Source organism: Mizuhopecten yessoensis, unplaced genomic scaffold (assembly GCF_002113885.1).
Source record: "Mizuhopecten yessoensis strain PY_sf001 unplaced genomic scaffold, ASM211388v2 scaffold10921, whole genome shotgun sequence".
In the NCBI taxonomy this organism is placed as follows: Eukaryota; Metazoa; Mollusca; class Bivalvia; order Pectinida; family Pectinidae; genus Mizuhopecten; species Mizuhopecten yessoensis.
In genome coordinates this window covers 1,654,575-1,707,517 of record NW_018408788.1, presented here as the reverse complement: position 1 = coordinate 1,707,517, position 52,943 = coordinate 1,654,575, and the positions used below count along the sequence as shown (strand labels likewise).

General features: G+C 37.0%; 1 protein-coding gene and 2 pseudogenes across 1 annotated transcript; all 3 read left to right on the top strand.

Moving 5' to 3' along the window:
* The window catches only part of LOC110463694, a 2,104-nt pseudogene extending 1,814 nt beyond the window's left edge, over nt 1-290 (top strand).
* A 3,194-nt stretch (nt 291-3,484) lies between these two features.
* LOC110463692 lies at nt 3,485-15,672 on the top strand (annotated as a pseudogene).
* A 79-nt stretch (nt 15,673-15,751) lies between these two features.
* LOC110463691 lies at nt 15,752-16,844 on the top strand. The gene has a single exon (XM_021518489.1). The coding sequence runs from the start codon at nt 15,752-15,754 to the stop codon at nt 16,766-16,768; it is 1,017 nt and encodes a 338-aa protein (XP_021374164.1). The 3' UTR covers nt 16,769-16,844.
* Nucleotides 16,845-52,943: the final 36,099 nt, after the last annotated feature.

Below are 52,943 nucleotides of genomic sequence, written 5' to 3'. Positions count from 1 at the left end.
CCCCCCATTATACATAATATTTCATCCCGTTTGCCAAAGGATGCTCCGGGCCAAATTTGGATAAAGCATTCCAATGGTAGAGAAAAAGAAAGATTTTTAAGACTTTAACCTCAACTGTTTAAAAAATGTGCACAAATATCTTTTGATTGTCTTGTGTTGGTCCAACAAAAGAGAATAATGTTTCTTGTTTCCATACCTTTCTCTAATGCTGTATGACTCAATGGTCTTTTGGTCTGTTGCACAGCTGTGTTCACACCTCCGACAACCTCTTCCACAGCACTTCTTGTTAATGTTCCAATAATCCATATGAAGACATATTTAGGTTTTTAAATATGCATTTTGCAAACACCCTGAAAAGAAATACCCTGACTCAACATTTTCTATCGTTTTCTTCCCTTACTTGTTTAGTATGAATTTTCCCCCAAATTGACTCAATATTAAGTGCAATGTATATGCTTGCCAACATATCACTATTTCCTTACCTACGTACCTACGTAGGTAAAAATGCTGAAGGGGAAACTAGCAAAACTTTAGTTTTGGTGTTATATCTGATTTGAAAAGTGCATTATGGGCAGGCGGCGGAGTGGATAGCACAATCGCCTTTCACCATAGACCGCGGGGTGAATCCCTGATCGCACATGAAAAGGTTTGCGTTCAACTGCCGACAATGTTGGTTTTCTCTGGGTATACCCGTTTTCTCTCACATTAAGATACCCTGGGGGTAAACGTTTGGTTTAGTTTGGTTTGGTTTAGTATTTTTAACGTCCTTTTAACAGCAATGGTCATTTAAGGACGGCCTTCCCTTTGTACAAACAAGATGCTTGCGTGTAGTGTATGCGTGCGTGTTTTGGGAGGCTGCGCTATGTTCGTGTTTGTCTCCTTGTGATAGCTCGGAACTGGTGCCGACTTTATAGTGCTACCTCACTGAAAAATACTGCCGAAGTATATTGTCTAACGTCCTATCAACAGCTATGATCATCCAAGGACGCCCCCTCCCTTGGAGTGAAAGAAAGCTGTTTAGAAAAAGGAGAAAAGATAAGATCCCAAATTTAGTCGCCTCTTACGATCATGCAATGGGGGCGGCAGGTGCAGTTCTTACGCCCTCCCTGTAGGGACGACATCTTGGGATGGCGAGTGCAAGAAGTAGCCTAGGTCACTATGACTTTACTGTGACCTATGTTTTGAAAAGTAGGTACATCCTGAAAATAGTATACTGTTTATTAAAATATGGAAATCATTACCGGTGGGGGACTATGGATTGCCTTGCAATTCTCTTTACATTGTTTTATTAACTGCAATGCGAAGTATCAATTCAGATTGCCTCAGAATTGACTAATAATATTAACTTGTTTTAAAATTTGTTATTGTTATCATATCAGGCATTCTTTTTTAACCTTCGCCTCGCTCACCACAACTCTAGCTCCTTGCTATCAAAAGTAAAATTTAAGCATTGAACTGCTTTCAGTTGACATTCATATTGCCCATGAATGCCAACCCCCAACCTCATGACCCTGAATGTTGCTAGTACGTTAAATCCAAAACAAGCTTGGTACTGACATTTTGGAAAAGCTTTAAACTGCCTTCCTGCAATTGTGTCCAACAAGTTTTCCTTTGCAATAAATGACACAAACATTTGCAAGTCTCATTCTCATTAATAAAGTGTAAAAATGATACCGACTAAAGACTAGTGAATACATAAATAACTTGGAAAACAAAGACAATTTTATAGATTTTTATGTACAATCTACCTACCTGTATATAGGCTCGGATTTAACACATACATTCTTAATTTGATGTGCACTGAAAATCATTGTCATTCCAAACATGAGGCAAATGACCTTAAGATATTAATCAAAATGTGCTGTACATGAAGGTTGAAGTGTCTTGGATCAATTTTCCAAGTACATATGATTGGTTTTGTATCATATTTGATTATATTTCAGATATCAGATATGCCATAGAGAGTAATATTTGTTTGTTTGTTTGATTTTGTTTAACGTCCTATTAACAGCTAAGGTCATTTAAGGACGGCCTCCCCTGTGTGCAAGATGATGCATGCGTGTAGTGTATGTGTGTGTATTTTGGGAGGCTGCGATATGTTCATGTTTGTCTTCTTGTGATAGCGCGGAACTGATGCCGACTTTATAGTGCTACCTCACTGAAACATACTGCCGAAGACACCCAGCAGGACGCCCCACCCGGTCACATTATACTGACAACGGGCGAACCAGTCGTCCCACTCCTAATTTGCTGAGCGTTAAAATTAATTTTCATTTCCCGTAAATATGGAGAAGTGAATCGATACCTGTTCCTGATTTTTTTTATCACATTCAAATGGTAATTAAGAGATGATTTTGCTATTCGTTTTTCATCGTATATAAAACGATGACGAAATACAAACCAAAATATAAACAATCACAAAGGAAGTGACTAATAGCTGACAGAAAAGTACCTCCGGATGCTTTAGTGAACTGTTTGAAAGAGAGTAATTGATTAAAAAATCCATAAAAATTAAGTTTGATCCCAAAATATACATCATTATAAACATTTACTTTTTATTCCAACTGAATAACTGAATCCCAACTATATTAATAACATTAAAAACACTTTCGCGTATTTAGTGTTTGTTTCGTTTTTGACTATTTTAAACTTTCTCTGTAACAAACAGAACGATTTACTTATTTCCCTTTTGGTGGCCTCTGGACTAAAAGCAGTACACTTTTGCTGCTCCTCTGCGCATGCGCAGTGTTGTAAACAGCAATGGCGGACGTTTCGAAGAGAGATTTTGGGTACGTTGGAATTAAGGACTATTGCGGTGATGTGCAATGCCATTTAATCAGTCTTTTTAGTTGGATATGATAGCGGGATTTACAAGTTTCGTTGGCGATATCAATGTTCAATCATCATAAACCACATGAGTACTTTGGACACTTACCGTCCTCCATTTCATACATCTCTATATAGGAGCTGTGAAGAAACTCAATCGTTATACATCTCTGATTTAAATAGAATTCCTACAGGAATTACTTACGATCATGCAATGGGGGCCGCCCCAGCAGGTACAATTCTTACGCCCTACCTACAGGGACTCTAAATCTGGGACTGACACTGAATTAATAGTCCCCGCTGGGGTTCCCCCAAGGGTGACTAAACATTTGTTCAAATATTTATAGATTCCAGGGACCAATCAGGCTTGAAACCAGGTGATTCAACAGTAAACCAACTTCTCTCTATATACCTCACCATAATTAGCAATATGGATGAAGCGAAAGAATGAAGGTTTGTATTTTGCGACATTAGGCATTTGATCGATTTTGGCACAAAAGGTTACTACAATCAAACTTAAATCATATGAAACCAAACAAAACAATTTCTGGGAAAATTCATGAGAAAAATCATGCTGTCAGCTGATGATTTTCTATGTATGATTTTATATTATATTGGAGGTGCATCATATGAGACATTGTTAACAACAGTTAAGGAAATGGGGAACTATGTTGTTGATGAGGAAGTTCAAGTAGAGTTGCGTGACTGCAAGGACAGTTTAAATGCCAGTAAAATTTACATGAAGACAGACTTTAAAGCACATCTCCGGAAATTTGATAAATGTCCAGATCACTGTATTAATTATTCTTGGAGTGATTCAACAGACCAACACTTAACACTGTGCCGCCCATCAGCATGCTTGTGGGAGTAAATCACATTTCTCACAAATCATTTGTAAGAGATGTGATTTACTTCCACAAGCAGTCTCCACCATCAAAAGACGTCTTTCTGAATTAGGTATTTTTTCAATCTTGTCAATTTTTTTGTCAAAACCTTATCAAATTTAGCTCACTGTTTATTTTATAATTTGATTTGAATTGATACACTTTTCTCAGTTCATGCATTAAGTGCACATCACTGTTAAATATAACAAGAGGCCCATGACCCTAAACGGTCACCTGAGTCCTACAGTATTTATTTTTGTTGTTAAAATATGTACCAATTTGAGTACAAAATAGTTGAGCATAACGTTAACTTAACCATGAGCTGATCATTTCTAGACCGAGTTTCAGTTAAATCGGCCTATTAGAACTTGTTTTTAGTTTGAAATAGTTTTTTTTCAAAATGGCGGCCGTGTCGGCCATATTGGATTTCTGATTAACCCGGAAAATAACAACACTTTGTCAGGACAATGAGTCGATTAGAACTTGTTTTTAGTTTGAAATAGTTTTTTTTCAAAATGGCGGCCGTGTCGGCCATACTGGATTTCTGATTAACCCGGAAAATAACAACTCTTTGTCAGGACCATGAGTCGATCATTCATACAAAGTTTCAGTTCAATCGGCCCAGGAGAACTTGACTTCAAGTTTGAAATAGTTTTTCAAAATGGCGGCCGTGTCGGCCATATTGGATTTCTGATCGACTCGAAAAATATCAACACTTTGTCAGGACCATCAGTCGATCATTATTACAAAGTTTCAGTTCAATCGGCACAGTAGAACTTGACTTTAAGCTTGAAATATATTTTCAAAATGGCGGCCGTGTCGGCAATATTTGATTTCTGTTCGACTCGAAAAATAACAACACTTTGTCAGGACCATGAGTCGATCATTATTACAAAGTTTCAGTTCAATCGGCACAGGAGAACTTGACTTTAAGCTTGAAATATTTTTTCAAAATGGCGGCCGTGGCGGCAATATTTGATTTCTGATCGACCCGAAAAATAACAACACTTTGTCAGGACCATAAGTCGATCATTCCTACAAAGTTCAGTTCAATTGGCACAGCAGAACTTGACTTCAAGTTTGAAATAGTTTTTCAAAATGGCGGTCGTATCGGCCATATTGGATTTCTGATCGACCCGAAAAATAAAAACACCTTGTCAGGATTATGAGTCGACCATTCCTACAAAGTTTTAGTTCAATCGGCCCAGTAGAACTTGACTTTAAGTTTGAAATAGTTTTTCAAAATGGCGGCCGTGTCGGCCATATTGGATTTCTGATCGACTCGAAAAATAACAACATTTTGTCAGGACCATGAGTCGATCATTATTACAAAGTTTCAGTTCAATCGGCACAGTAGAACTTGACTTTAAGTTTGAAATAATTTTTCAAAATGGCGGCCGTGGCGGCAATATTTGATTTCTGATCGACCCCAAAAATAACAACACTTTGTCAGGACCATTAGTCGATCATTCCTACAAAGTTCAGTTCAATTGGCACAGCAGAACTTGACATTAAGTTTGAAATAATTTTTTTCAAAATGGTGGCCGTGTCGGCCATATTGGATTTCTGATTAACCCGGAAAATAACAACACTTTGTCAGGACCATGAGTCGATCATTATTACAAAGTTTCAGTTCAATAGGCACAGTAGAACTTGACTTTAAGTTTGAAATAGTTTTTCAAAATGGCGGCCGTGTCGGCCATATTGGATTTCTGTTCGACTCGAAAAATATCAACACTTTGTCAGGACCATGAGTCGATCATTATTACAAAGTTTCAGTTCAATAGGCACAGTAGAACTTGACTTTAAGTTTGAAATAGTTTTTCAAAATGGCGGTCGTGTCGGCCATATTGGATTTCTGATCGACCCGAAAACTAACACCACTTTGTCAGGACCATGAGTCGATCATTATTACAAAGTTTCAGTTCAATCAGTACAGTAGAACTTGACTTTAAGTTTGAAATATTTTTTCAAAATGGCGGCCATGGCGGCAATATTTGATTTCTGATCGACCCGAAAAATAAAAACACCTTGTCAGGATTATGAGTCGACCATTCCTACAAAGTTTTAGTTCAATCGGCCTATTAGAACTTGTTTTTAGTTTGAAATATTTTTTTTCAAAATGGCGGCCGTGTCGGCCATATTGGATTTCTGATTAACCCGGAAAATAACAACACTTTGTCAGGACAATGAGTCGATCATTCATACAAAGTTCAGTTCAATTGGCACAGCAGAACTTGACTTCAAATTTGAAATAGTTTTTCAAAATGGCGGCCATATTGGATTTCTGATCGACTCGAAAAATAACAACACTTGGTTAGGGAGATGTCAGTAACCTTCCCATGAAATATTAATGAAATCCCTTTGCTAGTATTTCAGCTTAAGTTGAAAATGTAAAATGTTAACGGACGACGACGGACAGCAATAGGTCACTTGAGATAAAGCTCAGGTGACCTAAAAAGAGGATATTAATCAACCAAAACTCCCTACTTTTTTTGAGCATTCAAAGTCCATATATGACAAATTCTCATGTACTAGTGTTTGTTATGTTGATTTTTATTGGACAACTTTAAAATAATATTGTATTTTTATTGCCAGCATCAACCAATAGCAATGATGTAATGGTTGCAAATACCAGTTAACTGATTCTGCCAGCGCATCGTTAGTGTCATAAAATAATGAACTACAATACGATTTAAAGCCAAGTTAACGGAGCAGGGGCTGTTTTGTGCTTTTTTGTCGGGTTGTTGCCTCTCCGACACATTCCCCATTTCCATTCTCTCTTTTAGGGATATATAAATCTGTTTCAGAGCAGAAGTCCATAGAAAATCGCGTTTTTATCAAATTTTATATTATTATGTTAAGTTTTGCATGGCATTAGATTACTTAAATTATAGGCATGATCGTTAAGTTTTCTTTGGTTCAGAAAATATATGATACTTTCTGGAAAACAACGAAAAGGTTTATAAAACACAAGTTATTATAAAAAAAAAAAGTTTTTTTAAAATATCTAAATTATCAAAGGCACAATATATCTAGTTGACATTATTTTTACAGACATACCAGATGAAGTTAGAAATGATATGCTGGCCAGTACAGATGTAGCTGAGGCTAAGATTCTTGAATGGAAGAGTCATATTGTCAGAGCTGTTAACCAAGATCTAGCCAGGATCCTAATATTGGAGAAATTGAAAGATGGAGAATATCTCATAATCATGGACTGGGCAATACAATTCCTTCCTTTAGCCTTTCGTTAGAAACAGAGCGACGGGTTTGGCCAAAAAGGAACTAACTGGCATGTTTACGTGTGTATCTATAAAGACGAATATTCAAAATGCATAGTCAATTGAATTTCAAAGACCTTACTTGTGTTTTTTTCAAAAAATATCTTTATAAAAATAAGATGAAGTGGTGTGATTGCCAATTAGACAACTCTCCATCCAAGACTAAATGTAACAATTATAGGTTAAAAAATAATAATTGAAAGGGCCAATTGCTACAAAATTTTGAGAAACTGATGCATACATGTATGTTATATACAATCTGATTGATGGTTGATGACCCCAGTACCAATCAAACATGGCAACCACCAATGACCATTGCTTATTTTTTCAAAAATATCTGATAAATGATACAGTACAACACCACTGTCCCACACAACAATATAGATGTTTGTTGCCGAATAAAATGTAACTGCTGCTTTAAACTGTAAATTATTTATTCATTAATATCGGTGAGAGATTACAAGCTCCTAGGGGCCTCTCTTATAAAATCATCTTTTCAGTAATTTTTTTATTATCATTTAATCATGAATCCTGTTATTTTACTTGCAGCAAAGAACATATACACATACAATGGATGGAGTTAAACAAGATTGGATTGCAGTAGCTTCCCTGTTAGAGCACACTTTGAGTACAATGAAGTTTCAGCTACCAAGGATTAGCACAGTATACTTGCGCAGTGATAATGCAGGATGCTACCATTGTGGTAGTCTATGGTTGGCTATACCTAAGATCAATGAAACAACTGGCAAGAGAAGTAATGTAATTTGCACTGAAATTCAGACAGACTCCCCATCACTACAAACTTCCGCTTTAAAAAGACGGGGGTATAAAGATATATACTAACACTTTAAAATGCTGGGGTATTTTACCACTTTACAATTTCATTGGTAATTCTTTTTACCAAATATAAGTGGGAAATATAAGAATCACCTTGTCTGTCTGTTCATGTGGCTTGTCAGCACAATTCTGCCAAAAATGTTTCATGGAATTTAATAATAAACAAGAGGCTTTCAAGAGCCTGAATCGCTCACCTGTAATTAATTGCGTAAATCTTTCATCAATAATATGTTTGCTTTTGAATGTACATTAACAAAAACTTTATACAAGATAGCATGAGGATCATTCAGCCCAAGTATGGCTAAAATTGATCCAGTAGTTTCAGAGGAGAAGCTTTTTAAAAGTTAACAAACATGACCAAACACTGACAATTTCCTTAAAATTTACAATTCAGGAGCATTATCCCAAAAAACAGTTGTCCGCTTTGTCTGAAAATTTCCTGGCAGGTAGAACTGCACCTGATAAACACTTTAACCTCCTTTAGTTTTGTCGATATATATAAGCCTACAACCCATTTTACCCCTATGTTCTAGTTTTAGCCATGGCAGCCATGTTTTTTGAAGTACAAGAAAATAAATAAAACACAAACTTAATACAACATACCCTAAGGATCATTCAGCGGAAGTTTGGCCGACATTAACTCAGTAGTTTCAGAGAAAAAGATTTTTGAAAGTGAACAAACATGATGAACAAATTGTGTAAAAATCGTCTTTAAAGGGCAATAACTCCTGAAGGGATCAATTGACAATTTTGGTCGCATTGACTTATTTGTAGATCTTACTTTGCTGAATAGTTTTAGTGTTTACAGTTTATCTCTATGATAATATTAAAGATAACAACCAAAAACTGTCAAATTTCCTTAATATTATCACTATAGGAGCAATAACCCAAAAAATGCTTTGTCAGGTTCGTCTGAACATTACGTGGCAGGTAGATCTTGACCTATTGAACACGTTTAACCATGTCAGATTTACTCTAAATGCTTGAGTTTTTGAGATATAAGCCAAAAACTGCCTTTTACCCCTATATTCTAAACAGAAAATAAAACACAAACTTTATACTAAATAACCTAGGTATCATTCAGCTTAAGTTTGGTTGAAATTGGTTCAGTAGTGTTAGAGGAAACCCTGCAGGTAGGGCGTAAGAATTGTACCTGCTGCCCCCAATTGCATGATCGTAAGAGGCGACTAAATTTGGGACCTTATCTCTTCTCTCCTTTCTAAATAACTTTCTTCTTCCTAATGTCTCCCTTGACAATGCCTCACTTTTGGCCATTTGTTGAGCGTTCGCCCCTGTGAGGAAGGCTTTGGGTTCTGTCCCCTGGCCGAGACATACCAAAGTCTTTAAAAATGGTAGTTTCTACTCCTGCTTAACGCTCAGCAAATTAGGAGTGGGACGACTGGTTCGCCCGTTGTCAGTATAATGTGACCGGGTGGGGCGTCCTGCTGGGTGTCTTCGGCAGTATGTTTCAGTGAGGTAGCACTATAAAGTCGGCATCAGTTTCGCGCTATCACAAGGAGACAAACACGAACATATCGCAGCCTCCCAAAATACACACACATACACTACACGCATGCATCTTGCACACAGGGGAGGCCGTCCTTAAATGACCTTAGCTGTTAATAGGACGTTAAACAAAATCAAACAAACAAACAAACAAAAGTGTTAGAGGAGAAGATCTTTGAAATAGTTTACACCGGATGGACGACGATGACGACGGACGCCAAGTGAATGGAAAAAGCTCACATTTCCTTTAAGGAAAGGTGAACTAAAAAGTATCAATTAGGCACACAATTCTTACTTGAATATTGATTTTAAGAAAAGATATGGAGTAGATGTACACAGAAATAACCATGATATATAAGCTAGTTCAAGTCTCCCCTTGACTTTGAAGTGTTATTCGTTTACATATACTAATAACTACTACATAGGTGTCTGAAAATTTGGACTATCATTTACTGCCTCCTATTCTATAAACACATAATAGGGAGATATTTATGATTTGATGATTTTTGTGCGAGTTACTTCTCTGTTATTGTTAAAGGGTTGTCAGCACAATGCAACTCTGGTCTCATCTGGTTTGATAACATGCATGAAAGGCCATGATAAATCAAAGTTTGACCTTTTTCTGAAATATTGGTCTATGAAGCAAAACTAGTTAACCTTACATAAACGGACGGCTCTAAATTCGAAGAAAAAGATTGCAGGAGCATGTGTTGTTTGTCAACGTATCTTTTACCTGCCGATTACCATCGAAAGCATCCATTTTTACATATGACACTACTACCGTTGGTCTGGCTTTTGTTGAAATTGAAAATAATAAAATCAACAAAACAATAGGTTGTTCCGACTCTTTGTCAATATTACAAAGTATTAAAAATCGGAATTTGAACAACATTATCATACAAAACATCGCCCTCCGTATTAACAGAATTGTATTGCTTTGCCACCTGATCTTGATTTGGATAAGGTCATGTCGGAATAAACGGAAATGAGCAGCCCTTAACTAACAACCAAAAGATATTAAACTGCCCTTTTCTGATTTTAAACCTTCTAAAACGAATTTGCAAAACAAATGGTCTTTAGAATCAAACAGCAAGTTATTTGCAATTCAACCTAATGTGGGTTCATGTGCAACAAGTAGATAAGACCGCGGAGAGGAAATTGTCCTCTAGCGACTGTGCATAGGCCTTACCTACATCACACATGGCTTGGTTTTGCGTAAGGAAGACCAGCCTTATTTTAATATTTTATTTTCAAAAGAGTTTTTACAATACAGTGACACTAATGATGGATCAGTAATTCATTCAGATCACATAATAACATATTTGTCACCATTCATCTTTCATATCACCACTCATACCATACAAATTATGCAAAAATAATTATGTATCACTAAAGACTACATATGGATAGGTATTATTTCATTTAATATCACACTGTATTGATATAAGGAAGAAGGAATGATAAAAGGAAACAAAAAGAAGCTGATAATAGAACAGAAATGAGAAAAAAGAAAAGATAAAGACATATCAGAACAAGCATGTCAGGGACGGAAGTCAAAACAGCTAGATACAGAGCTAGATACTTATGAAAGTTAAGTTACATAATTATTACTGAATAATTAAGATAAAATCGTGTCAGGTTTAATGCAAAATCAACACACACAGGGGAGGTCGTCCTTAAATGAACATAGCAGTTGCTAGGACGTTAAACAATGCTAAACCAAACTAAACCAAATCCAGCATGTAACTGGTAAAATGTCTTCACCCTAGGCCGCTTGGTTATTAAGAAGTTGTTAATATTTTTTTGGAAATATTTGACCTCTGTGACATTGAAAACGGGAGAAGTTCATTCATTTAAACAAACTTGGTAGCCTTTCTAGCCAAATATCATTACCTCAGAAGAAGTTGTTTAAAGTTTTTAAACATATTTGACCCCTCCGACCTTGAATATGTAAGTCAATGTCATTCATTTTAACAAACTTGGAGCCCGTCATTCTAGCATGATACTTGCCAAATATCCTCCTCCTAGGACTTTTGGTTAGTGAGAAGAAGTTGTTTGTAGTAAACAGTTGACGACGGACGGACGACGCACCACGGATAAGTTCAATTGCCCTTCGGCAAAAAAAATGATCTGTTGCCCCAATTTTAACATTATCTTTATACTTTTTCACTTTTCCTACTTTTTCTCGTGGGAGGAGTTGCCCTAGAAATTTCCGTCTTCATATGATATCACCTGTGGTGAGAACATTTAACGTCATAAAATTCGAGACTCTTGTTGATTTGTTATTTTCATAAACCAAATGTCAAAATATTATGATTGATTTGTTTTTGTATTATGATTCATACTCGATCAGCTGTTGATATTGGATAGTTATCAATAAATAGGCTTGGGAACAGCTGCTTTACCTTTACACCAGGTAATGTATCGTTAAATATTACTTTATGCCCATTTCACCTTTTCATGTTGTGGTTCATTACTGATCGATATCAGATTAAAGCTTGGAAGGCGCAGGTTTAATGTATATAAAAGAGCATATGATTGGTACCATACATCAATTTGCGTGTATTGAATTGTGACGAAAGTCAGTTTCAGAATAACAGTTTTTAGCTCACCTACCCGAAGGGCAAGTGAAGTGAGCTTATGCCATGGTGCAGCGTCCGTCGTCCCCGTCCGTCAACTTTTCCTTTAAAACACTACTAGTCCTGAACAAATTTGGTCTGGAGCATCCGTGGGCCAATGGCTTTTAATTTTGTATAAACAGTTGGTGTGGCCCCCTGGGGGCGAAAGAGCGGGGCCGTTTAAGGAATATAGAGGTAAAACTCTTAACATCCTTCTTCTACCGTAAGGATTAAGGCATTTTCCTAATTAAAGCCTGGAGCATCCTGGGGCCAAGGGGGCTCAATTTTGTATAAACCGTGGGTGTGACCCCCCCCCCCCCTCCCAATGGGCAGAGGAACGGGGCCCAAAAGGGGTAATAGAGATAAAGCCTTGAAAATCCTTCAACGATAGGGATTAATGGATTTCATCCCAGTTTGGTCTGGAGCATCCTTGAGCTAAAGGGACTCAATTTTGTATAAACGGTTGGTGTGGCCCCCCTAGGGGCAGAGTGACAGGGCCTTATAGGGGGAGAAGAGGTAAAACTTTTAAATACTTATCATACCATAGTCATTAAGGGATTTTATTCTTTAGCATCTTTGGGACAAGGGCACTCAAATTTGTATAAACGGTTGATGTGGCCCCCTGTGGTATAGGGACAGGGCCTAATGGGAAATAGAGGTAAAACCTTTAAAATCCTTCTTCTATCATGGGCATGAAGGGATTTTATTCTTATTTAGTCTGGAACATCTTTGGGCCAAAGGCACTCAATTTTGTATAAAATAGGAAATATGGTAGGATTTTGTCCAAATATGGTATGAAGCACCCTTGGGAAAAGAGGAAACATTTTTTTTTTATAAACGGCGGGAATGACCTCTCTGGGGGCAGAGAGGTGGGGCCCAATAGGGATATAATATCCTCCTTCTTCCATTGACATTAAGGTATTTTGACCAAATTTGAACAGTAGTATCCTATGGGGAAGGGAAATTAATTTTGTATATAATGGTGGGTCTGACCCCTTTGGGGGCAGAGGGGGCCAGGCCAAATAAGGGAAAAAGCATTTTTTTTCAAATTCTTCTTGACCTGTAGGAATGACAATAGAAAATTACATAGAAATATAACCCCTGACTAACCATGTAATACACTACCAGCAACATTTGGCTATTCCAACTTCAATTTGGCTAATATTTCCAGGTCAGTAAGTTCAAATTCTTTGAAAATATAAAAGTCCAGGTGTCTACAATATTCACTCAGAAATGTTTTTACTAAATCTATTTTTTCTGATGTTTCGTGGTTTCATTAGAGAATCCCAAAAATATCCTATTGCACGTATATCGTAACAGGCGACTGATTTGATGCCCCTGCATTCTTTCGGAGTCTCCTTCTGTGTCGTCTAATAAGATGACACGAAAGAGTCCTAATTTGATCTGCTGTCATTTTTACAACACCTAGATCTTTTTCTATTCTTAACTTTCCTGTCTTTTTCCACCGGTGGTGTCTACTTCTGCACCAGTCTTCATATTACCCTCGTTTTTGCAAGAACGTTAAACGCCGTGAAATAAAACATCTGTTAATTCACCAAGATAGAGCATTCTTGGGCAAAACGAACTCTTATTTTGTTGAGGCAGGGGGTAGGGGGAATAGTGGTAATCCTGGCAATATTTTTCTTAAACCATATTAAGAGCGAAGCAGCCCCCCCCCCCCCCCCCCCTCTTAACAGAGGTATACATATAGGACCAAATAAGGTAGGAGTGTTGCTGAGAGACAGATATCGTGTTTCTCTCTACTTCCTAACGATCTTTCAGTTTCTTATTGTCTTGTTTGACAATGATTCGCCTTGGTGTTGCACGTTCCCACAAGCGTATAGAAGGCAGTTGATTCTGACCGGAACATACAAAAATAATGAGTGGTATGTTTAATTCGCTGCTTAACGTCCAGCATTTTAGGTAACGACAACGATTGATTACCCCGCTATCCGGAAAGTGTAGCTAGATGGAATTCTGTCCTGGTTGTCTTTAGGATGGGATTTCAGTGGGGAAGTCGAACAAACTAAAGTCAACATCAGATCCACCCAATCGCAAGGAGGCGTATGCCCCTCCATACCGCATCCTGCAGACATTTGCATTGTATAATTCACCCTTTGAGACACGTCCTTAAATGACTATAAATGTTAATAGGACGTTAAATAAAATATAACCAGAACCTATTTATAGAAACGGTCAATCTCATTGCATAGCATGCCATAACCGATTTACAGTAAAAAATGTTCTACAATTTTAAGCTACATGGTCTGTTCCAACAAAATATAATAATTATTATTATTGGATTCTTAACAGCACATCAACACAAACACTTTTGGTCATTAGAGTCAATGAAATGTAGATTAATCATGTTAATGAACTGACATCAAACGAACTAAAAGGTAAAAGACAAACGTCAACTCGAAAAACAAAAGTTGCTATTGTTAGTTATATTTTCCCGAACAGACTCAGTTTTAGGTAGGCTAGAATTGTAGAGATATCTACTGTTTTGAAAAGAGATTTGAGATCTGTTATATTATTATACAAAGTTTACCTTTTTGGCTGAAGGTTAATGCAGTCTAATAGCAAGTGTTTTAATGTTTCGGTTTGATTTTTTTTTAACGTCCTATCAACAGCCAAGGTCATCTAAGGACGTGCCTGTTTTAATGTAAATTGTTCGTTGCATGCCTCGCACTGAGGCTTGTTTTCGCTTTTCACTGAATAAGAATGGGTAATGTATGAATTATCGACCCGGAGACGGACAAGGACAACCTCGTCTCGGCGGTTTTCTCTTTTGCTGGGATAACTAACGATAACTGCCTGTAACATTTAAATTGACGTTTGATCATTGATTTGTATCCTTAAACGTGTTTTAGCGATCATTTATTAGCCATAATGACCATTCCCGTGTTGATGGGCTGTTTAAAATGTAATAATAAAAGTATACAATGTACAATGAATTTGTTACTGGAAGAACTCGGACCTCTTCCGCCATCTGGTCAGAAAAGGACATGTATTATTGGGGAACACATGTTATTGTTGATTCGCCTCAATTTGAACAATATGAATTGATCATGTTTACTATGTATACGTGTCAAAGTGTATAAAAACAAATGTCGTTTAATCTGATCAGCCTATAGGAAAGATGGCATGGCGTAGACAAGATATTGTAAGTATCACATTATTTTTTTTTTAAGGTTATTTAATTATCACTCTTAACATTCGCATGTTTTTTTTAACTTTTTAAAATTTTAAATGGAATCTATGACTTTGGAATGTATCCATGTAAACCGAACGGGGAGCTTTGGAAATGTTTTGTTATAAGTTTTAAAAGTATCAAAAAGATCGGAACATACTTTTTTTAAATATATGTTAAATTCAAAATATTTATAGCGAATGTTGAATAAAGGGAAAACATGGAAATCAATAGATATTTATTAGTAAATACAGATTTAATTTCCCTCGACATTAAAATAGGGCCAAGATGCGGCTTTAATCACTGATGTGTAATGATAGTAAATTAAACTACATTTTCAATTATTCTTTGGGGATAAGAAATTGTTCATGATTAAATACAGAATATTACAGATGATGCAACGTATATTTTTAGAGACCCGTTCTGCGGTTTCTGGTGATTACCCTGATCGTCCTGCTTCTTGTGATGCTGGTGTTGCGGTATTATCACACTGGTTCATTGATGACATCAACCTTGAACAATGATCGTAAGAACAGAGGATTTATTCAAACCTCAAACAACAATCTGGAAGATTTTGCATTTAAATCTTTTCTTGAGGATTTTATGATTTCGACAAATTACAGCAGTTATAACAGTCGAGGAACGAGATATATCGTGTATGACTGTTCCAATGCCTGGGAAGGTGATTGCGGCGGCTGGTCCGATAGAATCGCCGGTATTATGACCACCTTTGTAATATCCATACTTGCAAAACGGCGTTTTCTGATTAACTTTGACAAACCTTGTTTCCTTCGTGACTATGTCGTTCCAGCATTCTTTGACTGGCAATACAATCCCTCCTTTCTTTGGAATAAAACAAGTTCATATTACAAACTACGTAATAATAATTATAAACAAATAGAAAAGTATATGTTTGGAAAAGAAGACATCAACAACTACTTTCGTAAAGATGTAATTTTTCTCCGTATGAACTGGGACTTTACAAGTGACTTCAGAAAAAGACCAAACATAGAAAAAGATATTCCATGGATGATGAAGTTTCACCAAGCGGATATTTACAAACACTTTTTAGATGTTTTATTTAAATTGTCGCCTGCCCCTGTAAGTGCGTTAAACGAACAATATCGAACACAGCGTAAACGAAACAAATTAGCGTGTGTCCATATACGTCATGGAACTAATCCAAATATGCCACGAGACAACAAACGACCTGAACAACCTTTGGACATTTTGTGGGGATTGTTTGACACATTAAACAAAGATGAGTACGATTTGTTCGTTGCTTCCGACACGGACAGTATAAAGGCGTTAGCTAAGAAACGTTACCCTCAAAACATGCTCGACACACCAGGAAGCATTACGCATATTGACCAGCCGCATAAAAACGATCCACGCGAAGGATTTCTGAAACAGTTGCTGGATTTCTATACATTAGTCAGTTGCGATATTCTCATTATTCCTTCTAGTGGGTTTAGCATATTAGCTGCCTTTGTCCGGAACATAGACACTGGATTGTACTGCTGGCGAGGACAGGATCTTATACCTTGTTCTAGATACACAATCAATGATATATTCCCCAAAGGCAAATACGGGATTAAGCCAAAAACATATAGGAATTAAAGAGACCTCGTACCTAAGTATACTGAAGTAGTTATAAAGTTACTTTATTGCAAATAATGTAGCAATATGTTACCTTTACTTTCTTTTACATGCATATATTGCAGTGGAGATTTTGTATTTAACGTAATTAAAATGTGAATTGATTTGGCTTTGTAAAGGGGGATGATTTGCTGCACTATTGCAAATAAGCTTGATTTCTGACAGCGTATTTCAAACAAAGCAGTTAGGCGTTCAAAAAACAAAAGATATTTCTTTTAAAATCAGCTGTTGGTTTGCTTTTATTTTGTTTAACGTCCTATCAACAGCTAAGGAAATTTAGGAACATACCTCCAGTGTATGTTGTGTATGCATGCTTGCATGTGTATTCAGGAGGCAGGATATTGTGTGGTTATGCCTCTTTGTGATAGCGCGGATCCGATGCGGACTTTATAGTGCTATCTCACTGAAATACCATGTCGAAGGTACACAGCATGCTTGTAATTCAAAATTTATTTGCTATGCGTATTCTGTCTTTTCAGTCAGTTACCGGTTATCTTTAATTTGTTTGTTACCGTATCCCATTGAGACATGTTGTCACAATCTTAAGCACTTTTCGTCACATGTTGTCACATTTGATATAAGTTGAGTTCTAAAAAAGTTCCAATGCTTTAGTACGGCGAAGATAAGACTCTAATCGATCGTGATTTAGTAACTGCCCTGTCAATGTAAGCCTGTAGTTCAGTGTTGGCTCAGACAAGACCTAAGATATGAGGGCATACTGGTATTAATACGAGATGTCTCTAACATTGACAGGACATGTCGGAATAAACGGAAATGAGAAGGTAGATAAAGCTGCAAAAGCATCCCTTAACCTACAACCAAACGATATTATTAAAACGAATTGGCAAAATAAATGGTCTGAAGAATTAAACACAAAGTTATTTGAAATTCAATCTTATTTGCAACAAGTAGAATGCGCTGATTTCAAACAAATACTTGACAGATTTTTTGATGTACCGTCTATGAAAAGATTATTCGATACAGTTTCTGTGCAATTAATATATGACTAATTACACTCTTGATCTTTACAATAAAATATGATATATTGTGCAGCCAATTTGTTCGATAGTGATGTTTCTTTTAACTCTTTACATATCCAGTGATAAATCTAGGATTTGTTTGAGCGAGTCCTTGGGACCCACCTGTTCTGGACCCATGGGTCCCAGCAACTGCTGCCTATGGCAGTAGTCGAGGAGCGAAGCGACGAGATTGGGGTGGGGGCTGCGGCCCCCCCTGAAATTTAAGAATGTAGATGCAAAATCCTGCATTCTGAGCACATTTCAAGTAACAATTCCTACTTTTGACGTTGTCATAAAATGGTGGTTTTTTTCAATTATTTAGAAAAAACAAATTATTACTGTATGCCATTTTTTTCCCAGTTTTAGGTACACATGTTGCAGTACACAATACTATTTATCATCGTACACTAGCCACGCGAACAGCGATAGTCAGTTCCTTTTGAAAACTCGAGTTTTCCATGGCTTTTCTGGAATTGCCGCCTCCCCCTCTTTATCCACCACATCTTCTCTCTAATGGTCTTCGACATGACGCTATTCCATGAGAGAAAACAACGTTGGTTGTGCCTTCCCCAGTCGTAGGACTTTTTTGGGAGGCATTGTTTACATTCGTCGACAGTCAACCCTGCTCACTGAACTAATGCGCGATTGGCTGGTTACCGGGAATCGGTATCCAATCAGCGCGTCGCTTACATGTATATCAAAGACCCGTACGCTATAATAAGAACAGGAAATTTCCACCACGGGAGTTCCACACATGATCGATGATGAAAAGCAAAAACGACACGGGACAGCATCTTTTGATTTTGGTCAGATTTATTTGTTAACCAGTTTGACATGAGGTTGTACAACATAAGTATCTCCTAATTTTGTATGCGTCCCTAGGACGCTCATGGTTAGAATATGTGCGTCCTTTTCAATTTGTATGCGTCTCAGACGCAGGACGCGCACGTAGATTGATCACTGCATATCTTACGCTATTGAGTTTTGGTTTGATGTTTATTTTCGTGATTGTCTCCTTATAGAGTGTTGTTGTCCCTAAATGACTCACATTGTCGATGGGCCGTTATACAATACAAAACAAACGAAACAAGTCAGGACATCTCTAAAACCACAACCAACGACTGCATTGTCGTTGCGCCAACTAATTGAGCTTGTCTTTGATTGTTTTTGTAATGCTTGCATCATTTTGGATTCCAGAGAATGGTATACTGTGTCCAAAATGTAGCCATCAGGTAGAGCTGTGCTTATGAATTTTATGATAATTACACCTATTAGTCACGGTGAGACATTCGCTAATGCTTATGGTCAGTGCCTGTTTTAATATAAATATATATACCATCTAGTACGGCAGTCGCTCTGTCGCCAAAGAATGTTTCTGAGAATATAGTATTGTGTGAAATGGTCAGGATCAAGAAACACAGAACTATATATATGTATTCAATGCTTGTACTACAGAATGAAAGGTTTTGGAAATACTAGACAGGGAAATGATAAAAAACAGCAAAAACCCGTTTCAAGAGATATAACGTTTTGGCCTAAGTATTGATTTGTTTCACTTTGAATTAAAATTGTTTAAACAAAGACAATTTTGTATGTGAACACGACCCGTTAAACAAGTCCTTGATTGTTAAGAGGACCCTTCAGGTAGGGCGTAAGAATTGTACCTACTGCCCCCAATTGCATAATCGTAAGAGGCGACTAAATTTGGGACCTTATCTCTTCTCTCCTTTCTAAATAACTTTATTCTTCCTAATGTCTCCCTTGACAATGCCTCACTTTTGGCCATTTGTTGAGCGTTCGCCCCTGTGAGGAAGGCTTTGGGTTCTGTCCCCTGGCCGAGACATACCAAAGTCTTTAAAAATGGTAGTTTCTACTCCTGCTTAACGCTCAGCAAATTAGGAGTGGGACGACTGGTTCGCCCGTTGTCAGTATAATGTGACCGGGTGGGGCGTCCTGCTGGGTGTCTTCGGCAGTATGTTTCAGTGAGGTAGCACTATAAAGTCGGCATCAGTTCCGCGCTATCACAAGGAGACAAACACGAACATATCGCAGCCTCCCAAAATACACACACATACACTACACGCATGCATCTTGCACACAGGGGAGGCCGTCCTTAAATGACCTTAGCTGTTAATAGGACGTTAAACAAAATCAAACAAACAAACAAACAAAATGATTGTTAAGAGAGGAAAAGTACTCGTAGTTTCCCCTTCCAAACGTTGTTTCAGATTCTTGCGCAGATACCTAATGTCACAAAACAGACGCATACACTACTACACGCATGCATTTTCCACACAGGAGAGGCCGTCCTTAAATGACCATAGCTGTTGATAGGACGTAAAACAATAATAAACCAAACCTAACCTAATGTCACAAACATCATCAACACGGCATTGTCTTCTTCAACGGAACTACTGCTTTATTGCATTTTGTTTGACTAATATTACAGCAGTGTATAATTGACAGACTGCAAGACTGACTCTAGATCCGGAACATCAGATATCATGTTCTAAGGGAAGTAACACTTAAAACATGTACAATTCAATAAACTAGTCTGAGGGGCCCTTTTTGAAGGTAGGTGAGCCCCCCCCCCTGCTGTTAAAGGGTGGCCTCATTTTTTCATAAGTATGGACCTTCTAGAACATATTTCAGCTGGCCACCCCTCTGGGAAATCCACTGGGGATTTTTTGTGGGGTCATATACAACGTATCTCGGCCAAAAAATGTGATTTTGAATAAAGGGGGGTAGGGATACAGAAAGGACTATATCATTTCTCATCATCATATGAATAATTCGATGGTATATATAGATCATGTATGCATCACTATAAAGTTTGCAGTTTGACTTCCATTCTAAAGGTCAAATCAAGGTCAAAGGTCAAAAAACAGTAAAAAATATCGGGGTTTTTCCGAGACACTCTTTATTCTTTATTGTACATTCAACAAAAATACAAAACTTGATCAAGTAACTTGTTTTATTTGTGCCACGGGTAACATATCAATATTTTGTATAACCATTTCCTTGTAATTCAATGAGGGGGAAAATGATGGCTACTTTTTATGTATATTGTTATATAGAATGGATTTACAGATTCTGGGGGTAGGGATGCAGTAATGGGTGTAACTTATGTTATAGTCATTCTTCCCATTAATGGATGGTAGTTATATGTTGAGCATGCATAGGCCATACTTTCTTAAGTTATACATTTTTGTTTGACGCTACTGCCAAGGTCATATCAAGGTCAAAATTCAACAGTAAAAAATGAGAATCAAATTTTTGTTTAATATTATTGTCCTAAATTGTTCATAATAAACACCCATTAAGCATGTTTTAGCCGATCTCCTTAAAAAAATAAGAGGCATACTGCCAAAGTCATATCTTGTAAGGAGCTATATATATAGATTGTGTGGTATTAGATATCATTCCCAGGGACATTGTGTCGAGGACAGATAATGTCCTTTTTATCAGGATCTGTGAATGTGTTCATACCAGAGTGGTGATAAGTTATTTCGTATTCAATGTGGTGAAGAAAAACTTCCAAAATGAAGTAATATTATATACTGGGAAATTTTTGTCCTACACTGATAAAATCCATATTCACCAAGTGTAAATTTAGCCCTTCATATGTAATTATGATATAGGGTAAACCGTGTACTAATTATTCACTGTCGCAATGAATTCGCCCTTATTGTGAAAATTTAACCGCAGCAAATTTTCCTTTGATCAGTGATCTGATATCTGAATGCATAAATAACTACGTATACAGCAACACTGATGCATTGCAAGCAAAGTTGTAAGAACCTTTGTTGGAGGTCATATGGATTTTGAGGCAGACATTATCAAATCCAAATAACTGTTATCTTATTTCTTTACCGCATGACAAATGATGGCATACAAAAAGATAAACCATGATCGTCTATCCAAATAAACGATACTTACAGAAGGAAATAAAGTAAAGACAAACACAAAGAATCAACATGTTTCCTCTCTTATTAATACACATCCATTTATTATTTCACTATCACAAACCCTTGCGTACAAGTCCACGGAATACCAATCAACCACAATCCAGAACCAAAATCAAGGAACCTAAATCAAAGTCAGAAGGTATCACATCTACACAAAAACAAACCATGTCTGTTCATGACACAAATAATTAAAACTACTTTTTTTGAATGTGTCGAGTGATTATGATTTCTTTACTTAGTAATATCTAAACAGTTAATGTGAAACTACTATTCACTAACAGTTTAAGGAGTTTTCTTGATGCAGTATAAATTGTAGAAATTAAACAAAGTGAAAACTCTCAATAAAATGGAAACTGCTATCAATTTGTGTATACAATCCGTCTTGTTTTGGCAAATTGTAAAGTGAAAAGAAATCCAGGAAAATATCATAGATTTAAGAACTAAATTTGACATTTGATTCCCTAATAATAACTATTATAATAAGCTGCATATCAAATATATGCCATCCTTGTTTTTTGTTCCAAAATGAAATATGCAAGTGAACTTCTAACTAGCTACTCATTGTTATATTTTTGTGACCTAAACAGCAGAACCTATTTTACACTTGATGATGAATTGCTTTGTAAACATATAAAATATGTGTGTACTAAAAATGCAACTACAAGCATCCTATCAAACATACCCAATCTCAATATCTGTCTCTAATTCTTAGCACTATGTGTAAGAGACAATAAATTGAAAAATCAAAACCATATATAGCACTACAATGACTTTAGATTATCACTGATTACAGCAACATGGAGTATCATTACACTCAAATACCCATTTTCAAATTTCAGCAAGGGAGTTAATTGTAATCGTTTCTGTGTATGTTCATCATGTGAAATCTAGACACAAATGTTCTTTTCTCAAAAAAACTCTCAGTTAATGGAAACAAAGTCACAAGTCAATTATTCATGTGTAAAGCATAATTTTATCAACATTATAAAAAAAAATCATGGAAAACGCATGCTCAGAATTAAAAGCATAACTAAAATGCGTGTATGTAAACCCTAAATGAAAATAACTTTTTTAAAAGACATCTCTAGAGCCGTTCTTTCAAATGAAATCATCAGAGCTAAGAAAATAGAAATAGCAAATGCAGTGGTTGAAAATGCTCAATTTTAGTGTCCGAATTGGGTCTCCCTCCAAAATAGAGAGTTGGCAAGTATGTTTTACAAGAAAATCAAATTCGGTACATTTCTTTCCATTTTGATATAGGGAAACATGAATCTTTGTTTCCCTTAGATAAATAACAGCAGAGCTTGAGGGAAACATAATTGATCAGGAATACATATACTATTTTACAGAGATAGCACAATAATAATATAAATAATTGATTTTCCTGTTTTAATCAATCAAAACTCAGGGATAAATGTAGGAAATATGACCAGGTGAAACTAGGATGAGAGGGAAACAAAATATTTTATTTTAAAGTCATGTGATCAACATGATCCAATCAAATCTGCTGTTACATAGATGATGCATGATCATATAGCTAGTGGACCATGCTTGTAAGTCTCATTCTATAACACACTGAACAGCATTTGAAGCTTTTCTTCAAATCTGACCAAAGTTACCTGTTACACATTACATTATGAAACATACGTAAATACGCTTTCTTTCACAGTTTTACTTTCCAAACCTATTCATAAAAACAAAGTTTTGGAGTCACCTAGTAGATACGAACATTATTCTGGTGATATTGTACACAGCAGTACACTTTTACTGTAACATCAAGGACATAACTTGATTCTACAATATTTTCTTCAATTCATTATTAGTAACAGATATCAAAACTACATCTACATTAGAAACACTACAAAAAAAGCAACAAATCCAAAGTATAAAATTAATACTTCTTTCAGATTTTATTAAAATATGCAACTACTCAAACAAAGCAATTGAGAGTTATACCATTCATTCAATACAATTCAATAATTATGTCACCTCAAGAGATTATGTCAACTACACTAATTTCAGTAGATTATGTCAACTACACCATCCTCAATAATTGTCAACTTCACGATCCTCAATAATTATGTCAACTACACTAATCTCAAGAGATTATATCAACTACACTAACCTCAAGAGATTATGTCAACTACACGATCCTCAATAATTATGTCAACTACACCACCCTCAAGAGATTATGTCAACAAAACTTATCTCAAGAGATTATGTCAACTACACCATCCTCAATAATTATGTCAACTTCACGAACCTCAATAATTATGTCAACTACACTAATCTCAAGAGATTATATCAACTACACTAACCTCAAGAGATTATGTCAACTACACTAACCTCAAGAGATTGTCAACTACACGATCCTCAATAATTATGTCAACTACACCACCCTCAAGAGATTATGTCAACTAAACTAATCTCAAGAGATTATGTCAACTACACTAACCTCAGTAGATTATGTCAACTACACCATCCTCAATAATTATGTCAACTACACCACCCTCAAGAGATTATATCAACTACACTAACCTCAAGAGATTATGTCAACTACACTACCCTCAAGAGATTATGTCAACTAAACTAATCTCAAGAGATTATATCAACTACACTAACCTCAAGAGATTATGTCAACTACACTAACCTCAAGAGATGATGTCAACTACAATAACCTCAAGAGATTATGTCAACTACACCATCCTCAATAATTATGTCAACTACACCACCCCCAAGAGATTGTCAACTAAACTAATCTCAAGAGATTATGTCAACTACAATAACCTCAAGAGATTATGTCAACTACACCATCCTCAATAATTATGTCGACTACACCATCCTCAATAATTATGTCAACTAAACTAACCTCAATAATTATGTCAACTAAACTAACCTCAAGAGTTTATGTCAACTACACTAACCTCAAGAGATTATGTAACATAAATTACAGGACAGCATTAATGCCGGTGGTTGGTCTGAATTAGTAAGCCCTTGACCTCAATACAACCTTGATATGGCCTTCACAATTAAGGCTCAGTTAAGAAAATAATATTTCACAAGTTATAAATAATGTATACATTATATACTATCTAGAAATGTTTTTTAGTATTCCTATGCCTCTTATTTTTTCAAGGAGATCAGCTAAAACATGCTTAATGGGTTTGTATTAGGAACAATCTTTTAAGGTCAATAACATTAAACAAGAATTAGATTCTCATGACTTGAATTTTGACCTTTGACCTTGATATGACCTTGGCAGCAGCGTCAAACAAATATGTATAACTTTAGAAAGTATGGCCAATGCATACTCAGCATATAACTACCATCCATTGATGGGAAGAATGACTATAACATAAGTTACACCCATTTTTGCACCCCTACTCCAGGAATCTCTAATTCCATTCTATATAACAATATACATAACAAAGTGGCCACCATTGTTCCCCCTCACTGAATTACAAGGAAATAGGTCTACAAAATATTGATATGTTACCCATGGCACAAATAAAACAAGTTATTTGATCAATTTCTGTAAAAAAAAATTAAAGGAAAATTAACAATAGAGAGTGGAAAAAACGATACTTTTTGCTGTTATTTGACCTTTGACCTTGATTTGACCTTTAGAGTGGAGGTCAAACTGTAAACTTTATATACCAAAATTTTAAGTGATGCATACATGATCTATATATACCATGAATTATTCATATGATGATAATGAGAAATGATATAGCACTTTCTGGACCCCTACCCCCTTTATTCAAATCACATTTATTTGCCAAGGTAATGTTATATACGACCCCACAAATAATCCCCAGTGGATTTCCAAGAGGGGTGGCCAGCTGAAATATGTTCTAGGAGGTCCATACTTATGAAAAAATGAGGCCACCCTTTGACAGCAGGGGGGTGCTCACTTAACTCCTGTGGCCCCTGGGGTATATGTATGTGACACCTAATGTAGCACTTCGGACAAAGAAATCAATGACACTTTTTTAGTTGGTATATCCAAAAGACATTTATAATGTGGATTTGTTTACATTTCTTGTACATTTACATTTACGATATTTCTCGAGATACAATAGCAACCTTCACCAATACATTTACTCTTCATTATGGGATTGAGTATTAACAAATGAGTATGAATTATCTCCTTAAAGCAATGGAAAAAAACTAATGAAAAAAAAAATAACAAAATGTATGGGAACAAATTCGGAAAAATGTGGCAAGGATATGCGTTAGTTGGAAAAAAGACACTTTACAAAATTCTTCTCTGTTGTGTCCCTGTAATTTTATTTACAAATGGCTCAAAATGTTGTCTATGGTGAAAAGCCTCTTCGTTTAACTTTAAACTGGTCATTCACAGTCTTGCCATGTTGCCATTACCCTAAATGCAGAACGTTAAGCAGGGAATAACAACAATTTCGAAGGACATTGGTATGTCCCGGCCTGAGGACAGAACCCGTTGCCTTCTTCACCTGGGCGAACGCTCGGCATTAAGGCCAAAAGTGGGGTGTTGCCAAGCAAGGCGTTTGGAAATAAAAGGTAGTTAAAGTAGAAAAAAAAATCCCATATGTTGCAAAGGGTGCAGCAGATTTGTTTTGGTTGCTTTCGTTATTTAAACTAAAAGGCTCCGATATGTTCGTGTTGTACCGTCTATGGAAAGATTATTCGAGACAGTTTCTGTGCAATTAATATATGACTATTTACACTCTATTGATCTTTACAATAAAATATGATATATTGTGCAGCCAATTTGTTCGATATGGATGGTTTGTTTTAACCTCTTTTCATATCTTACGCTATTGAGTTTTGGTTTGAAATGTTTGTTTTCGTGAATGTCTCTTTGTACATTGTTGTTGGTCCTGAATTACTCACATTGTCGATGGGTTGATAAACAATACCCAAAATAAAACATCCCTTTTGCTTCCCATTATAGACGACACCAGGGCAAATCCCCAATTATGCAGGGGTTCTCTCTCATTAGTCGCCTCCTACGTACATGCAGTGGGTAACAGCAGGTGCTTTCTCTCCCCCCCCCCCCCCCCCCCCCCCTCTGCAGGGGTGTCAAGCATACATTACACAAGCAAACATTACACACATGAAGACACGTCCTAAAATGAGCTTACATGTAGTTGTAAATAGACCCTTCTGTTTTCGTGCGGTAATATATTAAAGTAGGATACCCTACTGTCTCGCTAAAAAAGTGAGATAGCACTTAAAGTCGGCATCAGGTTAGCGCTATCACAAGGAGGCAAGTACATGCACATGTTCTTTCTCCGGCACACATGCATGCATAACACACATGGAGGCACGTCCTTACATGACCTTTGCTTTTGATAGGACGTTAAACAAAATGAAACCAAACTTATCGCTAAAAAAGTTTTTTTCTCATGCAGATTTAATATCGAAATATCTAATATCACTGTGGAATGTATCGATTTCACCATACAAAGATGTTAACGAACAGTCGTATCCAAATACTTCACAATCAACGTGAAATATCCTCACGAGTCTTGTCATGTCCTCCCTATCTACTGATTTGAAAGCCTCGGCGTACGCCTCCTTGCGGTTTTGTTCAGCATGTTTCTTAAAACGTGCCTCCCTAACGGCGTTAGTGACTGCCACTATATAATCATGTTGTGTTACGTTTCCGGCCTGTTTCCCAGTAAATGGAAATTTGGAATGTTTACTTATAACTCCTCGTATTTGAAACTTTCGCCACATAGTTTTCTGTGCATTGTAAAAACTAATACATACTTGTTTTTTTAAAACGAAACAGTATGTCAACTTGGTCTTTTATAGTATCAGTTACAGAACTAATTCGCATGGTTTTATTTAGAGTGTTGGCCAAGTCATTAAATCCTAACGACTTCACGATATACAGTGTGTCGTCCACAAACGTCTCAATCTGGCCTATAATGTCGTATTTTACTTGACACGGGCGACAGTGATCGTGCATCGGTAGGAAATGGCCGTCTCGATGAGTGTTATGTGTCTCAGAATGAATTATATATTTTACAAATTCTCTGAATGTTACGTCACTTCCACAACTTATATCTTCTTTGTTCTTCTTTTCTTCTCTGAAATTTGACACGATGTAGGCGCCCAACCCTTTCCAAAACATTGGGTTCGGTGAAAATAATTTATCAACATATCCCGCGAAAAGTCGAGAAAATGGATGTCTGGTGATAATGAATCTGCGATAGGTGGAAATTATTGTGTGGATTTCATCAAAGAATAAATTATTAAATGTTTCCTGTCCACCTCCCAAGGCACTTCCAGGTTTAATGTCATATGGACTGTGGACGGAGCTTAAGCCAGCCAGGATCTGAAAGCGTAAATTGTTCAGTTAAAAGTATGTCCATTTTCATATAACACAATTCTGATTTTATATATTATAAAGCATAGTTTGCTCTTCAGATGTATTATAATAGTTAAACTGTGTTCCATTTTAAATCAATTATTTCACTAGAGATGTCACCGAGGCGGTTGACATGTATACCCCCGTCATTTTCTTGCTAAATAAAAGAGGGAGTGTGATCAGTCACATATACGCTTCAGTTTCAAAACACAGAAATGACTGTGATCATGATTATAATACCACTATGCGGAAACGGACAGAAGTTTCCGGAATCGTAAAGTGAATACGCAAAAATGTAAACCGTACTTGTTAAGTTAAAATCGTTAAGATAATGTCAAATGGAACTGTTACTACACGAAAAAAACAAATTTTGTCGACGGAAAGACGAACAAGCTGATTCACATGGTATACTGCGTACCTTGATTTGAAATTTATTCTGGCTTATTTCATATGAAAGACTAATTTCGAGTTACCGCAAATAGGTGCGTGCGTCCTGGCGTCGTATTTAAAACAGCTGTATAATCTAGTGTCATTCATAGTGTAGACATTCATAAATTCTAACTGTGCCGTGTGTACTGTTAATTTATTAAGATGCAGGGTGGTGAATACTGCTGGTTGATATTTTTAGTCTCCGAGGTTTGCTGTAACATTGATAGCCTTTTTTTTAGCAGTAGCATGTTTCAAACTATAAACGCCTTAACAAAATTATCTGAAATTAACCATTATTTCTATATTTTTTAAACTAATAAATTTAGGGGTTTTGCACCGCCTTTCTAAATTTTTGGCTCCCAGCATCACCGATGTACGAAACAGCTGTATGAAGGAGTGCAAGTAATTTTGACATGCTGTATCTATTACCAAATTTCAATAATGCAATTACCTGTTACGTTCATGTTTCTAGTAATAAGCACTGAAAGAGTTGAGCTTGAACAAAGAAACCATAGTTTTTGTTTACCTGCCATAGCCGTCTCCAGAATGTCGACCCAACCTTTTCGATGGCACAGTATAGGATACGATGCTTTCTGTCAACAACAAAGTGGGATTTTATGGAATTTTGTGAACTGTTACCCCTGAAGGCTGGATCAAGTTCCCGTCCCGCACATGCTTCCAGCATCGTCTTTCGTCGCTTGCTGTAAAACTTGTTTAGCTGTATGTGTGAACCATGCTTCTGAAAAATATGAAGTTATTAAGAATTTATTTAATGATTACATGTATTTAGCCAGCTATCATCAGGGTTGGTTCGGTTTATTAAGTACGTATGTGTGTGCGTAGGAAGTGGTATGCTGGTGATTTACATCCTGGAGATAACGCGAATTTCGTGCCAATCTCACTGATGAACTATTCCAAGGGCACAAAGCACAACACTCTGTTGTAAGGACTCATTCACGCGTTGGCAGTATATTATGACCGAGAAAGTACTGTGCTCCGTACCTTTGGTTTGGTTTTCTCGACCAACCCAACTCAGCGAAGGCTTAATACGAAGGCCAGAAGTGATGAACTACCAAGCACCTTATTCTGTGTTCGTGATTTTACGTCTTCGCAGCAGCCACGGTCACTCGATGACAGAAAGAGAATTCAGAAGAAAAGTAAGTAGACAGGAATTATAGGAAACAAAAATAAATCCCAAGTGTCGCAGTTGGGTCAGCAGATAAGTATTTCTTTTTAATAATAATAATAATTGTAATTCGAAAATTATTATCTGTGGTATAGGGCCTTTTCAATCAGCCATATTTTTCTCAACTCCCTGGGTAGCATACAGCCGGTGCTGTCATTTCGGCGCTCACAGCTAGCAACCAACAATTCCAGCACTACCCAACCACGTGCTCATTCACAGCTGAGTAGGCTGGGACACGCAGAGTAAAGTATCTTGCTCAAAGGAACAACACAGTGTCCTAACGTGACTAGAACCCACAACCCTTCAGTCACGAGCCCGGCGTCCTACCACTAGAAAACCGTGCCCCTTCACGGAGGAAAATTTCCGACTTTGCACGAGCCCGATATTAGTCTCTATTATCGAAACACAATACAGTTAAACCTATGTGCATTGAATTCGGATACATCGAAATACCTGCTTAATTTGAAAGAAAACAAATCCCCGGCTGGTTTTCTAAGTTTTCTTTGTATTTTAATATCGGTTACATTGAACCAGGTTACATTGAAAAAACGTCTACTAATTACGATCATACAATATCGGTTACAACGGTAGCTCACACGGTCACGATTGGGGTAGCAAACATTTTGTAAAGATACCTTTTGCATGTTTTGTATTATTTGTCCTGTGGATTGTTCTTATTTCATTACGAGGAGATTTCTGGGTCACGGTCATACATATCGTTTACATTGAACACCGGTTATATTGAAAGAATTTTTTCATTAAGCACGGAATAACAACGACCATTTTGAAGGACTTTGGTTTGTCCCAGCCTTGGAACAGAACCAATTGCCTTCCTCACCTGGGCAAACGTTCAACATTTAAGCCAAAAGTGAGGTGTTACCAAGCCAGGCGCTATGGAATATAAAAGGTAATTAGAAGTAGAGAAATACGAAATACAAAATAATGCAATGAGTGCCACTTTTATGTTCAATATAATTTGTATTGGCCCTTATGACATTTTTCGTGTTGATGGGCCGTTAATAATCCAACAACTAACTCATCGAATCAGAGGCCGAATTTTTGAAGATTTGATTTTTTTTTATTAAAAAACATTACGGGCTTCATTCGTTGCCAAGCCCATAGTTGAACATTGTAGGAAAGGTAACGGATGTCGTCGCCAGAATTGTATAGGTGCATTTGTGTATTCGACTATTGGTGTGTTCAATGTTAATGTTAAATGTCTCCAGCCGACAGTACCTCAACACATGTGTGATTGATTTGTTGAAAAACAATCATATTTTTTTAAGCTTTTTTTTTTTGGAAAGAACATTTTCTTTCATGTGATGCTGAAATAATATGTTTATCATCCAGAATGTGAGGATAATCGAACATTTTGTGAAAATTATAATACAAAAACAGGAATTTTCATTCAAAAATTAAGTCGGGGGGAAAAAAAGTGGTGGAAAGTATTTATTTCGCACAACAAAGTACCCTGTGAAGCCAAAAGGTGAGGGGCTAAAACCTAAAAAAAAAATGTTGAATTATTAACGGCCCATCAACACGAAAAATGTCATTAGGGCCAATACAAATCAAATTAAATCAGTTATATTAGAATTATAAAGATATTTACTGTTTCGAAAAATGATTTGAGATCTGATATACAATTGTAATATTATTAAACCTATTGGTTGATGGTCAATGCAATCTAATAACAAGTGTTTTACTGTAAATGGTCCGTAACATGCTATGCATTGAGGCTGGTCTTTGCTTTTCAATAAATAAGTGCCCCTGCAGGTCGGGGATCGGGAAAAGAATACACCTGATGTAAGGTGCTGCTTATATGGGAATCCCTTGCAAAATCGGGGATTTGCTTTTTGTGTCCGCGATTTGGGGACACAAAATCGCCAAAAATAAATGTGTTGCACTCATTGCATTAATCTGAATTTTATATTTCTCTACTTCTAATTACCTTTTATATTTCCTAGCGCCTGGCTTGGTAACACCAATTCCCACTACCTAGGGATGCATGACAAATAATGAGATACAAGTCTGCAAAGTATGACGGGAAAAGATGGGTGATTGTACAGAACACTCATCTTACAGATTTCATACTTATAAAACTTCGCAAATGCTACATACTCTACTCACTACACATCATACATATAAACCTTCTTGCGTGCACCCATTGGTACAGACGGCTTACTCATTTACTATTGTATACACTGTATCATCATCGAATTCAGATTGAAAAAAGTACTTATGGTCATGTGATGTGCTTTATGAGAGAGAGAGGTAGAGAGAGACACTATTTCCTATCTAAAGTTCAATTTATTAGCAATTTTCCCCATTTTTTCCAATCTTTTACAAATTCGTTCCAGGGAGCTGTATTGATGTTAGCAATACAGTTTTGCAAGTCATAAAATAATTTTAATGCATCAATAAGACTAAATTTGGGACCTTATCTCTTCTCTCCTTTCTAAATAACTTTCTTCTTCCTAATGTCTCCCTTGACAATGCCTCACTTTTGGCCATTTGTTGAGCGTTCGCCCCTGTGAGGAAGGCTTTGGGTTCTGTCCCCTGGCCGAGACATACCAAAGTCTTTAAAAATGGCAGTTTATACTCCTGCTTAACGCTCAGCAAATTAGGAGTGGGACGTCTGGTTCGCCCGTTGTCAGTATAATGTGACCGGGTGGGGCGTCCTGCTGGGTGTCTTCGGCAGAATGTTTCAGTGAGGTAGCACTATAAAGTCGGCATCAGTTTCGCGCTATCACAAGGGGACAAACACGAACATATCGCAGCCTCCCAAAATACACACACATACACTACACGCATGCATCTTGCACCCAGGGGAGGCCGTCCTTAACTGACCTTAGCTGTTAATAGGACGTTAAACAAAATCAAACAAACAAACAAACCATTGATGTTAAGGGAGTTGTGAAAGCATCGCATTTTGTAAATATAGTATTTTATAACAAGGAGAATTTCATTATCAACTTTGCAGTTATTGAAATTTTGAGATAAAAATCCCAAAATAAAGGATTGTTTAATGGGATGAAAAGAGCATATAGTAGAATTCTTAGACTATCTAGAAAATTCTGGACTTGACATTCCCACAGGGCATGTATAATAGTTTCAGTTTCAGAGTTACAAAGAATACAGAGAGGAGAAATAGCTAGATGTGTTTTAAAGAGAAAAAAAAATTGTGGTTAAGATATGGTGATTACCTCTACTGAAACCATTGGAGTTTGGTGTTTTTTGTAACACTGAAGGGAATCTTGTATATTCGAGCCTACATTGAATCATTCAAGTCGGAGACTTCGTTCCACTTATTTTTACCTGTTGTACAGTATTATTTTTCATAAAAATATTATAGAAATCTTTCGAGTCTTTTCTGTTTTTCAGGAATAATTCAATGTTCATTGGTAAAAGAGGATATGGAAGTTTTAGTTTAGGGATTTCATTTGAAGATATAACGTTTCCCACTGCTGACAAAATGCTATGATATTGGAGGAAATTTGTTTGTACCTGATATGCGTGAATAATTTACTGGAAACTATTAAAGCTTCCAGTATTCTGATCGAACATATCGCAGCCTCCCAAAATACACACACTAACACTACACGCATGCATCTTGCACACAGGGGAGGCCGTCCTTAAATGACCTTAGCTGTTAATAGGACGTTAAACAAAATCAAACAAACAAACAAAGTATTCTGATCTGTTATCAAGTCATTTATCGTTATAATATTTTTGTCATAAAAAATCACATTTTGGACCAACATTTGTTTAATTTCTATAGGAAGTAATTCAATTTGGGTTAGCATTATCAGTATTGGAAAGCAGTTTGATGGTATGCACATATCAGCCCTGTCTGACCCCCGGGGCTTATGGATGGGGCCAAAAAGGGTCGAATTGACTGAAATTTCAAAAATCTTCTTCTCAAAGACCCAGATATGGTAGAATCAAACACTCTTCATAGATGGAAGGGTCTTAAGGTTTATGACCCTAAGGTCTCACGTTTACCCCCTGAGGAAGGAGGGGGGGGGGGGACAAAATGTATTATGGTTTATAATGGCAAATGATACTTTGAATATTACATGTTAATAACATGATTGAAATTATAACCCTGAGTTGACAGTTTGATACTTCAAAAATTTTGAGCCAGCCCTACCCCCAAAGGCTGTAGGGTGGGACCCAAAGGAGTAAAGTGTGCTAAAATTTCTTCATTTTCCTTTTTATAATCAGAGGTGATAGTTTTAAATACTTTTCAGTCTTAAATCTGTATGCTAGATATTGAATAAGGTGGTTTTATTGTTTTTTGTCACTTTGAATAATATTTCTGTTCATGTTAAAAACAAAATCAACTCTCGGTATAAATATATCAGGTGACCGTTAAGGCCCATGGGCCTCTTGTTTAAAGTTTTACCTGCTTCCAGTGTTATAGGACCCTCTATTTTTTCTGCATCTTGTCTACTTAGTTTACAAACATTATAGTCTTTAAGGTTTTCATAAAAATTGCGAAATTCATTCAAGATTCCTTTTTGTTTTGTAGTTACATTACCGTCATCTAATTGCAATTTGATAAATATTTTAGAGGAAAAAATTCTATCTTCTAAGTTGAAAAAATATTTGTTGGCTTCTCACCTATTTAGCTCTTGATCTTATTATGCTACCTTTGATTTAATGTTCTCTGATTTTTGCTATTTTTGTCTTTTTAGAGTCTATTGTGACTAAAAAAATCAATCGCTATTCTTAGATTTTATATGAATTGAAAAAACGCTGAAGCCCCCACTCATTTATAATTATATCTTCTTTTTCATCAGTACAATGTGTGTCTTTTAACATATGATGTTACATTTCATTGCCCTAAAGTATGAAAAAATGTCAGTACGCTTTGCTTTTCCTCCAATGCTGCGACAGTTTGCTGATATGATCGACATGTTATCTTTAGTATCTAAACAACAATAGAAAACTATTTGTTACAAGGTTTGGCCTTAGGTTTTGGCCAATTCCCATAGATCTTATTGGGAGCATGTTTTGTCAAGATTGCTTACATGTAGATATCCAGGTGAGCGATACAGGCCCTCTGGGTATCTTGTTAATTTTCATCCCATAATGAATAGTAGATGAATTGGTGAAGGTTGCCAACGTATCTTCGAAAAATCTCGTAGATGTCAAGGTACAAGAAAAGTTTTTAAATATCGACAATATCAATGGCTTTTGGATATACTGACTAAAAGTGGTATAGATTGCTCAAATGAAGATGTTATTATTTGTCCGAAGTGCTACATAAGGTATCTGCGCAAAAGAGGATATGAAACAGAACGTTTGGAAGATGAAACTACTGGTAGTTTTCCTTTCTTAACAATCAAGGACCTATTTTATGGGTCCTGTTCACATAACAAATTTTGTCTTTGTATTAACAATTTTAATTAAAAGTGACACTTCTGCCAAAACGTGTCAAACATCAGTTAATTTTCACACACAAATTGTGGCGTTCTGCGTCTTCCCGTGTATGCTAATTTCATCTTATTGACAATGACCTGAACCCGTGTACACAGACTATCCTACAAGGAAGAGAGTCTTTGGATTCTCAATTATTAAGTCTGAAATAGTTGATGACCTTTTAGAAGTGTCGTACATCTTTATCAGAGAATCAATCAGCCTTTACTCTCATTTTCTCTCTCTTGGATTACCATGACTTCATCAGTTAACTTTCTCGCGCAAATTGTGGCGTTCTGCGTCTTCACGTGTATGCTAATTTCAACTTATTGACAATGACCTGAAACCATGTACACAGACTATCCTACAAGGAAGAGGGTCTTTGGATTCTCAATTATGAAGTCTGAAATAGTTGATGACCTTTTAGAAGTGTCGTACATCTTTATCAAAGAATCAATCAGCATTTACTCTAACTTGTTCTTTCTTGGATGACCCTGACTGCAAAGCTTGGACATGTTGGTCCCAAAGTACAGTTTCTTAAAATCCATTCGTACTTGGTCCCATTTTTCTCACTTCTTAGTATCTTTTACTGTTTTGGGTTAGATGAAAACTAATATCTCTTGGAATCAGTGTTTTGCTCTTTTTGGCATTTCCCTGTCTCGTTTTTCAAAACCCATTCATTCTGTAGTATTTAAGAAATCTATAGTTTCAGTGTTTCTTGGTCCTGACCATTTGAGTAAGAAACATTTTTGCACACAATAAATATATTCTCAGAAACATTCTTTGGATACTAGAGTGACTGCCATATTCGATGTTTGTAATCAAACAAAGACCTAACCATAAGCTTCAGAGAATGTTTAACTGTTGCCAGAAGAAGAGTAATTATCTTAAAATTTATGAGCATAGCTCCACCGGATGGTTACAATTTGGACACAGTAGGGACAGGACAGTTACTAAATCCTGATGTCTTATCATGGCCGTCTTAAGCTTTGGACATTTTATAGAACTCAACTAATATCAAATAGCTTCGTTGATATAATTGAGGAAGTGCAAAAAATTGTGACTACATATCTCAATGGGATACGGGGACCCATTAATCAAAGATTACCGGAAACTGACAGAAAAGACAGAGAATTCGCACAACAAATGAAGTTTCGACTAACAAAAACAAGTTTTGGCTAAGAGCTAGGTTTCCATGCGGTAGGCTGTCCTGTTTTCAGACTTCTGTCAGCAGGTGAACCTAGGAATTACAATTTTGCCAGTTAAATACATTTCAAAAATGCCCACGATGGAGAACTAAAATATCACTTGTTGAAGTGCTTCGAGATGTTTTAAAGAAAATGTCTTGAAATCATTAAAATGTTTTAACTTCATGTATGAAAAGCTAAAATTTGATGAAAAGAGCTTCGGTGACTATTGTTCACGTGACTATAAAACCTACTTCACAAGTAAAGAAAAGGTATACACCAAGTGTTATTAAGAACTACAGTAATTTGTGCAATTGTAATGAACAAATAAGAGTACGGGACAAAACATAAGAGTGAACACCAGGTCACTACCATGTTTCGAAACAATGTACATGGTTAGTTTCTGATTTTATAGGTTTAACGTATTATCAACAGCTAAGGTAATTTAAGGACGTGCCTCCATGTGTGTTGTGTATTCGTGCTTGTATGCATGTGTAGTGAAAATGTATGTATAATAATTTTACATATACAAAAAATGATATATATTCCTTTTCGATATATCACATTTCAAATACCTGATTTTCGATAAATGTTGTTAGCTCCCAACTTCTCACACACTAGACATGAATGTTTTAAAAAAAAAGTATTATAGCATATTAGTTTTATTTTTCCTTTCTTAAATCAGCAAAAAACGATAGTTTGAAAGGAAATAAAATATATCCTCAATTTCTTATAATTGACACAAACATGTCCAGTATATAAAACGTCCCTTTGTATGGTAACTATAAGCAACTGATTCTGTGTCCAGAAGTGAAATGGAAAGACTGAATGTGATAATGAAGTTCATTACGAGTTTCAAAAGAACAAAGAAAACTTTACACTGAATATATTTAAAATTTTCATATTAATCAACTTCTTTTATTTCTCTAAGCACGATTTTATTTCTCTTTAAAATCATAAATTTTATTTTTGGTTGACAAAATGCTTGTAACTATTTTATGTTAATTTTCACAAAATCACAATGCAAATCCTAACGAGTCTTGGCTTCTTATATCAGATTCCTTTTGCTAATTTACCTGGATATGTAACAGAACAGATCGGTGTGTTAGTTACTATAACCGTGGCCGCTATCAGGGGTGGCCTTAGCTCAGCGGGGGTGCACCATCCCCCACCGGTACTTCACTTTTGCCCATGGGCATCCTTATTTCAGTAAAGCCTAACACATCACATACACAGAAAAGCTACAAGTCAGACATGTAACTTTAACACAGGTAAGTTACCTGTGGAGTGAGTATGAAACAGACTATAATTGGTTTGCCGTTGTCTTCCTTTATCAACACTTTTCTTTGGAACTTATATTACGTAAAAGCTTTAGCTATCGGTTTTTTTGTCAGTACATCAGACTTTTTGATACACAAGTTCAAGTTCTTTATTACTTTAAGTCGGTTGACTCATCAGTTGTAACATATATATATTACTCTCAGAATATGATACTTTCTGCATATTAAAAAAAAATGATATTCGTCTTCTATATCTGTATTGCAGCTCATACAGTGTCTTTGTTCTCTCGTTATGTTATTGTATCTACCAGTCTCAATAGCTAAATTATGTGCAGAAAGACGAAGTTTAGATAAACAGATCAGGTATTTCATAGGAATATACTTTGCCAAATAGTACATTTAGGTGAGGTTTATAATAGCCCTCTCGGGTATTGTTGACTTTGATCAAATATAGTAATTTGTCCATACATCTCCGAATCCGAGAGAAAAAAAGACAATGTTTGACATAATAAACCAGTTAAACCAATTGCCTGTGTTGCTACTACTTAAAAAGGAATACGCAGTTTGCAAAATACATTTTTTCGAATCCATTAGTTTTAACCAATATTTTATCATTCTGAATTTTCTTATATATTTCAAAAGATGTCGACCTAATTCAAAATAAACCATTGCATTGCAAGTCGACTTCTTAACTTTTAAAATCTTCTTACAAAAGTGTAAGTGTAACCTCTAAATATCTGTACCTTTTGTAGATCCCCAAACTTCACATGCATAATGCAATATACTGCAAACATACGTATCATATCAATGCAATAACGTTGTACAGTTTAGGCTCAAGTTAGAAGAGCTTGAAAAAAGAGCATACGTCCTTGGTCAGATAATTGTTTCTGTATATGATTGAATTTATTATTGAATTTAAGCTTTACTCCTAGGTAGCTGAAAACATCTACAACCTCCACCTCCAAACCATTATATATCCATCTTTCTCTATCTCGTATACGACCTCCGTTTCTAAATACAACTGGAAGTGATGTCTTCTGCGTTGCAGTCCTCACGCCAAAGGTACGAAGCTCTTCTATGTGGCTCTATATGCAATGTAAATTGAAGAATCTCGTTGCTATCACCACCCGTAGTATTACCAAGTGAACTGTTTTTGAGTACAACTGAGTTTTAGGTTTCTTTAATGTTTATAGTTTGTTTAACATTTTAAGCATTACTGGCATGTACAATGGAAACATAGTAAAACTAGAAATTGTTGGCTAACAATTTGACGGGCTTTTCACTGTAAGGTATAGCTATTTACGAGTTACTTCCCTTACACCAGTAGTAAAAGTCTTGGTATCTGGTAAAATTACATGTTTGAATTTGACCTCTATCAAATACTGGAAGTTGAACTTTAATGGTCATTTATTTCTATAAACCTTGTAGCCCATCATCCTAGCATGCTACAGACCAAATATCAATACCCTGGGCATTTCCGTTATTGAGAAAGAGTCTTTTGAAGATTTTAACATAATTGACCCCAGTGACCTTGACCTTTGCTTGAGCATGATATTCCCCAAATATCATGACCTTGGGTCATTGAGAAGAAGATTTTTGAAGTTTGTTTCACAAAATTACACATTCGAACATTGACCCCTATTAAATAACGGAAGTTGACATTTAACTCGAAACACGTTTCCTGAAAAAAAAGTGATTTATTTCTTACTTTGCACATTATATTTAAAGATGAATAAAATACATTAACCTGTTAATGAGGTATTGCAATTGGATTTATAATCGGATATGACGTCATGGCCGCCATTTTTTTAACGAAGTTTAAAATATTACAAACTGTTAGAAGACATCTGGGGAGACCTTTTCCGTCACAACTTAACAAAATAATTGTCATTGATATTGGAGTAAAACAAGTTTTACATATTGGTGGCATTTTTAAAAGATCAAAAGATAATATTCAAAATGACGTACAACGTTACCGTTAAAGGTACAGAAAAACTGAAGACATTAATCGGAAAGACATTCTTTATCGATCTGTTGAAGAAAATGAAAAATAAATGTTTTTTAAGGACCATGGTGAGCTTATGCCATACCGCAGCGTCCGTCGTCCGTCCGTCAACTTTTCCTTTAAAACGCTACTAGTCCTGAACGGCCAAGTAGATTCGGGGCCCAATAGGGGAAATAGAGGTAAAACCTTGAAAATCCTTCTTCTAACGTAGGGATTAAGGGATTTTATCCTAATTTAGTCTGAAGCATTCTTGGGTGGAGGGGAACCAATTTTGTATAAACGGTGGGTCTGGCCCCATGGGGGCTGAGGGGCGGGGCCCATAGGGGAAATATAGTAAAAAAAATCCTTCTTCTGTAGGAATGAAAGGATATGTTCCATATTTGGTGAGAAGCATCCTTGGGGGAAGGGGAACCCATTTTGTATAAACGGTGTCTAACTACCCTGGAGGCAGAGAGGTGGGGCCCAATAGGGGAAATAGAGGTAAAACCTTTAAAATCATTCTACCATAGAGATCAAGGGATTTTATCATAATTTAGTCTGGAGCATCCTTGGGCCAAGGGGACTCAATTTTGTATAAGCAGTGGGTGTGGTCTCCCAGGGGGCAGAAGAGCGGGGCCCAATAGGAGAAATAGAGGTAAAACTTTTAAAATCCTTCTTCGACCATCGGGTTTAAGGGATTTTATCCATATTTAGTCTGGAGCATCCTTGGACCAAGGGGTCTCAATTTTGTATAATTGGTGGGTATGACCCCCTAGGGGCATAGGGGTGGGGCTCTTTTTGAAGTTTGTTCGCGGTATAAGCACTGGATGGATCTTTCTGAAATTTCATATGTTCTTACAGCACCTACCATGGAGTGCTATATCTTTACTTCATAGCAATTATTTTAAACATATTCAGGTGCGCGATACAGGCCCTCTGGGCCTCTTGTTATAAATTGTGACCTTGGCGAGCTTTTTTATTTCAACTTTTAAGTAATGACATACAATGGAAAAAAAGTTAGCCCTGAAGATTATCTACATATAATATCAGTGCATAACGGCTGTAAATTCAACCGTGTCTGAGTTAAGGTTTTTAAGGTTTTGAGGTATGACGTTATGGCGGCCATATTGGATTTTTGACCCACTTAAAAATGTTGCTTGATCATCTTCAGACCTTGGCCTACAACATACCTTATTGACTATAAACCTATCTTTTACCAATCAAAATATAGAGTCTCCACAAATACGGCAGAAGAATAAGAATAAGAAGAACAAGAATAAGAAACATAACAAAAACAATAGGTCTTTTCACCAGTTGGTGAAAAGCCCTAATTAATGTTTAGAATCATTTGACTATGATTAACAATACAGTAAGCCCTCACACACAATATTAACTCGAGATGACATTTCCTGTTGTATGCAATATGAGTGAGGAAACCAGATGATAAAGAAAATGATTAATTTTGTTTTGTAGACAGAGGTTTTCACAGTATTAGTATATGTTATATAATCGTCTCTGCTTCTAAGCTCATTGAAGGAGGCATTTAGATCCAAAATGAAATTCGTCATCCACGTCATATTGAATTGACAAAGTCTAACCACGGACGTGTAGAACAATCTAATTACGAACGGGACTAACATTTTGATGTATTCAGGATTCAATTAAAACTGTGTGTACATTTTCCTCTATGTTAGATCAAAATACTAGGAGTAGGCATATTGTCCGTTGCCATGAATACGAACACTGACTTTGAATTTGGGGGATTGTGGAATATTTAGGCTTGTTTATTTAGTAACTACTGCGCAAACTTCAAACTTTTTCAAACTTCAAACTTGTTATAACCTACAATTTGTAGCTCACCTGGTCAGAAGGACCATGGTGAGCTGATGCCATACCACAGTGTCCGTCGTCCAGACGTCCCTCCGTCAACTTTTCCTTTAAAATGCTACTAGTCCTGAACGACCCAGTAGATTTGGACTAAATTTGGCCATGGAGCATCCTTAGGCCAAGGGGACTCAATTTTGTATAAACGGTGGGTGTGGCCCCCTTGGAGCAGAGAAGCGGGGGAAATAGAGGTAAAACCTTTTAAATCCTTATTCTACCATAGGGATGATGGGATTTCATCCCAAATTGGTCTGGAGCATCCTTTGGCAAAGGGCACTCAATTTTGACAAATGATTGGTTTGGACTCCCTGGACCCCCTTGGGGCAGATGGGCGGGCCAACTGGAAAAATAGAGGTAAAACCTTTCAAGTCCTTATTCTATCATAGGGATTAAGGGATTTTGGTCTGGAGCATCCTTTGGACAAGGGCACTCGATTTTTTATAAACGTTGGGTGTTGCCCCCTGGGGGCAGAGGGATGGGGCCCCATACGGTAAATAGAGGTAAACCTTTAAAATCCTTTTTCTACCCAAGGGATTTAGGGATTTCGTCTCAATTTAGTCCGGAGCATCCTTGGGCAAAAAGGACTTGATCTTGTATAAAAGGTGGGTGTGGCCCATTTGGGTGCAGAAGGGCGGGACTCAAAAGGGAAATACTTCTTCTGTACCGTTGGAGGGATTGTTTGTAATAAGAATAATTTCCCATGATTGCTTTATTATCCAGGTGAGCGATACAGGCCCTCTAAACATTTTTATATCAACATCTTTGACTTACAATGTTAACAAAAATATGTAACAAACACAGATTTAATGTATAAGCATGCGTGGTTGTACAGAGGGATACAAGTACCATAGTAATAAAGGTGCACTGCAGTTACATATAATACATTGAGTCACTGCTCAGATTTATGGACCACAATAAAAGTTGTTTAATTAAATATTTTAAACGTGTTCCTGAAGATGGGAAAAAAGGCCATCATCTTCCGCAAAATGGCTGCTGCAGAGTGCCTTCTGATAAGTCGAAATGTATGCATTGTCCAATATCCCTATGGATAAGTGTGCAGTGTCACTACGAACACTACTGCAATCTGCGTTGATTTTTTTATTTGAAAAAATGTCCGTGTTAGGTTGGGTCTTGATTGGTTCACATTTAGATATTGTTCGATATTATAGATTTGGTATATAGATGTATTGTGTAGGGTTGTCAACGGTTAGCCGGTTATCCGGCTACTCGGGCGAAAGACCACGAACCGGTTACCAAAATCCTTAACCGAAAAGTCGGACATTTACTTACACTCTTTGGGAGCCCCATGTTTCCCTGGCTTAGACCTACAAACTATCTTCATTTGTATAGATGCGACCGAAATTGCATAGTTTTGTAATAAAAACAGTGTACAGGGATTACATGTTTGTGTTAATTTTGTACTCTAATTTAAATACTGGCAAAGAGATGTCGCCAACACCATAAAAAATCTGAACAAAATTTAAAAGGAAGCCAGAATACAACGCTGTGATATATCGAATTTCTGAGATAGAACGCGCCTGTACATGCGAGATGTAAAGATAATCTGGCGAGTACACACTTCAATGAACAATCATGTCTTTAAACGTTCGTCAAGCAAATTTTGTTCTACAGAATATTATTTCGCATATGATTTAGAGTACAGATAACTGTAATTGAATCCGTTTTACTGCATTCCGACATTCGTTGTCCATGAAAAATACTTACTGAGGTTACATGCAACTATTTCCTGTGTTAACCTTGAAATACACGATCACGCTATTTTATTAGCTCACATGGTCCGTCCGTCCGTGCGTCAACAATTCTTTAAACGACTTCTTCTTCTTAACCACTGGTTGGAATTAAACTAAATTTGACTGGAAGCATCCTAGGTGGTGGGGATTCAAAATTGTACAAATGGTGGGGCTGACCCCCCAGGGGGCTGAGGCGCGGGGCCAAAAGGGGTCAATTTGCCCATATTGCTTTAAGCGACTTCTTCTCTGGAACTAAGAAGTGGATATCAACCATATTTGACTGGAAGCTTCCCTAGGTGGTGGTTATTAAAAATTGTACAAATGGTGGGGCTGACTCCACAGGGGGCTGAGGGCCCGGGCCAAAAGGGGGCAATTTGGCTATATTGCTACACACGACTTCTTCTGCAGAACTGTGCACTGGATATCAATCATATGTGATCAAAAGCATTCCTGGGAGGCAGTGATTGAAAATTGTACAAAGGGTGGGGCTGCGTCCACAGGGGGCTGAGGGCCCGGGCCAAAAGGGAGCAATTTGGCTATATTGCTACAAACGACTTTTCTGTAGAACTGTGCACTGGATAGCAATCATATTTGATCAAAAAAAAAATTTGATCAAAAGCATTTCTGGGAGGCAGGGGTTTAAAATTGTACAAATGGTGGGGCTGGCTCCACAGGGGGCTGAGGGCCCGGGCCAAAAGGGAGCAATTTGGCTATATTGCTACACACGACTTCTTCTGTAGAACTGTGCACTGGATATCAATCATATTTGATCAAAAAAAAAATTTGATCAAAAGCATTTCTGGGAGGCAGGGATTTAAAATTGTACAAATGGTGTGGCTGACCCCCCACGGGGCTGAGGGGCAGGGCCAAAAGGGGTATTCTGCTATACTGTTTTAAGTAACTTCTTCTCTGGAACTAAGTGATGGATATCAACCTTATTTGACTGGAAGCATCTCTAGGTGGTGGAGATCCAAAATTGTACAACCGGTTGGGCTGACCCCCCGGGCTAAGGGGTGGGGCCAATAAAATGTATTACTTGGAAATGGTTGAGATCCCCACCATATAACCATATATACAATTGCTGAGTATAAAGAGAAGAATGCACATTTGCTTCCAAGATGTCCCTAGGGTCTGGACCACCCTTAGAGACATAGTCCCTTGGCCATAACTTTAAAACAGTTGAGATCCCCACCCCAAAACTATATATACAAATGCTGGGCATAAAGAGACGAATGCAATCATGATATCAGGATAGACCCTGGGGTCTGACCAAACCCCTAGGGACCTAGTTTCTTAGTCACAGCTTTGAAACAGTTGAGAGCCCCACCCCAAAACTATATATACAAATGCTGGGCATAAAGAGCCGAATGCAATCATGATATCAGGATAGACCCTGGGGTCTGACCAAACCCCTAGGGACCTAGTTTCTTAGTCACAGCTTGGAAACAGTTGAGAGCCCCCCCCTATAACCGTATATATACAATTGCTGAGTATACAGAGAAGAATGCACATTTGCTTACAAGATGTCCCTAGGGTCTGGACCACCCTTAGAGACATAGACCCTTGGCCATAACTTTAAAACAGTTGAGATCCCCACCCCAAAAGTATATATACAAATGCTTGGCAAAAAGAGACAAATGCAGTCACGATATAAGAATCGATCCTGGGGTCTGGCCACCACTCTAGGGACCTAGTTTCTGAGTCAAAGCTTGGAAGCAGTTGAGATCCCCACCCCATAACCATAAATAAAATTGCTGGGCATGAAAATCTAATATAGCTATGCTACAAGGATTGGCCTTGTGGTCTGGCATATTCCCTTGATCTCATTTGGAGAATAGTTTGCCATGATTGCTTAGGGATCCAGGTGAGCGATACAGGCCCTCTGGGCCTCTTGTATTTATATGTATGTTTGTGGTGTAAATACGTTTTAGATAGAACATTTTCCAAACATATGTATTTGTTTCTGTTTATTATTTGGCTACCAAATTGTTCGAGTAACCTGTTACAAAAATAAGATCGGTTTAACAACCTTAGTATTATGGCATTGCGATCATTTTCTGATGCATCACTTGCGACTACTGGGTTAGTTTCGGTACCTTATGTGTAACGGTTCCTGTTACGAGTATATATTATTAAACCTTATAATAAAAAAAGGAAATGTATGTACTCTTCCAGAGCAATGATTTCACGTCTGCTTTAGTAAGATCATGTTGTGTACAAATTCGTGTACTTTGTTCCTTTTGCCAAAGAAAGGTGTCCTTTGTTAGATATGACTTGCAAAATGTTTTATATACGGTATATCTCGCGCAAATTGTCTTTTGAAAACGTCTCTTTGTTTAGGATATTTAGTGGAATGAAAAGTTTTTTGGTTTGTTTGGTTTGATTTTGTTTAACGTCCTATTAACAGCTAAGGTCCGTTAAGGACGGCCTCCCCTGTGTGCAAGATGCATGCGTGTAGTGTATGTGTGTGTATTTTGGGAGGCTGCGGTATGATCGTGTTTGTCTCCTTGTGATAGCGCGGAACTGATGCCGTCTTTATAGTGCTACCTCACTGAAACATAATGCCGAAGACACCCAGCAGGACGCAAAATGAAAAGTATATGAATAATAGATAAATAGATAAATACAGGTACTGCCTTCAAAAGAAGTTGTAGCATATGTGTTAATTCTCTAATAATAACAATAAATAATATACAACTTTTATATAGCGCCCGTTATCATTTGTAAAATAACTCTAAATCGCTTTTCACTATATGGATAATAGTATGATATATAATTAGTTATAATTGTGAAATAAAAAACAAAGGCTTACAATCACTTTTACACATTATCATCGCAATGAGCACATAAATGAATAATTACAGGGTGGTGTTTACGTGACGTCTTTACACAGAGCCTAAAATGCAGACGTGAAGAGGTGAGTTTTTATGTCTTTCTTAAATTTGGCCAGGGTATTTGACTTTCTTAAAGCAGATGGTAAGCTATTCCACGACGTGGCTGAAACCCTACCAAAGCACCGGTTTCCATAGGTCACAGTACGAGATTTTGGACACACAACAATGGTTCTGACTCCGACCACAGTGTTCGTGACGGTTGATACAGGGTAACAAGCCGCTGTAGGTACTGAGGAGCTGTTCCATTCAGTGCCTTGTATATGTACACCAACATTTTGTACTGCGACCTGTATCGTACAGGTAACCATTGCAATGAATAAAACACAGGTATGATGTGCTCTCTATTTCTAGTACGTGTAACCAGCCGCGCTGCAGTGTTCTGGACCCTCTGCAGATGACAAGTTAGTTTGTCAGATATACCACAGAAGAGGGAGTTACCATAATCCAACAGAGAGGTAACAAATGAATACACCATAATATTGATTGCATCTTCAGTTATAAACTGCCGAATACAGCCGATGGTCCTGATCTGGTAGTAACAGGATTTGGCAATAGCGTTCACTTGTTTCTCCATGTTCAGTGAACTATCAACGTATACCCCTAGGTTTTTAACAGCTGGGACAGTCTCAATAGTTTAGGAGGCACGGTAGTCCAGTGGTAGGACACCGGGCTCGTGATTAAAGGGTTGCGGGTTCGCGCCACGGCACGGCAATGTGTTGTATCTTTGAGCAAGATACTTTACTCCGCTTGTTCCAGTCTACTTAGCTGTAAATGAGTACGTGGTTGGGCAGTGCTAGAATTGTTGAATGCTAGCTGTTAGCGCCAAAAATGGCAGCTCCGGCTGTATGCTCCCCATGGAGTTGAGAAATGTATTGGCTAGTTACAAAAGCCCTATAACCACGGATAATAATTTGTGAACCGCTTTGAGACGACACACGAACTAGGTTGTGATAAAGCGGTATATAAGAACCTCCAATTATTATTATTATTAGTTCAGATACCGTCGTTGAGCTGGAGAGCCATTGTTTGCTGACACTTTGGGGAAAAGACGATTAGTTCCGTCTTTTCCTGATTACGCTTTATCATGTTGGCGTTCATCCAGGTACTGATATTTGTCGGACAAGCTTTCAGATTTTGTGTTATTGTATCCAATCTGTCCTGCGGTTTGATGACCTTGTGAATATGTGTGTCATCACCATAGCAATAATAGCAAAGACTATGGCGATCGGATTGGGGTACAGTCAATATTTTCTTGGTCCTAACACCGACCCTTGAGGAATCCCGCAATCTAGTACTTTGTCATGTGAAGATGGCAACACAGTGTCGTCGTTCACTCAGATAAGACTGTATCCAGCATAGTGCGGTATCAGTCACTCCATAAGAGTACTCCAGACGTTTATAAAGTATACCATGGTCGATGACATCAAATCCAGCTGACAAATTCACCATGACAAGCACCGCTCTGAACTTGTTAAACAATGCAGAAGCTGTCATTATGTACACGTAGGCGGCCGTCTAAGCAGTGTCTCATGCAGTAGGCCGACTGCAGGTTGTCATGGAGACTGTTTTGATGGATAACCTCTTAACGCCGGGACACAATCTTCTCGACGATCTCAGACAGAAAAGGCAGATTTGATACTCGGCGATAGTTCTTCAACTCCTCCTTGTCCATTCCAGGCTTCAACAATGGTCTAGCATGTGCCTTCTTGAAATACAATGGAACCTTTGACTTAGCAAATGATTTGTTCGTGATTGAGGTAATCAAAGGAAGCAGTGCTTCAAGACATTGATTTTATAGGTTTGTAGGCAGTGGATTAAGCTCACGGTTTAGCAGTAGCAGTCATGACAGAGATATCATTGTCAGCAGTAGAGTTCACTTCCGGTATATTTTTCCTGATCGAGCTGATTTTATTCAGAAAGCAATCACTGAACTTGTTTGACAAGTGTTTTTCAGAATTACAGCTTGGTAGGATAATTTCACCTTTCTGGCCCATCAAGTTTTTGGCGAGGCTAAACATTGTTCTCTATAAATCTGTTGGTGAACGATTAATTTGGTCCTTCGCCACTGTCTCTCTGCTTTTCTACGGTTTTGTTTTTCTACGCAGAGATTTTCATTATACCACGGGGTATTCGGACACGGAGCGACAGTTTAATGACACTAAATTCAGAGGAAAAACTGACTTACAGTGACCAGCTGTTGTTGGCTTGATGACATGTAGATTCATGTGCGATACTGATGATGTTGGAATTCGTGTTGAAGTATCGTAACGAATCAACTTAGGTGAACCGGATTGCCTTTGAATGTGTTTAAGAAGGTGTGGGCAGGTGCATTGAATGAATCGGGCAACAGTACTTTTTCATCGTCTAATTAAATTTGTGAAGATTTTTTAACACTTCTATTGCGTATTTCAAAAGTAAATGAATAAATTGTAGATTTAATGTTTTGTTGGGGACCATTCTAATTTCTACACTGCTCGTTATACATGTATAATGTATACACACTAGTCACTTGTATTTAGGGGCATTTTAGGCCGTTGTAATTTCGGGCTAGTTAAAGCTTCATTGTAGGATATTCAGCTTGGTGTTTTAGACATCATCTTCGTAGTTTAATCGATGTTATAGATTTATAAAATTCCATGTGATAAGCAATTGGCGGCTTCGTTTGTAGAAAATTAGTGGCAGTCATTAATAAATCATTTTTTACATTATAGCTCTAACGGGCCACCGTAAATGTCTACCGGCTTGTCGCCTCACTTAATCTATGTGAACAAAATACATATGGTATGATTAGAAAAGAAAAAGTTCACTTTATCATAACAAAGATTATCTGATTTCATTCCAGTGCATAAATAATTTAAAACATATTCACTGGAGTTGAGAAAGCTGTTGACCTTGAACAAGGTGACAGACATTACGACAGGTATTACATAATATAATGTAAAATGCGTTTAACTTTCTGCAACACCTATCACAATCGCAGTAATTTTTGAACACTGGTTTGTTTATATGTCTCTTCTCGGATCATGTTGTGGTCGTTTTATTTAATTTCAAGTTATTTTGTTTTATTGTATATCAAATATTTTTTAATCACCTGCCTCGAAGTGTCTGTAATGCTATGCTGTGGTATCGTACGTCAGTAGTCTATCAACTATGTTTATGTTCCACCTGTGCCAAGTCTTAATATTTGACCAGCAGATACCTTGAACGGTTGCGGAACTCTTGACTTACTTTTGAGGTAACTATGGTCTTACATGTTAGACGTTTCAAACAACATTATTTAAAAAGTACCTTATATGCGCTATAAAGACCAGAAGTGCATTTATTTATATGGACCCTAACCCTAACCCTTGAAAATTTAGTGAAACAATCATAGAATTGAAACAAGAAGTCATAAAATGTAATTTTCATATGTTTTCGGGGTTAAGATCGACTTTCGGTAAAAAGCAATACATTAAATTTAATAGATTGATAGGAAAATCAATCAATACATATTAGGCATGTTGTGTATTGAACTACTACTCATTTGAAATCATGTCGGCTCATCTATTACATGTTCACTTAGGCAAGTTTTAGAGGTAATAGACCTTTTAATTGCAACATACTAAAATTTTACAGTTGAAACACATATTGATAAAGATAGCTATTTTTATATTTTAATTAGCACATACTTTATATTGCATGCAAAAATTGAAAGATCATTCATGACATTGATGCATCTGTCTGTAATATAATTACAGTCATGATTTTTCTTAGTTCGCCGAGGGGGACTATTTGAGTATTTCATAAACAACTATCAACAAAATTGTCCCCACTCAAACACATATTTTTAATTTAGAATCCATATTTTATTAGTGGTTAAAGGCTTCTTAATCCACATTTGTTACTATTTTCAGGCTCGAGTTAACTTAGCAGCTCTCAGCAGGTCCACACTTCACAGAAAAACATCAGCCTCTGCTTTTAGACTCTCCAACCATTCAGGTATATTGACAATAAGTTAAGTTTTTAATAACTAATCATATATATATATATATGGCATATTCTTGACCAATATTCGACAGGGTACCAATTTGGATGCATTAGATATGCAACAAATCCTAATGCCCCCTGTAACAGTGAGGTTTCCAACACATTTTAAAATCTTAGCTTACATCCCACAACCTTAAGCCAGTGCCAACAAGTACTCCAGTCAGCGCATATCATAGCTTAAACAGATTTTGTGAGTGCATATGAAAATTGGAGTGAAATATAACTACATGTAATACCAAAATCAGATTTTTTCATTACTGACAATGACTGATATTCAAATAGGATAGAAAGCATTAATGTTCAATTATAAACTATTTTGCTCTCTATTATTTCAGGTCCCAGCCATCAAACTTTTAACAGAGGTAAATCCAGAAGGACAGTACTGGTTGAAACTGGATGGAACTGATCTAAAAGACTCCCTTCAACACTCTGTGAAAGATGTTTGGAATGGAGATGTCAATTTGAATGATGGAAAACTGGAGACTTTACGAGAACAGTATGAAAGCAGGCTTAATTGGATGAATTCAGTACACACTTTGAACAATGCAAATTTAGAAACTGGTGTTCAACAGCTAAAAATAGACCTAGAATATGATTGCCAGTTTTTAGAAAAAGGGTTTCAATCAGCGTGCAATACCCTTCAATCAAAAGTTACAGTGAAAACAACAAATGCAGAAACTCTGAAAAGTTTGAATTGGGAGGTTGTCGAGTTTTATCAACTCTTACAAGATTGCACTGAATACCAAAGGAAACTACAGAATTGTTCAATGTACAAAGATTTTCTGAAAGCTATAAAGAATGACTTCCTTACCTACTTGAAAAACTTGTTCAAGAAGAAGAGAACAGCAGCAAGTCATGTTTTAGTAATTGCAATTTCAGATGAAAGAAGAAATAAAAAGCCATATACACTACCTATTCAGTATATCCCATACAAGTCACTAAGAGATCAGCAAGTCAGAGATTTAACAACACCCATAAAGAAAGCGATGACAGAAGCTGGATTGAAAGTAGTTGGTAAGTTATTGAACTGTTTGTAATTATTATAATTGTGAAACCGGTGTACAAGTCAGGAGCTCCGTGAATCCTCTTTATATATTACACAAATGAATGAATAAAATGTCCGACAGGATACCAATTTTGATTTGTTTGTTTGATTTTGTTTAACGTCCTATTAACAGCTAAGGTCATTTAAGGACGGCCTCCCCTGTGTGCAAGATGCATGCGTGTAGTGTATGTGTGTGTATTTTGGGAGGCTGCGATATGTTCGTGTTTGTCTCCTTGTGATAGCGCGGAACTGATGCCGACTTTATAGTGCTACCTCACTGAAACATACTGCCGAAGACACCCAGCAGGACGCCCCACCCGGTCACATTATACTGACAACGGGCGAACCAGTCGTCCCACTCCTAATTTGCTGAGCGTTAAGCAGGAGTAGAAACTACCATTTTTAAAGACTTTGGTATGTCTCGGCCAGGGGACAGAACCCAAAGCCTTCCTCACAGGGGCGAACGCTCAACAAATGGCCAAAAGTGAGGCATTGTCAAGGGAGACATTAGGAAGAAGAAAGTTATTTAGAAAGGAGAGAAGAGATAAGGTCCCAAATTTAGTCGCCTCTTACGATCATGCAATTGGGGGCAGCAGGTACAATTCTTACGCCCTACCTGCAGGGACATACCAATTTTGATGCTCTCTATATGTATATTTCATTTGTTAATAAAAAATCTTCAGTAGTGCTTGAGGTCGAAATGTTGAATAACCAAATAAACATACTCAAACCAGTTTATAGGACAGTGCTATGCAAGAGGTAAAATTTGAAGGAATTTTTAATAAATAAAATTGCCGTGATAATACATATAGATAAGTAAAAGTGTATAAAAATACAATAAAATAAATCCTTCTCAAAAATATTGCTTTTGTATAATGGCAACAAGTTCACCACTGAATATATAACCAGTGTTTGGTAAGGTTTTTAAAAAGATTTTTACCTAATTAGCTCAACTGGTCCGAAGGACGAAGGTGAGCTTATGCCATACAGTTGCGTCCGTCCGTCCGTACGTCAACAATTTCTTTAAACGACTTCTTCTACTTAACCACTGATTGGAATTCAACTAAATTTGACTGGAAGCATCCCTAGGTGGTGGGGAAACTCAAAATTGGGCTGACTGGTCGGAAGCATTCATGGGAGGCAGGGATTCAAAATGGTTGGGCTGACCCCCCGGGTAAAGGGTGGGGCCAAAAAAAAGTGTATTACTTGGAAATGGTTGAAATCCCCACATATAACCATGGTATAAAATTGCTAAGTATAAAGAGAAGAATGCACATTTGCTTCCAGGATGGCCCTAGGGTCTGGCCCCACCCTTAGAGACATAGTCCCTGAGCCATAACTTTAAAACTGTTAAGATCCCCACTCCAAAACTATATATACAAATGTTTGGCATAAAGAGACGAATGCAGTCATGATTTTATAATTGATCCTGGGGTCTGGCCACAACCCTAGGGACCTAGTTTCTGAGTCAAAGCTAGGAAACATTTGAGATCCCAACCCCATAAACATACATAAAATTGCTGGGCATGAAAAATGTAATACAGATATGCTGCAAGGATTGGCCTTGGGGTCTGGCATATTCCCTTGATCTCATTTGGAGAATATTTTGCCATGATTGCTTAGGTATCCAGGTGAGCGATAAGGCTCTCTGGGCCTCTTGTTCACTAATTGTGCCATACATTTTTTTTTTTTGGATTGGGG

Excerpts from the sequence above, each read along its gene's own strand:
- LOC110463691 (XM_021518489.1), top strand. The coding sequence starts at position 15,752 with ATGATTTCGACAAATTACAGCAGTTATAACAGTCGAGGAACGAGATAT.